General features: G+C 38.5%; 2 protein-coding genes across 2 annotated transcripts in view; both read left to right on the forward strand.

Moving 5' to 3' along the window:
- The first annotated feature begins 20,594 nt into the window (after positions 1–20,594).
- Positions 20,595–40,057, forward strand: ADH4 (alcohol dehydrogenase 4 (class II), pi polypeptide). Its single transcript, XM_028506405.2, has 9 exons — positions 20,595–20,897; positions 22,296–22,397; positions 23,454–23,595; positions 25,024–25,111; positions 28,322–28,553; positions 32,152–32,412; positions 36,476–36,611; positions 37,121–37,259; positions 39,590–40,057. The coding sequence occupies exons 1-9, from the start codon at positions 20,880–20,882 to the stop codon at positions 39,612–39,614; spliced, it is 1,143 nt and encodes a 380-aa protein (XP_028362206.1). The 5' UTR covers positions 20,595–20,879; the 3' UTR covers positions 39,615–40,057.
- Positions 40,058–57,836: 17,779 nt separating this feature from the next.
- Positions 57,837–62,959, forward strand: part of ADH5 (alcohol dehydrogenase 5 (class III), chi polypeptide) — a 13,170-nt gene continuing 8,047 nt past the window's right edge. The window contains exons 1-2 of the mRNA XM_028506591.2: positions 57,837–57,949; positions 61,275–61,376. Coding sequence (XP_028362392.1) covers positions 57,881–57,949; positions 61,275–61,376 — 171 coding nt within the window. The 5' untranslated portion in view covers positions 57,837–57,880. The remainder of the gene's footprint in view (positions 57,950–61,274; positions 61,377–62,959) is intronic.

The raw sequence follows: 62,959 nt of genomic DNA on the forward strand, positions 1-62,959 counted from the left end.
GGAGATGGAGGATAACAGGGTAAAGAAGGGAAAGGGTCATCAAGGAACATGTATAAAGGACCCATGGACAAAGCCAAAGAGAGGAAGAATTGAGGGTAGAAGGTCAGGGAGCAGGGAGAGTGGTGGAGAGAAAATAGAGACAGCTGTACTTGAACAACAAAAATAAAATAAATAAATAAAAACAAAAAGCAACCAGAACTGCAAAAAAAAAAAAAAATCAAACTGTATGGAAGTCTGATAACTAATGACTTAAAGAAAAAACATTCATCCAGACCAGTAGGAGAAGCAAAGAGGACATATGGCAATGTGGTGGACTGGGTAGGCAAGGTGGCAGCTGGCAGACCAGGGTGATTTCATATTCATATTCAGAAAAGCTGGGAGGAACAACTGTGGAGCAAGACACACTGCGCAACCCAGGGTTCCAGCGTGGGGAAATAGAGCCTCAAAACCTCTGCCAGTAAAAACCTGTGGGGTTGTGGCAGTGGGAGAGTTCCCAACTGCAAAGGAAAGTTCATTAGAGAAACTCATGGGGTCCTAGAACATACACAAACCCACCCACCTGCTGCAGTCCCAGAAGGGCCCAATTTGCTTGTGGGTAGTGGGGGAAGTGACTGAAAGTGGCGTGAGACCTGAGCAAGCAGCATTATTCCCTCTCTGACTCCACACCATGTACAGTGCCACAATGCAGTGAAGTGGGTTGCCCCACCCTGGTGAATACCTAAGGCTGCACCCTTTACAACATCACAGGTACACAGAGACAAAGAAGTATTGCCCAAATGAAAGAACAGATCAAAACTTCTTAAAAAGAACTGAGCAATGAGGAGATAGCCAACCTATCAGATGTAGAGTTCAAAACACTAGTAATCAGTATGCTCACAGAAATTATTGAGTTTGGTCTCAAAATAGAGGACAAAGTGAAGGCTATGCAAAGTGAGTTAATGAAAAATATACAGGGAGCCAACAGTGAAGGGAAGGAAACTGGAACTCAAATCAATGATTTGGAACGGAAGGAAGAACTAAACAGCTAACCAGAACAGAATGAAGAAACAAGAATTCAAAAAAATGAGGAGAGGCTTAGGAACCTCTGGGACAACTTTAAACATTCCAACATCCAAATCTTTGGGGCGCCAGAAGGAGAAGAAGAGCAACAAACTGAAAACTTATTTGAACAAATAATTAATAAGAACTTCCCCAATCTGGCAAAGGAAATAGACTTCCAGGAAGTCCAGGAAGCTCAGAGAGTCCCAAACAAGTTGGACTCAAAGAAGCACAGACCAAGGCATACCATAATTAAATTACCCAAGATTAAAGAAAAGAGCAGAATCTTAAAAGCAGCAAGAGAAAAGGAGACAGTTACCTACAAAGGAGTTCCCATAAGACTATCAGCTGATTTCTCAAAAGAAACCTTATAGACAAGAAGGGGTTGGAAAGAAGTACTCAAAGTGATGAAAGGCAAGGATGTACACCCAAGATTACTCTATCTGGCAAAGCTATCATTTAGAATGAAAGGGAAAATAAACTGCTTCCCAGATAAGGTCAAGTTAAAGGAGTTCACCAAACCCTTATTATATTAAATGTTAAAGGGACTTATCTAAGGAAAAGAAGATCAAGACTATGAACTGTAAAATGACAACAAATTCACAACAACCAAAAACTGAACCCAAAAAAATAAAAACTAAGCAAACAACTAAAATAGGAGCAGAATCACAGAAATGGAGATCACAATTGGGTTTATCAACATGGAAGTGGAGTGGGGAGAATGGGGGAAAATGTAGCATAAATGGTACATACAAAATAGACAGGGGGAGGTTAAGAATGGTATAGAAAATATAGAAGCCAAAGAACTTATATGTATGACCCATGGACATGAACTAAGGGGGTGGGGGAAAATGAAGATGGGAGGGGGTTGCAGAGCATAAGGGAATAAAGGGGGGAAATGGGATAAATGTAATAGCATAATCAATAAAATACATTTTTTAAAAAAGAAATACTGCCTGGCTTATTTTGCTTAGCATAATGAAAGACAAATACCATATGATCTCACCTTTAACAGGAACCTAAACAACAAAACAAAGAAACAAGCAAAATATAGCCAAAGACACTGAAATAGAGGACAGGCTGACAGTGACCAGAGGGGAGAGAAGAGGGAATTTCAGGGGAGAATGCGAAGGGTTTACAGGAACAAATTTAAAAGACACATGGACAAAAACTAGGGGAGGATGGTAATGGGAGGGAAGCAGGAGGGATGGGTGGGCAGGCTGGAATGGGGGTAAAAGGGAGAAAACTGTGCTTGAGCAATGATTAAAATAAAATTTAAAAAAAAGAAATACTATCCTCAATCAGAGACTTGCTGCAAATTGAATAAAAAATACATGAACAGGCACAACTTGACCCCTGGGGAGGGCCAGCTAGTGCTTTATTTGCATGATGGCTCAGGAAGCATCCTGGGAGTGATAATGACTAGACAAGTTGAGGCCAGTGGATTGATTCCAGGACAAGGAGAAATGATATTTCTTTCCAGTCAAAAGTCAAAAGTGCTCATGACTACTGGTAGAACATGGCACACACAGCTCTTCATTAGGAAATCTTCCAAGCAGTTACTCAACTTTTAAGTGTTTGTCCATGTTTGCCATGAACTCCTTCATGACCACAAAGTAAAAGACATTTGTTTTTGTAAAGTGTGCTTTTTCCTGTATCCTAGGTTTTTCCCATGGTATTTTGAGAGCTTGAGAACCAGATATAGACCAAGAGATAACACACAAAGCAGGAAGAGAAGACTTGAAGAATGACCTTCTGGCCGTTTTCAAAAGATAAACCATACACAGTAACTTACCTGGTAAAAGATAGATTAAAACCACCCCAACTTACATTCTGCAACAAACATGGGATGTTTGTGTAATTTTTAAAATTAAAATTTTACATCTTTAAGAGTCTACAACATGCTCTTAACTGATACCTGTAACTCCTAACACATTTCATTAGAGATGTCAACCAGGCTCACCTCCTCAAACAACCACACCAAAATTAAACTAAAGTATAGAACAACCATCATTCAGAACCACCAGAAATCATACTGAATGGAAATCCTACAACTATGGAATTAAGAAGAAACCACATCGATACTGGTAGGAAGTATGGAAACATCAAAAGGGCTGGTCCAACATCCATGTGTGGTGGATAAAAATTGAGAGGGATATCTCCAGAGCAAGGGCTTCAGCCCCACATCAGGGGCCCCCAGCCCAGGGTTCCAGTGCCAGGAAGATAAATCTCCATAATTTCTGGCTGTAAAAACCAGTGGGGATTGAGGCTACAAAGGACAGAAACTGCTGGAATCCCAGGTAGTTCCTCTTAAAGGCCCATGTACAGACTTACTTGGACTCGCCCTCCCTAAGCTCCAGTGCTGGGGCAGCAGATCAAAAGGCATCAGAGACATACAGGGAGGAAGTGAATTGTCTGGCATCAGGGCAAGAGCTGGAGGGCAGCTTTCTCCCAGAGAGAAGTGCTAACAGAAGCCATTGTTTCTTTTCTGAGTCCTGCCCCAACAGAGACAGCAGACAGGTGCCATATATGAGACACCATTAACCTGGCTAAAGCTGTTTGCCCCACCCTGGTGATTCCCTGAGCTCCTGCCCCACCCAACTTTCAGCTGTTTCCAGTGGCTTTTCCATATGAATGGCCTGTCTTGGCTCATGCTTCATGTGTTCCTAAATTCTCTCAAACAAGCAGCATCAGGTTTAGTGAGCCCTATGCCTTTCTCTAAGTTGCCCCTGGCCCAGCACTAGCAGCAGCCATGGCACCTTGATTCACAGCTTAGCAGCCCCTGGGCACTTCCAAGCCCAGCACAAGTAGAGGCCATCTACAGATCACTATGTAGTTAATGCTGTATGACCCCAGAAAGAATACAGTGGCTGACTGTGGCCATGCTGACAGCAATCAACACTCACTTACAAGAGGAGGGTGTACACAGCTCACACTGTGCTCACACCTTGAATACCCAGCTGGGGTAATCAATAGGGGAGCTTGTGCCACTGGGCCCTGCAGTACACCTACTATATTAAGCCACTCTATGAAGCCTGGGGGATGTAGTAGCTCTACCTAATATGTAGAAACAAACAAAGGGAGGCTGCCAAAATTAGGAGGCAAAGAAACAAGGGTAAAATGAAAGAGCAAAACAGAACTCCAGAGAAAGAACTAAACAAAATAGAGAAAAGCAATCTATCAGATGCAGAGTTCAAAGCACTGGTTATAAGGATGCTCAAGTAACTTAGTGAGGACCTCAACAGCATAAAAGAGGTCCAGTCAGAAACAAAGGATATACTATTTGAAATAAAGAACACCACACAGGGAAACAACAGTAGAGTGGATAAAGCCAAGAAACATATCAGCATTTAGAACATAAGGAAGCAAAAAACTACCAATCAGAACAACAAGAAAGAAAAAGAACCTAAAAAAAATGAGGATAGTATAAGGAGCCTCTGGGACAACTTCAAGCATTCCAACATTTGCATTGAAAGGGTACCAGAAAGAGAAAAGAAAGAGCAAGAAGCTGGTAACCTATTTGAAAAAATAATGAAAGAAACTTCCCTAACTTGGTGAAGGAAATAGATATGCAAATCCAAGAAGTACACAGAATCCCAAACAAGGTGGACCCAAAGAAGTTTACACCAAGACACATCACACTTAAAATGCCAACAGTTAAACACAAAGAGAGAATCTTAAAAGCAGCAAGGGAAAAGCAGTTAGTTAACTACAAGGGAGGCCCTATAAGAATGTCAGCTGATCTCTCAAAAGAAACTGCATTTTAGAAGGGATTGGCAAGAAATATTCAAAGTGATGAAAAACAAGCACCTACAACCAAGATTACTTTACACAGCAAAGCTATATCATTTAGAATTGAAGGACAGTTAAAGAGCTTCCCAGACAAGAGAAAACTAAAGGAATTTATCACCACCAAACCAATATTATATGAAATGTTAAAAGGTCATCTTGAAGAAGAAAAAGAAGAAGATCAAAGATATCAATGCTAAAATGACAAAAAAAATACACATCTATGAACTGAATCTAAAGAAGAAAATAAACAACCATAACAGAAACGGAATCATTGATACAGAGAATGTTTTTAATATTGCCACATGGGGGAGGGTTTGGGGGGTAGGGTGAAGGGATCAAGAAAGGTAAAGGGATTAAGAAATACAAATTGGTAGTTACAGAATAGTCATAGGAATGTAAAGTCGAGCACAGAAAATAAATTAGCCAAAGAACATATATGCATGACCCATGGACATGAATAATGGTGGGGGAGTCGCCTGAGGGAGGGAGATAGGATGTACTGCAGGCGGGTAAGGGGAAAAACTGGGGCAATTGTAATAGCATAAACAATAAACTGTAGTTAAATACTAAAGCTGGTTCAGTGTGCAGATGTTGCTGACTCACTCCTGTCATGCAACATCCAGTAAACAAATCATCCATATAACAACTCTATGCCAGGAATGGTTGGCAGGCACAGTGTGCCTGATTTGAACTAAAACTTAACAGATGTGGTCTTAACCTTCATAGAGTTTACATCATAAGAAAGGAAGATATTAAACACGTAAGCACACAAATAGCTAATCACAAATTATGGTAAATGTAAGAACAAGAAGATAATTAGCTGCTATGAGCCAGGATGAAAAAGTGGACATATTTTACATTGGAAGGCAGGTTTTAAAGGGGTAAGCTATAAAGACTAATACAGTAATAGGTGTGTGTAATTGGCCCAGATATAAGCTTTAAATTTCTGCTGAGCCTTTTAGAAAATATGGCATTTATGATCTATTTGAGCATGTGCTCTGCCTTTTATTATTTGGTTTGGCAACCATGCTTTGCTTCTAATATTAGTAGGATGTAAACGTGTTTGAGCTACAATTATTCACTTAGCATTTCGCTTAAATCCAACTAAACATATGTGATGTTTAACAACACAGTATGCCTTTCTGTGGTCTCTCCAGGCCTGTGATGCTGTTTTCTCCAGGAGAAACACGTGACACCAACTCTGCTTCAGAGCAGCGCAGGTTCCTTCTGCGAACGCTCCCTCCATCACCCAGAGCTTGCATTATAAGCCACGTTAAAGATTTACTGTAACCCCATTTAATCCTACCCACTAGATTCATCTTAGAGGAATCACTAGGTGAAAAAGAGATACAGCCAAGCAATACCAAACTTGAAAGTGAAAGTGCTATGAAAGGAAAGTAGAGGGGGCTTTGAGAGTGTAACAAAAGATGCCCTCACCCCATCTGAGAGACTCAGGGAGGGCTACCTTAAATCTGAAACATAAGAGTTATATTTGCCTAGTATCCCAATGCCAAAATAATTACATGTTGCTATGAATCGTTATCTTACAGACACTCATCCAAAGACAAAAAAGTGACTCATTTTTCGTAGCACCCAGAATAGCTATTCTATGTAGTATTTATTACCTTAACATCAATAAAAGTAAAATGAACAATATCCTAGAACTCAAAAGTCAGTTTACAGCACAGGTGACAAACACAAGACCCACTGGCAGAATCCGGTCCTCCACCTTGTTTTATCTGGCCCAGCACCTTGTTTCTACCTGGTGGCAGCACCGAGCTCCTTGCCCCTAGTTAAGGAGTAGTTACATTCATACAGTCCTAAAATTACTTTTGGCCTTTTGAAGGCAACCATGAGGCCAATGTGGCCCCCAGTGAAAATGAGTTTGACACCCCTGGTTTACAGGTAATAGGAAGAGAAAGAAAGCTACAGAGCCCAAATTTTATCAAACCTAAAACAATCCAGAGCAGCAGCTGAACTGCAAAGAAACATGAACTTTGTAACCAAACTTCCAATCAAATCCCTGCTCCTCTGACAACTGAATGATATCAAACAAGGTAGTTATGTACTTCATTTGTTAATAGGAAACATAATATCTACTTCACAGGGTGGTAGTGAGGATTGAATCAATAAGTGTACAAAGTCCCTGATATGCACTAGGCATTCAATATGAGTTCATTTCCTCTCAGTAAAATAAAATACAACAGTTTTATCTTAGTTAATGATAAATAGTAAACAAGAATTAAAATAGAAAAAAACTCTACAATGAAAAACAATTAATAAGAATAAGCCTTCTCCTTTCCCTTCCCCAATAGAAATTGCAAGAATAAAATTCTTTAGCTAGAAATTTAATCGAGTCCTTACTTGCATGGACACGTCAAAGTCTCTTTTCTAGAAATTCAACAAATGCCACTGAAGAGTCAAGTGTAGACTCTTGCTGCTCTGGCTGGCCCAAAGGAAAACTTTGCTCAGTTCAGTGTAAAGACAATGACCTGTAGACTCATGGAGGCTGGCTGGTGGCTTCACGCTAATTATGAGGCCATAAATGTGTCCTTCCTTTCTCTCTTCAATATAATTTTAGAACACAAATTACCCAAGAACTACTGTTTATCTTTGAAATATATGTGTATGTTATATACACATGATAAAAATCGGTCTAAAGGTTTTTTTAAAAATCCACACACAGTAAGAAGATGTGGTTACTGTTCAAACTAGCAAAAATTCAACCAGGGGAACCAACACAGAGGATCCAGACCCACCTTTAATGTAGGATCCCAAATCTGCAACCCCAGAAATCATTCTGCTACTGCCGCATAAGTTAAATATAATTTGATATTACACTCTGCTGCCCTTGAAGCTCCTATTGTTTCAGCTGGAGCTTTGGGGATTTTTCCAGAATTCCAAACCATGTAACAGATTTAATGGGATGGCTCTTAAAGGGAAAGTAGATCCAAGAGTGAGAACTCTGGAGTGGGATTTCTCTGGGTGTTTGAACACAGCCACCATGTATATATTTGAGCAGGGCACAAAAGAATACAAATGCAGGTCTATGGTTTCAGAAAGTTAGGACAAGAGCTGGAGGCACTCTGCAGAGAAACCTTTATGAAGAGTTTTCCCCTGGACTTTTTAGATTTATTTTCCACCCACATGTTCTTAATGCCTCTGCAAATATTTTGATAAGAAATGAAATTGTATTAGCCAAACAAAAAGAAAATGCCAGCAAACAACTGGCACCCTGTTGTTTGCTGCCTCCATTTACATTATGGAGGCTTAAAATTATGACATGATTTAATTAAAAATAAAACCAAAAGACTTATTTGATAGGAGAAAAACCTAATTTTATCAGTGTAATGCAGATATTTGCCATGTATGTGTGTCCTCTTCTTTTATTCACTTCCCCCTTTCCCCTTCCCCAAAAATGGCTAGGGTCCTCAAGACAATTACTGAAGTACATACTCCTCCAAACTTTGACTATCTGAAGGTTTTGCATTCATGTGGTCTGAATTGCTGTTCCTGCTGCTTTTCTTTTTTAAATCACCTCACTGGTCAGCTGTCCTGGAGCCACTGTCATCCATGCCACTTCATCACACTCAGTTCTTCCTCTCCTTCTGTAGTTCCCAAAGCACCACTAACACAAGGCCCTAGTGGAAGCAGGCTTTGCTGATGATTTAGGAAAAAGAGAAGGACTGTAGTGTGGTGCAACAGGAACAGACAACACTGAAGTTAATGTTTGGCAGCTGCCTTCATGTTTTCTGGCCATTTCTACTCATGGAATTTCTCAAGAGATGTCTCTTCTTACTTGTATCTCATTTAAGTCTATTCTCATGCTTCTCTCTACTCTTCCCCAAGTCCTAGTACTTCTGTTGCACCCACCCACAAGCAAAAGACCAAAGATCCCCCCTATTTTATTACTTACTCGCATGAATATCATTCTTATTTGTCTACACTTCTTCCACCTAACCACTGGCCAGAAGTCTTGCCCTCCATTCCCACTCACGACTACAAAGGTCTAAGATACTCTTCATACACTATTTCAATGACCAACTAGGAAAGTAGTTTCCTAGTCACAAACTACAGCCAGATTCTAAACTAAGACTTTTTATTCCTGTGACATAAGTATATACTTGCCTAAATGGATGTAAATAAATCCATCTAAGGAAGCTGCATCTGAAGCAAAAAGTTATGATGCCTTACCAAGGTGTGATAAAGACTCCCCTTGACCAAACTTGAGTCAGGCTCCTCTGAGCCCTCTTCCAGACTAGGCCCTGACCTTGACCTCTCTCCTTGGCATGCTTAGACCAGTTTTAGCAATAATCCTGCTGAGTTAGTTTATCAAAATTTCCCTAACCTTGACATCTGATCAAATCCTTTATCCCCAACCCTGGGGTGGTGTCTTCCCACCCCAGCCTGCCTTTAGCAAGGATCCTGTTGAGTCCTTGAGTCAACCTAGTGAGAATCCTCCTAGTCCTGCTGTTTTCTCTTTGCAATTTTTCTCTCACAGACTCCCACCCTGCTCCTTGGCTATAGCTCCACTTGTCCCTGTTGTATTCAGAGTTAAGCTCATACTCTCTCTGTAATTGCAAAGCACCTATTGCAATAACCCCTCTTCAATAAAGTCTTCTTTACCAAATTTAACAAGTGTCTGAATATTTTTTCTTTAACAGGAGTCCATTGCAAGTGAATGTTGTTAGAAAGTGAAGGCATCCCAAGAAAATGACCTGTGTATTTGCAGAGTCCTTGAAATAGTCTTTGTTCTAAAAAACATGAAAAACCAAAGAGTTTATTAGGCTTAAATTCATAATTCAAAGACAGATTAAGATAAGAATTAATGGCATATGAATCTTCAAAAATGTCAATGTCATGAAAGAAAAAGAAAACCTAACAAACTGTTCAAAATTAAAAGGGACAAATGACATGTGGTAACTAAAGGCAATACATGATCTTGGGCTGGATCTTATAGCACTGCCAGGGAAAACAGGCTATAAAAGACATTATTGAAATGATCGATAAAATATGGACTGCAGTTTATTTTCTTTATATTCTACATTTTAAAAAATATTTTGAAATAATCCTCTCAACACAAGAAATAGCAGATAAAAGAAAAGAATTAATCTTCCTGAACTGCTTTAGAATAAGTTGAAAATATATCCCATAACCCTCAAAAACTATAATGTATTTTTTATACAAATGTATTCTCATAGTACGAACATCAAAGTCAGGAAGTTAGTATTTATACTTTATAACTATCTAATCCTCAGACTCTATTCAAGTTTCATTAACTGTCCCAATAATGTCCCTAGAGCAAAAGAACCCAATTCAGAATCATAAGTCACATTTAGTTGTCATGTCTCTTCAGGCTCCTTTGATCTGTGACAGCTCCTCATTCTTTCACTGACTTTCATGGTCTTGATACTTTTACAACTTTTCTATAACTTAAAATTATTTTCCAGTGTAAAATGTTTTTTTAAAAAATCAGCCCTGGCTGGCATAGCTCAGTGGATTGAACGTGGACTGCGAACCAAAGTGTTGCAGGTTCAATTCCCAGTCAGGGTACATGCCTGGGTTGCAGGCCATGACCCCCAGCAACCGCACATCGATGTTTCTCTCTCTCTCTTTCCTCCCTCCCTTCTCTCTCTAAAAATAAAAATAAATAAATAAAATCTTTTTAAAAATCACTCTAGCATTACTAGAAATTTTGTGACCTCAAGTAAAATTTCAGAAAAAGCTCCATCCTCAAGATTAAGAGAATTTAGCTAAAGGAGTTATTACATGTAATCACATGTTTTATGAAACCATTGAGGGTTCTATAATAACCTGTAAAAAAGTAGACTAGGTAATCTCAAAGGAAGCAAATTCCTGCCTACAATGATCGTTATTAATTAACCTAGACTTTGTATAAGTGGTGCCCACTGGATACCATTCAAATACTGGGACTTCTAAATTGATTTCTTAGGATTGGTTTCTGAACCCCAAGCCTTATGTGGGGACTGGTAAGAATCCAGTCCTAAGAAACCAATGTATAAGCTACACCTGAAGGCACAAATGGAATTAACTCTTAATGGAAAATAACAAAGACAAAACAAAGAAGATAAAAAGAAAAATTCCTACTTCAGGACACTAGTGTTATACATTTCAGTTTTTCAAAATGAAATTATAAAAGAAATAAAGTGAATGTTTTAATTTAAAATATGCCAGTAGAAAATTTAAAATTAAAAAATCCATAGTTATCATATGTTTACCATATTATAATACACAAATGTTCTTTCTAGTTTCAAATGATTGAAAAAATGAAATTCAGAAAGTAAGGAATCTTATAGTAATAATCCTGGAATTTGAGATTTCACTTTGTTGGTTCCACCAGATGAAACAACCCTTCTTCTAACATAGGTTCTTAAATCATGCCACTTTAGAGTCAGAAAAGATATTTCACTTAATATCCTTTCATTTTAAAAATGTTCCTTATCATCTACTTGAAGTCATTCATTTTAAAGATGATAAAATCTAGGCACAGTGTAACCATTCTTTATCAAGATCATATAATGAATGACTGGATCAGGACTTGATCCAAGTTCTCCTGGCCTTAGTTTGACTTGCCTCCTACAAGGAAATGTCATTGATTTTGTAATAGAAAGAAAAATCCAACAAAGAAAGAAAACTATAGGCCAATATCGCTGATGAACATTGACGCTAAAATCCTCAACAAGATACTGGCAAACTGCATCCAACAGTACATTAAGAAGATCATACACCATGACCAAGTGGGATTCATTCCAGGTATGCAAGGATGGTACAATATTTGCAACACAGTAAATGTAATACATCACATAAACAAAGCAAAGACAAAAACCACATGATCATATCGATAGATGCAGAAAAAGCATTTGATAAGGTACAGCACCCATTTATGATAAAAACACTCAGTAAAGTGGGAATAGAGGGGGCATTCCTCACATAATAAAGGCCATATATGAGAAACCTACAGCCAACATTATACTCAATGGGCAAAAATTAAAATCTTTTCCACTAAGAACAGGAACAAGACAAGGATGTCCACTTTCACACCACTTTATTCAATATAGTACTGGAAGTTCTAGCCACAGCAATCAGACAAGAAAAAGAAATAAAAGGAATCCAAATCGGAAAGGAGGAAACAAAACTGTCACTGTTTCAGATGACATGATAGTGTACATAGAAATCCTATAGACTCCACCAAAAAACTGCTTGACCTAATAAATGAATTCAGTAAAACAGCTGGATACAAAGTCAATATCCAGAAATCAAGGCATTTCTGTACACCAACAATGAAACAGCAGAAGCAGAATCAGAAAAAATTCCATTTGAAATAGCAAAAAGAAAAATAAAATACCTAGGAATAAACCTAACCAAAGAGGTAAAAGGCCTGTATTCAGAAAACTACATAACACTGAGGAGAGAAATCAAGGAAGACACAAACAAATGGAAACATATACCGTGTACATGGATTGGAAGAATTAATATCATCAAAATGTCCATACTACCAAAAGCAATTTACACATTCAATGCAATACCTATTAAAGTACCAATGGCATATTTCACAGACATAGAACAAACACTTCAACAATTTATATGGAACCATAAACGACCCCAAATAGCTGCTGCAATTTTGAGAAAGAAGAGTAAAGTAGGAGGAATCACAATACCTGACACTAAACTACACTACAAGGCCACTGTAATCAAAACAGCCTGGTACTGGCATAAAAACAGGCACATGGACCAATGGAACAGAACAGAGAGCCCAGAAATAAACCCAAGCCTCTACGGTCAATTAATATTTGACAAAGGAAGCAGCAACATAAAATGGAATAAAAATAGCCTCTTCAAACAAATGGTGTTGGGAGAACTGGACAGCTACGTGCAAAAAAATGAAACTCGAGCACCAACTTACACCTTATACAAAAATAGATTCAAGGTGGATAAAAGACTTAAATATAAAGCATGACACCATTAAAGTCCTAGAAGAGAATGTAGGTAGGAAAATCTCAGATATTTCACGCAGAAACTTTTTACTGACTTGTCTCCTAGAGCAAAGGACATAAAGGAAAGAATAAACAAATGGGACCTCATCAAAATTAAAAGCATTTGCACAGCTAAGGAAAACAGTATCAAAATAAAAAGAGAACCAACTGTATGGGAAAACATATTTGGCAATGATACCTCAGACAAGGGTTAATCTCCAAAATATATAAAGAACTTACACGACTCCACTCTAAGAAGACAAGGAACCCATTAAAAAATGGGCAAAGGACTTGAACAGACACTTCTCCAAGGAGGACATACAGAAAATCCAAAGACACATGAAGCGATGCTCAATATCGCTAGCCATCAGAGAGATGCAGATTAAAACCACAATGAGATACCACTTCACACCAGTCAGAATGGCCATCATAAACAAAGCAACAAACAACAAGTGTTGGAGAGGATGTGGAGAAAGGGGTCCCTAGTGCACTGTTGGTGGGACTGCAGACTGTACAACCACTATGGAAAGCAGTTTGGAACTTCCTCAGAAAACTAAAAATGGATCTGCCTTTTGACCCAGCAATTCCATTGCTGGGACTCTATCCTAAGAACACTAAAACACCAATACAAAAGAATCTTTGCACCCCGATGTTCATAGCAGCACAATTTACAATAGCTAGGTGCTGGAAGCAACCAAGATGCCCATCAGTAAATGAATGGATCAAAGAACTATGGTACATTTACACAATGGAATTCTATGCAGCAGAAAGAAAGAAGGAGCTCATACCCTTTGCAACAGCATGGATGGAGCTGGAAAGCATTATGCTAAGCGAAACAAGCCAGGCAGTGAAAGACAAATACCACATGATATCACCTTTAACAGGATCTAAACAACAAAAGAAAAAAAAACTAGCAAAATATAACCAAAGACACTGAAATAGGGGATAGTCTGACAGTGGCCAGAGGGAGAGAAGAGGGAATTTCAGGGGGGAATGGGTAGGGTTTACAGGAACAAATTTGGAGGACACGTGGACAAAACTAGGGGTGGGGGGTAATAGGGGGGAAGGGGGAGGGTTGGGTGGGTGGGCTGGAATGGGAGTAGGGGGGAGAAAACTGTACTTGAACAATGATTAAAATTTAAAAAAAAGAAAGAAAAATCCTGTCCACATAGAGTAAATATAGAATTAAAAATTTCTTGAGCATTTGCCTATGTCAATTCAATAGAATGACTATCTATGAGATTGTCTATCTAGCTCTCTCCTCACTAGGAACTATTTCTTAATTTTGTAAGATTCTAAAAGTCATCTTTATTGATGGGGCCAGGTGGGATTGCAAAACTCCTGGGAATTTGGAAGCTAGACCAAAGAAAGTATACTAACTGCTCCCCTTCCTAAGAGTCTGGCCCAGGAATACGTGACCTGGGAAATAGACAACCTAGGGAAATAATTTAAAGCACATGAACAAAAATCAATGAAAGCCAGTCTGCAGCAAGGGGAATGAAGAAGTAGCACTGAAAGCAGCAGAGAAGAGAAACAGAGTTCTGGTGCCTAGGTCCAGTTCCTTCCAGAGGCCAATTGCCCCTTTGCTTTTAGATTCCATGATGCCACTCCTATATGTTCATAACTAAATCTCTAGCTAAAACCAGTTCAACTGGGATCCTGCCACCAACAGTCTCATAATTTATGTAATTCTATAGCTTTTGTAACACAAGTAAAGTGAGCTTCTAGCAGCTCTCTCTCTGTGATGAAATCTACCAAAGTAGACATATCATTTTTCTCCATTAGCAACAATATAGTTTAAGAGATCCATTAATATCGTATCACCCAATCTTCTTTGTAATGCTCAAAGACAAACATTGGCAATATAACAATTTGATCTAAATCTTGGAACAAAGAAAATCTAATTAATTCAAAGAAGTCAAACCAATGACATTGACATAGTACCCTTACATGACCTATGAACTTACAAACCATGTAATGATTGATATACACATGAAACATGCTCACATAGAACATGAAAATTATAAAAGTAGGAGGTGCCAATATTGTCCATGTCTACTTATGGGGAAGTTTGTTTTGACTTTTAGTCATGAATTTTGTTTCTTTAAGAATAGAGAAATATAGCCACATATATAGAGAGAAAGAGAGTAGAGAGAAAATAGCATTCATTCTTTTGATTTCCCAATAGCCAACTAAGTCGTCTAAACTATGAATTCTAACTGGGGTTTCTTAAATGGGTCTACCAATCAGCAAAAGAAGATCAATACCAAGCATTCAGAAAAGTGTATTAGTGGCTATGGTATTCTAAGTAAATATTCAATTTGATCAGCATTAATAAGCACCATAGTATTTATCAGGATTGGAGGCTGTGAAATGAAAGTAAAATGTCATCTTTATAGTTAAGGAGGCCATTGGAGAGGTGTCCAAAAGACACAAAAAATAAAACAAGAGGGCAAAATAAATTTTGCTTTAGTGGTTCCAATGGATGTGTGAGCAGTAAGAGGGGTACAAACCTCCACAAGTACTATGGAGATTCAAAGAGGAAAAATATTTATCAAGAGAAGGATTGAAAAGACATATAAGGCACCTGAAGATGGACTTTAAGAGTGTTGGTAGAAGACTTCCGGCCAAGATGGAGGCATAGATAGGCACACTGTGCCTCCTCACACAACAAAAATAAGGACAACAATAATTTAGAAACACAATGACAGCCAGAACTGACAGAAGATTGAACTGTATGGAAGTCCGACAACCAAGGAGTTAAAATAGACACATTTATCCAGACCAGTAGGAAGGGCGGAGTCCGGCAGCTGGGAGGAGAGGGGTCATGGCACAAAAATCGGTGGCACTGGCCCCAGGCAAAGGGTGTCAATGGGAAGACCCAGCAAGGCAGTGATTGTGAAGTGAGGCACTGCGAACAAGGCAGCTGGCTGACTGGGCAGTCCCACATTCGAGTGCAGATAAACCAAGTGAAAACAGACCATACAAACCAGGGTCCCAGCATCGGGAAATACAGCCTCGGGGCACTGATTGAAAACATCTGTGAGGGGTGAGGTACTGGGAGAGACTCTCAGCCTCACAGGAGAGTGCATTGGAGAGACCCACGGGGTCCTAGAACGTGCACAAGCCCACCCACATTAGTACATAAAGGCCCAGTTTGCTTGGGGGAGGCAGCAGAAGGGACTGAAATCTGACAGAGAGCAGAGCTGGCACCATTGTTCCCTCTTGGACCCCGCCCCCACATACAGTGTCACAACCCAGCAACTGGGTTGCCCCACTTTAGTGAACACTTAAAGCTCTGCCCCTCATACATAACAGGCATGACAAGACAAAAAAAAAAAAAAAAAAAAAAAGGCCCAAATAGAAGAACAGATCAAAGCTCCAGAACAAATACAACTAAGAGATGAAGAGATGGCCAACCTATCAGATGCACAGTTGAAAGCACTGGTGATCAGGATGCTCACAGAATTGGTTGAATTTGGGTCACAAATTAGGTGAAAAAATGAAGGGTACGCTAAGTGAAATGAAGGAAAATGCACGGGGAACCATAGTGATGGGATAGAAACTGGGACTCAGATCAATGGAGTGGACCAGAAGGAAAAGAAGAAACATCAAACAGAAAAGAATGAAGAAACAAGAATTCAAAAAAATGAGAGGTGTAGGAACCTTCAGGACATCTTTAAAACGTTCCAACACCTGAATTATAGGGGTACCAGAAGGGGAAGAGGAAGAGCAACAAGTGGGAAAGTTATTTGAACAAATAAAAAGGGAGAACTTCCCCAATCTGGCAAAGGAAATAGACTTCCAGGAAGTCCAGGAAGCTCAGGGTCCCAAAGAAGTTGGACCCAAGGAGGAACACACCAGGCACATCATAACTGCATTAGCCAAGATTAAAATGAAGGAGAGAGTCCAGAAGCAGCAAGAGATAAGGAGACGTTACCTACAAAGGAGTTCCCATCAAACTGTCAGCTGATTTCTCCAAAGAGACCTTACAGGCAAGAAGGGGCTGGGAAAGAAGTATTCCAAGTCATGAAAGGCAAGGACCTACATCCCAGATTGCTCTATCCAGCAAAGCTTTCATTTAGAATGGAAGGGCAGATAAAGTGCGTCTCAGATAAGGTCAAGTTAAAGGAGTTCATCATCACCAAGCCCTTATGTTATGAAATGTTAAAGGGACTTATCTAAGAAAAAGATAAAAAATATGAACAGTAAAATGACAGCAAACTCACAATCACTAACAACCACACCTAAAACAAAAACATAAACAAAAAAAACTAAGAATTAAACAACTGGAACAGGAACAGAATCACAGAAATGGAGATCACAGGGAGGGTTATCATCAGGGAAGTGGGAGGAGGAGAGAGGGGGGGGAAGGTACAGAGAATAAGTAGCATAGATGGTAGGTAGAAAATAGACAGGGAGAGGGTAAGAATAGTATGGGAAATGTAGAAGCTCAAGAACTTATGACACATGGACATGAACTAAAAGGGGGGGAATGTGGGTGGGAGAGAGTGTGCAGGGTGGAGGGGAATGAAGGGGGGAAATGGGACAACTGTAAGAGTGTAATCAATAAAATATATTTAAAAAAAGAATGTTGGTATTTAGGAGGCAAAGCTGGCAATAGTAGGTGTTTCCATCATAGCAAACAGTTTAAATAAAAGCATGAAGGCAGGAAGGTATGCAATGCATTGAGAAAGGACTACCTTAGTCTACGGCCATACTACCCTGAACGTGCCCGATCTCCTCTGATCTCAGAAGCTAAGCAGGGTTGCTCCTGGTTAGTACTTGGATGGGAGGAAGGACTACCTTATGTTGAGACAAAAATATAAATGGGGAAACTTGAGAGGAAAGTATTGAAATATAGTTAGATTGCAGGTAAATTGTCTTAAATGCCCTAATGAGAGTTTTGTATTTAATTCAGTAGGAATTAGAGTTCTTGATAATTTTAGACTGATAGGATAAAAACTATTAAGTATACTAATCTAAAATCACTTTGAAATATGAACTGGCAGAGGGGGCTCTGAAAGTAGGAACATTGGTAAGAGAACTAATATGGTAGTGCAAGCAAGAAGTATTAAGAATTACTGCAGTGTATTAATAAAAATGGAAAGAAAGAAATGAAAGGCACATAGAATGCACAGAGCTTATAAACAGCCTAGGGAGCAAGGTCAAGGCAGGTTTCAGAACAATAAGTAAAAATGGAGATGCTAGTGTCAGAAAAGAGAAGTCCAAGAAAGGAATCTGGAGCTGTGAAAGTAGATGAGGTTGTCCTGTGAACATGAATGCTGTTCAATAGAGATGTCTAGGAGCAGACAGAAACTCCTGTCTAAAGTTTGAAATAAAGGGAATGAATTCATAAAAATACGATAAGAAAAGCTCAAAAAATTAAATTCTACACAATAATTTTTAATGGTCATTTTTTTAAAAAATGAGGTCACTGACAGCTTTCAAGAGAAAAATTTTGGCCTTGTTTTTAAAATTTTATTTATTTATTTATTTAGCCAGGGGAAGGGAAGGAGAAAGAGAAGAAGAGAAACATCAATGTGTGATTGCCTCTTGCACACCTCCAACTGGGGACCTGGCCTGCAGCCCAGGCATGTACCCTGGGTAGGAATCAAACCAGTGACTCTTTGGTTTGCAGGTCGGTGCTCAATCCACTGAGTCACACCAACCAGGGCTCAAGAAAAGTTTTCATTGAAAGAGTTGGTAATGAGGTAAGTTAAGAAATGAAATGTGAGAATGAGACAGTGGAAGTAAACAGTATAAATTATACTTCCAAAGAGTATAATAGAACAACTTAATTATTCAACAATAAAATATTAGTTAAAGTCTGGAAGAGATAGTGGAATACTATGGGACCATTAAAAAACTGAGGTAAAGAAAACATACTGACAGGAAAAGATGGCAAAATATTATATATTGCTAATCTTTTTAAAATACATACAACAAAGAACATTTGCATGTACTGATATCAAGCCTCAAAGTATGTAAACCAAAAAGTAAGAAAAGAACAGTAAGAAATGAACAAATTTATAATAATTACTTTAAAACATCTCTCAGCAGTTAATATATACTCGTAGAATAAGCAGACCAAAAATCAGTATGAGCTGGCTTTGGTACACCACTGGTACTTATTCTCATTAAGAACCATAGGATACAAATTAAAAACAATTACTTATCATTCCACCCCCAAATATTATCAAACATTTTAAAGTCTGGCAATTCTAAGCATAAGCAAGGATGTGGTCCAGTAGAGATTCTGACACATCACTGCTGGTACTTGAAGCCACATTGTAAAACAGTTTGACCTTGTCTAGCAAAGTTGAAGATTCAACAATTCCACTCCTAGTCGAAATATTTAACAACTTATATAGGACACTCCATTTCCCACAAACAACCATGCAAGTATGATTACAGCTGATCTCTGGCGCACAGTACCTGTGGTCACAGACCCATGAGGGCACCAGGTAACTCCCTACTGGCACCCAGGGACCCAGCACATCTGCACTGTGCACAACCAGAGACCCAGAACCACAAGGAGATGAGCTCATACATCAGAGGGCCATGAGTATAGCTCCTCAGCAGTGATGAAAAGGGCTCCCCAGGCTGCAACAGAGTTCAAGGGATATAAGAAGTTTGGGGCAGTGGCTTTTTACCAAAAGTATTTCATTATTTTAACTGTTGGCATCACCTTAGTAGCTAACGAGCAAAATGGGTGAATCTCATGAAAATGGAGTTGAGAGAAAAGACATGAAAGAATACATACACAAAGATTTTATTCATATAAAATTTTTAATAAGTAAAACTAAACAAGACTTACAGAGGAGCATTAATATAAAGAAATGTAAGAAAATGATTGTTCAGGTTGTGAAGAAGGATGTGTACCGGAAGGATTCTTGGAGCAGTAGAAATGTTCCTTGTAATTATGTGTTAACTCATCTGTATATGTTTATTTATTTTTTTGTCCTCATCCAAGGGTGTGTTTATTGATTTGGGAGAGAAAGAAAGGTGGGGGCATGGAGAGATAGGGAGAAGCATCAATGTGAGAAACATGGAGCGTTTACCCCCTGTACATGCCCCCACAGGGAATCAAACCCACAACCTAAGTATGTGCCTTGACTGGGAATTTAACTGCATCATTTTGGTGTGTGGGATGATGCTCTAACCAACTGAATCACCCAGCCAGGGCTCACCTGTATGTTTTTTTAAGATTTTATTTATTTATTTATTTATTTATTTATTTATTTATTTATTTATTTTTAGAGAAGGAGAAAGGAGGGAGGAAGAGAGGGAGAGAAACATGGATGGATTGCATGCCCAATCTGGGGACCTGGCATGTGCTCTGACTGGCAACCAAATGTGCACCCTTTCACTTTAGGGGATGACACCCAACCAACCCAGTGAGCTATACAAGTCAGGGCTCATCTGTATATGTTTAATAAACTTTTATCTATTATCTTATTGTCTTGTAGCTATTCAAGGCCGGATAGGTTCACATGGGGTTCAGGCAGATGAAAGAATGTTGAGGAGCCGTTGGGATTTCTGACATGCCTTTATTCAGGGGTAGAGCTATCCATGCACACTGGAAGCCACATGTTGCACCGTGTGTCCCAACTCCCCGAAATACTAAATGCACACACAGCCAGCAGGGTGCCAACATATTATATAACAAAGCGTGATCTACGCATGCTGGCCCACTCAAGGTTATGGGAATACTGCTTACCAGCCCAGTGAGGGAGCCTAGCTGACTCCATTTCACCTACACTTATATTTTGCAATTAGAGCAGAAAAAAGTAAACAAAAATCTTAGGCAAATAATGGCTGGGATCAAACAGTGTTTGCAGACAAAATATGATAGCACAAATTGCATGGTGAAATATGGGCAGAGATGTGGATCACAGCAACAAAAAAGAAAACTGATTGGTGAATTAAAAAGCAGGGATGATATTTATTCAATGTCAGTCCAATCCAGGATACAGAAGGAGCATCCTGGAGAGAAGTGGAAGAATTTCTTAAATCAGAGAGAAGCTTTCACCGCAAGTTTCCCAAAGAAAAATGGGCACCAAGGGCAAAGTAAGCAAATATATTGTTTCTTTGTTCAGTTCTTTTTTTCATATACACATTCACTAAAAGAAGCTTCCTTCAGAAGTTTCCATCTAAACTACTCACAGAAGGCATCCATTTAAAGTTGATCAAAAGCATCACCAATGCTAGCAATTTAAGAAAATTACTGTGGATTTGCCAGACTGCTATCACAAGGGTATTAAATTAAATATTATTTGTGATGGCAAAAAAAAATATTTGGGTAACTATGCTATAACCATAAAATAGAGTTTGCATTGTTAAAAGTAATGTTAGAGAAGAATATGGAAAATATTCATATTACATTAATAAGTAGAAAAAAGTAGATCACAAAATATCACATACAATATAACCCCATTTGGAGATACTCAAAGGATTTACCTCCTAAAATTACAGGTGGATTTTATTTCTTTTGTTCTTACTTGTGTGTTGAAAATTCCCATAATTAATATATGTTTCATTTGTAAATAAAACTAATGATATTTTAAAATATAATTCAGAATTACATAACTATCAAAATATGTATTCATGTTATCAAAAGCAAAAATAGTAGCATTAGAATGGAGAATTGTAGGTTTGTTTCTTTCCACTTTCTTTCCATGTTACTTATATTTAAAACTAAAAATATAATGTTGAGGCTAAATAAAATTTTAACTATAGAATACTGCTTAGTTTATAAAATTAATTTATAGAATACTGCTTAATTCCTTTCTATATATTTTTACCAAAATTCTTTCAAAGAGACCAAAATTTTATATAGTATTTATACTACTAGTAAATTTACTGATTATTTAAGCCTCACTTCTCAAACACATATGTGCACATGAATTCCCTAGATCTTGTCCAAATGCAGATTTTGTTTTAGGGGGTACGGGACAGGGGTTGTAGCTGTAACAAGTTCCCTGGGGATGTCAATAACTAGAGCTCTAAGGAAGGATCCTACTATGTGTAGCAAACATGCAAAAACACATCTATGCTCTAGCAATAAAGACTCAGGTCATTTAGAGCTGATAACAAATGATTTAGCCAACAAATACTTATTGGCTACCTACCCTCTCTGCTACTGAGAGAGAAAAAAATCAAGACATTATATTAGGGTAAACTTCAATGTACCTGTTCTTTCAAAAATTAAAAGTGCAATGAGTATCATGTAGATCATGACTTATTTTCAAAAAACATCCCTTTTCTTTAAAATAATATAATCATATATAACATCCAGTCACAGACTCCATAACTCCTTTTCATGAAATTATGGTATCAACATGATTTTTAATTTTTCCCCTACTATTCTTTCTTTCTGTCTCCCTCCTTCCCACTCTGCCTTCTTTTCTCCCCCATTCCCTTTTCTCCCCCCCTCTCCCTTGCCCAATCTCTCCCTCTCTCTCCCAGGTTATTAAATGCAAAGCAGCTATCGCCTGGGAAGCAGACAAGCCACTCTGCATAGAAGAGGTTGAGGTAGCTCCCCCCAAGGCACATGAAGTTCGAGTTCAGGTGAGAGGGGACTTCCCCTGGGGGAAGCTAAGTGCAGACTTGGCTTCTGTCAGGTCAAGCCTCTGTGGTGTGACTGGGAAGCCCTGGAGTTCTCAGTATGGGGGAATTACATTTTTAGGTTCTGTTAAACCCAGGCCTTTTCCCCAGGATGGGTAATTTATTAGTTACTTATGATTAGTTATTGATTATGGGCTTTAAATTTAACTAATGTACCTTAACATTAATGATTAACCTTAATAATCAGATTAAGTAACTCATATTGCATTAGAATTAGTTAAGTTTTGTTTTCATTTTCCAGTTGCCAATTATTGGAAAGTGTTGTTAAAGGGAAGGTAGAAAATTTGTTTCAAAACAAGGGAAAGGAAAAGCTGAAGTGCCTAGACAGCACTGGGTCTTGGGTACCCAGATGAAGGGACAGGCGTGAGTTAGCAGGGAGAAGAGCCCACACTGAGTAGACAGATCACGGACAGCAAGTCGGGGTGATTTCTCCATTCTCCCAGAGCTGGCTGGCAGGCTGTTTTTCCTCCAACCACCACAGTCAGCACTTATACATGAGAATGAGTGGCATAGGCTCATGAGCAAAATCTTGAGCAAAACAAAATACCTTAATATGGCAGTAACTAATTTTGATAACCCTTTCCTTGATACCTCACTTTTAACTATAACATTTTTATTACCTCTACTTCATTTCATGTCGTTTCAACAAAATTGAACAGGGCCTAGACACCTATGTTTTCTCCACTCCCTCTGCCTACTAGACTTTGTTTAAATTTTCCCCATTACCTTTGATTTTTTTTCCTCTTCTGGAGACAGTAACTACCAATTTTATCTCTTTTTATGATTTTTCAATGACAGTAAAAGTCAGAAAACAGAGGTATAAGAAAAAGAATACATCCTAATATATTTTCATTTGTTATTTTTTCAAAGAATTATTCTTTTATCGAACTATAAGAATGTTAAGTTTCAAAATAACATTGAAATTATCTTAAAATCTTCCACCTAACAACGCCAATGATATAACTGCAGAAACAACTCAAGAATGTGTTTGCTTTGTAGATAATCGCCACTAGCGTGTGCCACTCTGATGCCCATATTCTCCACCCTCAATTTAAAAAGGCTCTTTTCCCAGTGATCCTTGGCCACGAGGGCGCAGGAATTGTGGAAAGTGTTGGGCCAGGAGTGACTGAATTCAAACCAGGTATTTTATTTTCTGATTCCAATTAAGTGGAAATGTCAGAATATTTCAGGGATAATTCCTGATATATTCCTGGATTTGGATGCTATAATTGATCTTTGTTTATATAAGGGGACCATCTTCTCCAAAGCAAAACTAAGAAACACAATCTATCACATTCTAACAATGAGACAGAATACTTGACATCAGAATTGTCTAATAAAATCTGGGGAATAGGGTCACTTTATTTAGATATACAATGAGAACTGTCCCATGAGGCAAAGCTACAAATTTACAATAAACTGAAGCTGCCATGAAGGCACAAATGACAACTTATAACAACCTCCTCTAAATAAAACAGAAAATTAATGAAATATGAAGAATTTAAAGAACAAGGAAGCTCATTCTATTGGTAGATTAAGTGAGAAATATTATACATATGTCAATGTTAGCTTAAATGTTTTTGGAAGTTTGAAAGATAAAAATAATATGTAAATGAAACGTGCCAGCGACTGAAATTATTTATTTCAGATTTCATAGCAGGCCCACCAAATACTGGAATGCGGGCCATGTAACTCTCACTTGGCAGACAGGGCGACCATTTCCCTCTTCCTTGCATTAAGGTGAATGCTCCAAACCTTGAGGTATATTACAGTAGTACCTTTTCATTCCAAACAAGGTCATAAAAACAAATTGTTTTTGGAAGTTTTGCATCCATGAGGGAGTCTGGCCAACGTAGTCCCAGACCTGCCACTTACTTACTGTGTGACCTTAGCCAATTAAGTCACTTTTCTGTGAGTCAGGTTGTTGTTTTCTAACATAGAACAATAATAGCATTTGCCTCAAAGAATTAGATGAGACCATACAAGTAAGCAGTGAAAGTGGTACCTGGCACACACTGAATGTTGAACAAATGTTCATCATTCTTGGACCTTGATCATCAGAGGGTAAAAGCCATTTTTAAATCAAAATTGAATAAAAAATAGGAAACATGGAATTTGAGATTAAAACAAATGGTGAAACACAATGATGGTATAAAGTTTACTCTCTGTATCTAGCCTATCACTGTCCACCTCTTCTACTATTTTGTATAGGGATGTTCTATTCCATACCAGTGTTTAGAAGTATAATAAGCAACAGTCAGGGTTTAGAGAGCTGCAGTGGCAGCAGAGTCTCAGAGAGGACTTTTCACCTGATGGTATCAATACCAGTCTGTTGCTTGACTGCCCAGTGTGGGGGAGGGGGGGAAGGCAAAGTAAATATAATATTTGGGGAAATCAGCAGTCTTATAGAGTAACAAAATGTTACAGCCACCTATACTTTCTGCTGAACATAAAATGCACACCATAAAGAATGGTGTCTTCCACTGATTTGTGTGGTAGAAGTTATTTAACAGTAATATTTATAAGTAACATTTATAGGTACCATGCAATGTATGGCCTTTCTTTCTAGGTGACAAAGTAATTCCACTCTACACACCTCAGTGTAAAAAATGCAAGTTCTGTCTGAGTCCAGTCACAAATTTCTGTGCAAAACTCAGGTAAGCTCTATACATTGTTAGTAAGAGTATAACTTGGTACAAATATTTTGGGCAGTACATTGGCAAAACCTAAATTGAAGTTAAAAGGTGCGTACTTTCTACCTACCAATTCTACTCAGGTGTGTACAAGAAACTACTGCAAAATCACCCAAAGAGACATGTGCTAAAGCATTCATTGCAAAATTGTTTATGATAGCAAACAATTGAAAATAGCATAAATATCCATCAATAAGAGAATGGATTAACACAAAGATTTTCAAACATTTTCATCTCATGGCACACATAAACCAATTACTAAAATTCTGTAGTACACCAAAAATATATGTTTTGCCAATCTGACAAAAAATAGGTGTAATTTTGATTCATTCACATCAGACAGGTGTTGTGTTGGCTGTTGTCATTTTTTTTTTATTTGACCGTCTAAGAGAAAAGAGCTCAGTGACCCTGACTAAATAGTCAGGTATGACATGTTTAAAAATTCTTTCAGCACACTGGTTGAAGATCGCTGGGTTAACAAATTGCTATGTAACAATACAATGGAATATTATATAACTATCAAAATGGCTCAACTTGATCTACAGGTATCAACAGAGAACACAGCATTCTCCCTTATCCATGGAAATCTTTCCAAGGTTTCAGTTACCCATGGTAAGCTGTGGTCTGACAATATTAAATGGAAAATTCCAGAAAGAAACAATTTGTTGTTTTACAAAATCTCACACCATCCTGCCCTTCCACTCCCAAAGTGAATCATCTCTTTGTCCATCTCATTGTCCCCTGCCCCTTCGTCACTTAGTAGCCATCTTGGGTATTAGATCCACTATCACAGAATCTCAGTGCTTGTGTTCAAGTAACCCTTATATTACTTCACAATGGCCCCAAAGGATAACAGTAGTGATATTGACAATTCAGATATGCCAAAGAGAATCTATGAGGTGCTTTCTTTAAGTGAAAAGGTATGTATGTGTACGGGGGAAAAACACAGCATACCCAGTCTGTCTGGAAAAAGTCCAGCCATTGTTAATATAACAAGAATGGCTTGTGCTCCATAGATGTAACCTGGCAGCCAAGGAGAATGGACAGGAATGCACATGCATGAACAATGATGACTTCACTGTACTAGTCAGTGGGGGCAATAGACTGTTGAGTGGGCATGTGTACTGTGTGGCCATCACATTCAAAATGACTGAGTAGAGCAACAAATCTGCATCAGATTTGGTGTTAAGCTTGAACATTCTTCCACAGAAACATTTAGATGATTCAGAAGGCTGCAACTATGGGCAACTGGTGATTGGCACCTTCATCACAACAATGTGCCCACTCATCCAATACATCTCGTGCAGACATTTTTGGTGAAACATCAAATCACCCAGGTGACTCAGCCTCACTACAGCCCAGATTTGGCACCCTGCAACTTCTGGAATTTCCCAAAACTAAAATCACCGTTGATTTTGAAAGGGAAGACATTTCAGACCCTTGATGAGATTCAAGAAAATATGATGGGGCAGCTAATGGCAATTGGGAGAACTGTGTGAGGTCCCAAGTTGCCTGCTTTGAAGGGAACTAAGGTGTCATTAGTTGCATTGTCCTATGAGCAATGTTTCTTGTATCTTGTATCTCCTTAAGAAATGTCTCTATTTTTCATATTACATGACTGGATACCTTCTGGATAGATCTTGTATATAGGGTTTGGTACCATACAAAGTTTCAGGTATCCACTGGAGGCCTTGGACATGTCCCCCAGTGATAAGGGAGACCACTGTGATCTCACACAAACATTAGGGGAAAGATATTACATACAAAAACAATATCATTAACTATTTATGGCTATGAGTGTGTATGTAATGGTATAAACACATACCGGAATGATAAATGTCAAATTCAGAATAGCAGCTACTTCTACAGAAAATGAGAGAGGAATGCAATGAGGTACAGTAAAGTAATTTATTCAGAGGCCACACAGATATAAGTCTTAGAGCTAAATTTTGAATCTAGGCAATTAGCTCCAGAGCACAAAATCTTAATCACTTTATTCTTTACTTTACTGAGACTACAGAAAAATCTATTTCTCCTTAATACTAATTGAAATTAGTTATGGTACTACTCTTACATCTATTATTGTGCCTCAATTTCCTCATCTATGAAATGGGGATAATACCAATGCCTATTTAACAGGGTTGTTACAGATATTCAAAGAATTAGTACATCCTTTTGCAAACTTTAATGTAATAATAGATTTGTCCCTTAACTATCAGTTCTTTCTGACATCACAAAAAGATAAAGTATTATGTATCTCCATATGAAAATACATACCACCACCTTTAAAGTACCCCTACAAAAATATAAAACCCAAATCAGATCAAGTATTTAGATAAAAAATATAGTTTAGAGGAAATTTAGAGGTGGAGAAACAAGTTAAACTAGATGACAGCAATGCAATCAGAAAAAATCTAGAATAAGGAAAACTCTACAAGACCAATAACTGTCTTCAAAAAATAAACTGCAAGGAAAAAAACACGAGGGAAGGTAAGAATCAATCTGTAAATTAAAAGAGATTTAAGAGACATACCAACCAAATGTAATGTGTGGACTTATTAGAATCTTTATCTTTTAGAGATACATACTGAAATACTTACAATGAAAGTGATGTCTGGGTTTTCCTTCAAAACAGTCCAAAATGGGGAGAGGGTAGGGGGTGCAGTAGGGGGGTAACAGATGAACCTACATCAGCCATGAGCTATTAACGGCTGAAGCTGGGATAGGCTTACATGGAGACCCATTACGCCGTTTTTTCTACTTTTATATTTGTTTGAATTTTCCATAATAAAAAATGTTTAAAGAATACATGCAAAACTCTTAAAAGAACTTCTAGCACATAAAAATTATTCAATAAAAAGTTTATTATTATCATCATTATTATCTTTAGACTACTCTTGACTATTCAATCTATTATATTATATTTTATATTATTTATATTATATATTTACTATATATTATAGTATGCCATAAGTAACAAATATATTGAACTTATGCTATTTATATGACATATAAATACAAAATGTATTATATTATATATATTTAGGCAAAAATCATTTTCTCCATATCATAAAATTGTCATAATTAATACATAATGCCTAATTTTTGTTTTCAGGAAAGTAATCAGTGGTCCTTTTACTTTCTTTTTTTAAATCTTCTTAAATAATTCTCTAGTCAATTCAAAAATCCTGCTGTTGGTCAAGAACTAATGGAGGACAGAACCAGCAGGTTTACCTGCAAAGGAAAACCAGTTTACCATTTCATGGGGACCAGCACCTTCTCTCAGTACACTGTAGTATCAGAGACTAATCTTGCTAAAATAGATGATGATGCAAATTTACAGAGAGTCTGTCTGCTTGGATGTGGGTTTTCAACTGGCTATGGAGCTGCAATCAATGTTGCCAAGGTAAAGTGGTTAACCACCAGGTTATATAAAATAGAAGTTATTAGGAGGCTATGTGATAAAGCTGCTAGAATTATCTTCAAACCCTGACTCCATCATTTATCACCTCTGTGATTTTAGGCAAGTTATTTAATTTCTCTACTCCAACCTCTCTCATAATATCTGCTACAAATTACTGTGGGAATATTAAATCATTTTACACATGTAAGACATCTGGCCCAGTGGCCTGCATATAGTTAGCACCTAGGTCAAGTTCATTTCTTTTCCTATACTAGTATGTTATATTGTAGTCTGTCCCAAATTTAAACACAGCTTAAATGTGTCCCCTCTATCTGAATCCTTATCCTGGGACAGCTGACCTAGTCAAGAGACAATAGAAACTACAGAGACCCACCTGTCCCTGTATGGCCACTCCTAGTTTCTCCCTGATGCCATAGATTTCTCTCCCTGAAATGTAGTAGTTCACCTCTGCTTGTCATCCTATCATTTTGTGGCTCCGGCAGAGGGTCTCAGTTGGCAGAACTGATGGTGGCAAGATATGTCCCTGGAATCCCGTGTTAGGATAAGCTTTCTAAAGCTGTTAACTAAGAGACTAGAGAGATGCCGGTATCCCTCAAACAATCTCCTTGACATTAGTCTTCATTCCTTGACTCCAAATTGCAAAATGCAAGTAAGATTGGTCTTTCTAAACAACAGATCTGAAGATTTCATTCCCCTTTCATCACTCCTCTTTTCTTTCACTATGCTACCATGATTCTCCCTACTCCTCCCCATCCAGGCTCACTATTCTGGGTCTGTCCTCCAGTCACTCTCATCTCTGGGCTTTCTTTGCATACCTTGCTCCCATCAACACTGCCTGGAAAGCTCCCCCACCTCTGCTGGCTGGCTCTATTTATTTGTCATCTCCTGTTGGAAAACTATTCCAGCCTTTTGGGCATGCATTAGGTGCCCTTTCCCAGCTTTCCTCAAAGTATCTGTGTTTATTCCTGTCTACTTTCTTATCACATAATGGAGAAATTTCTCATTATTTCTTCTTCCTATAAAACTATTTGCTCCTTGAAGGCAAGAACTATCTCTTGTTCGTTGTGATATTTCCGGAGCGTAGCCCTGTGCTTGGCCCATAGTAGAAATGTGATCATTTTTCAATGAATAAATGAAAAAGCTAGTTTTATATGCAACCCTTAAAACATCGTGGTGAGGTGTGGTCCTCAGTTTCGCAACAAAAAATCCTTTTTTATCTGGTTGCATAGAGTTGTTCAGTGTCAAGGAAACAAAGGCAGCCTAATGAAAATAAGAGGCTGATCTAGCAGCCAGAATATGACTTTTCATTGAGAATTATATTGGCCAAACATATAGGGATGCTACTCTTGGCCATCAGCACATTATCTCCCTTTACAAAAATCATTTGTTCATTCATTTATTCACTCACTAATAAAAATTAAAAGTTGTATGGGAAGCCAAACTACAATCTGAAGGCTCCTGGAGGAAGGGTGTTCTTTGGATGGAGTTAACAGCAATGGGACCTTGGCAGTCATGGCACTTCCTCCTGCAGATAGCATTGGAGTCTCAGGAAGAATTATTGCTCTTTGGGCTACACACATCTCCTTTTCTGGGCTCTATGCAGACTCTCTCCTTCTACTACTATAGTCTCACTTCAGAAATGTTAACACTAGAGATTCAGCTATAACGTTCTTTTAAATCTAGTCAAAGTTGATCTAAATTCACGGGACATGTTCTTCCCACTGTTGAGGAACAGCTAAACCACCTCAGGAAATGTTCAAAGAAGAAAAGTTAATCTGATGGGACCCAGTAAAGGGAAGTGAAGTATCCCCAATTCTAGACAAAAGGCAAGGCCCTCAATAAAACTAAATTTCCTTCTGGGAAGAAAATGATGCAACAACTCTATAATTATTGCACATCTCCCACAACATCACCAGAACCCCTAATCCTTTTCAATTTGCTTGTAATCTTTACAGACAAATTAATCACATTTTATGGAGATCTTTGAAAATATGAAAATGTCTTGTAACAATGTTGTCTGCAGATAGAAAATCAAATGGGTGGGGGAGGATTTTGTACTGCAATCAAAAGCACCTTTACAAACAAGGGTACAGTTATATAACATAATCAGTGCAGTGTATTCAACTGACACACTGTTATGAGCTGTCCTGAGAATCACACTACTGCATACAACATTGCTGCAATGGGAAAAATGCATTTCTACATTTGATGAGACTTACAGACAAGCTTTTTAACACAGTGTCTGGAGGAATATATTTCAAAATAAATTAAGCACATGCCACAGTATTGTAGTAAATAGTATAGCAAGTATATAAAACAATATTCTGAATATTCACAAAATATATTTTTATTTACCCTGAATAGCAAAAGCCAGTATATACATACCCAATATCATGCATAAAGTAAGAGATGCATATTCTCTCTATTCCTTAGTAATTTTTTTCCAATTTAGAATGTATTGATATTTCTCTGGGCAGATTTTTTTCCTTCCCTTTTATTTATGCTGTAATTTAAACAGTTTCTCATCTTCATTAGAAAACAATAATTAAGTATTTCTCTGCACAGTTGTTAGGGTTTGTTTGTTTTGCCGGTATCTCACTCTACAGATTAACATATTCCAGTTGGCACTACTTTTGTATTGAAGAGTCAGGAAATGTTTGTGGCCCTGCCCAGGCTGCTCAGTTGGTTGGAGCGTCACCCCATACACCAATAGCCTGCAGGTTTAATCACTGCCAGGGTACATACCTATGTTGTGGGTTTGTCATCTCTCTCTCTCTCTCCCCACTCCCACTCCCTTTCTCTCTCTCTGAACTCCATTTTTTTAAAAAAATACCTCAAGTGAGGAAAAATTTTTTATAAAGGAAATTTTGTGGGAAAAGTGTTATTTAAGTCAAGCTAAAAATATAGGTTATACTTTAATTAAAGGGAGTAAGGTGAAAAGTGCAGCATGCTGAAAGAGCAGCATGAACTAAGACATGAGAAAAGGAAAGTATGACAATTTTGTGGCTGTGGTAACTGAGAATTTCATGAAGATGAAAGCAGAAGGTAACAGGGGTCAGATAATAAAATTCCTCCAATGCCATGCAAATAAAAATGGACCTCATTCCATTTAAAAAATTGATCACTGGGATTATTAAGTTAATTCACATTTAGAGAAACATTACTGGTCATTCAAAACTGTAACATTAACACAACCAAATAAGGCTGATTAGAAATAGAACAATCAAATTACTTGTGATCTACTTAAAAGGGCAAACAATAAATCCTTTTTAATGTGTGAACTTCAGAATTTCATTCTAGTAACACTGAAGGGGAAAAGAAAACAAGGAAATGATTTCCACCCGGGCTTGTTCCTTATAAATTGATGATCCTGATGGCCCTCAAATGATTCTCTGAATTTAATCAGTGATTCATTCATTTTTGCATTGATAAATTGCCCCAACTGGCTATATCATTTAGCCTTATGACAGGCAGCCCTTTATTTATATGTTCCTGCCTCGACCTCACTCTGTGCCCTTAAAAAGAAAACAGTGGGACTAGATGTTTTAAGTTTAAGTTAACATGATTTTCCTGCCTGCAGGTCACCCCAGGTTCTACTTGTGCCGTCTTTGGCCTGGGAGGCGTGGGTCTTTCTGCTGTAATTGGTTGTAAAGTATCAGGAGCTTCCAGAATCATTGCTGTTGATATCAACAATGGAAAGTTTGCAAAGGCCAAAGCCCTTGGAGCCACTGACTGCCTCAATCCTAGAGACCTCCCAAAGCCCACCCAGGAGGTCATCATTGAGATGACCAATGGGGGTGTGGATTTTGCATTTGACTGTGCAGGTGGATCTGAAGCCATGGTATGTATATTTTTATAACAGTATATAATTAATAATATCATTAAAATTAATAAACACTGACAGTGTGTATATGCTAATATATTTATTCATCTCATATTTAATATTAGTACATGTACATAAATTATGTTTATGTAATGAGCAGTTTATTAATAATGTATTAGTTCCTAGTGTATTATAATTGATATTTAATCTGTTAATATATGTTATTACCACTCAATACTCATGTTATTAATATTTCTCTTCATTCTTCCACATGAAACTAAGAGAAAATTTAAAAATCAAAATTTTTGAAGAATTGTGCCTGCCAGAAGTGAGCAAGAAAAGTGAGAAAAGAAAAGGCAGGTTTAAAGGAGGAGTAAGAGAATGTTCGGGTGACTGATGACACCCTAACAGCCTGAGGTGCCCCCTCCCATCAAAAAGTAGAGCAGGGAGGCCAACAACCTACCTCAATAAATGGGCTGCAAAACTACATCCAAATTATATATTTGAAATTTTCAATATAATAAATACATGCCTACTACAAAAAGAAAAAGTAAAGCTTTTCTCCCTAAACACTATAATTTTGTATCATTCAGATTTTTTCTCCTCTGAGTACGGGCTCTGACTTGCAGCGCCCTGAAAAGGCCCCGAGTGGCCACACTGGTGGCAGCCCATGAAGCCAGCTATCTCTGCTCCACTCCAGAAAGCCAGGAGAGCCACATCCACAGGCAGCAGATGAAAAAGTGAGCTGGCTGGAGTGCCCAGCCTTTTTACCACCTAATGCATATTTGCTCAAAAACACTAAGTAGAGTTTTGTTTACTTTTTTTTTAAATGAACTGACCACAGAATTCATCAACTAAATTATCTGCCTATGGCTCCTTCTTATTTCTTTGGTGAGAACAGTGAAATGTGTAGTTTTTTGCTTTTATTTACACCTTCACTCAGCCTGGCTCCTAAAACTCTCCTCAGGGAAGGTGTAAAAATAAAATTCTATGCTTCAACCAGAGCAGGCTTTGCAGGTTCTTCCTCTTGGTTCTTACCTGACTGGTGCTCTCCCCAGGAGAGAGTGGAGGCCAGAAAGTGCCTCTGAGAGCAGCAGGCTGCCATTCCTGGGTCTTTCTTCCCAGAATGGTTTCATTGCATTAATATAACTGCTTAAAAGACAGTCAGGCAAGTAATAAGCACTCAATAAATGCTAGTTGTTACTGAAATTCATGCATTGAGAGATCCTTGTCCTGCACTGCTCCCCTGAGTTCTGAGCTTCTGGCCCTCCTTTTTTAATTGGCCTTTGCACCTGCAGCTTGCAAGGCGCCATATCCATTCCTCCACTTTCCACAGCTCAAATCTTTTACAAACATTGAAATTCAGCCTGTTTATCTAAGTTCCCTAGTACAGACATGCTCAGCATTTCTCATAGTGCCTGGAGAGATGTTGGTTTTTAGTACTAGTGATTGAACCACACCTTAGATAGTCTCATGAGTTCGGTACCCAGGTACCAATATTTTTTTACAAGTTTCTCAAGTTGAGAACCACTGACCTAAAATTTGGCAGCTTCTATTATTAACTAATTTATTATTTTTTAAAGTGCATTTTAAATTATGAAATAGAATAATGCTAGAGAACCCAAATTTCAAAAGATGTAATTTATCTAATCACCAAAATGATGAACTACATCTCTATCCTTCCATCGAATTTTCAATAACTAGGAAAAGTTAAATCTCTGGGTTGCAGAGGAGATTCCAACAATGGCTATGAGCTTGTCTTCAGTGACCTCTCATGCTCTAAAGCAGCCTAAAGACCCCAACAGAACAATTAAAAAGTTACAATAATTGACAATTTTATAAGATTTTGAGAATTAAAAATAATTGTCTTCAAAAGTTATCAGAGGCTACTAAATAAACCCTTAATTTACATATAATACTCATTTAACTAAGTCATTACTATGGAGGTTAATTCCTTGCTTAGAGCAAAGGTCAGAAATGTAGAAAAAGCACCAAGAAAAACGCTGAAAAAGAAAAAAAAAAAACAAAAATCAATGTAAGCAGCTACCTTAAGGTAACCAGTAGTCTTTTCCCCTCTCCATGAATCTATGACATGTATGAAAACAAAAATGGTTCTGCTGTATAAAAATTCCAAAAAGTAGAAGTTTCTATTTAGAAATGGTAGGAATTCTCAAAAACAATAAATAAACACATAATTCAGTAAAAATGTCAAAACATATTCTTGAAGTTCTGGGTCATTGTATTGAGTTGGTCAAAAAGTCCATTTAATATTTTCCATAATGGAAAATGTGTTTTTCATTTTCACCAATAACTTTATTCATTTGGATATTTTGAGTATGTCGGCTAGCTACCACTTGATAGAACATTGATTGCTCTCAATTAATGTCTTGATTTGATCACTGTCAACTTCAACTGGTCCACCCAGCCATGGAGCATTGTCCAGGGAGAAATCTCCAGCACAAAACTTCACAAACCACTTTTGACACATATGATCAGTCACAGCACCTTGTTCAACAACTGTACAAATCTTTTATTTTTTGCATTTCAGCTACATTTTTACCTTTCTTAAAATAATAAAGCATAATATGCCAAAAATATTGCACACTTTCTTTCATCTTCAAATATTAAAATGGTTACACAAAAAGTCACCAATTTTGATAATTTTTAAATGCACACTGATATGACAGCTGTTACAATACAATATAACAAAATTGTTTTGAACGAAGTTAAAGACAACCTAGCACTACTAGAGCCATATTAAGGAAAAAACAAATGAACTTTTTGGCCAACCCAATATTTTCTGTCACTAGAAAGACACAGAGAGAGAGAAGTTGAAGAGAATTTATTGTACTTCAAACTCCTTCTTTCATATACTGATCAGTGATGGAAAAGAACCATACTTTCTACTGGAACTCTGTCAAAGTAAAAATACCTCAACAGGTCAGAATCAAATTGCCCACTGCCTATGGCAAGGGATATGGAACAAAGCTTACATTTTTCTTCTATAATATCAGTCTGAAAACATTTTTTATTTTTTTAATCCTCACCCAAGGACATGCTTTATTGATTTTAGAGGGAGGAAGAGAGAGAGAAACAAACATCAATGTGAGAGAGAAACCTCAATCAGCTGTCTACCATACATGTCCCAACCAGGGGTCAAACCCACAAAAGTCTCAAAACATTTTAAATGTTTATCGATTTACCATAGGGCTTCTAAGTGGAATGGTCATCCATGAGTTTTTATCTTTCATACACCTATGTACATTTTCAATCTTTGGAAGTTTTATCTTCACCCCAAACTTACAGTATGCTAAGATCAAAATGTTTTCTCTTTCTCTCATGCAAAGATCAACACAACTCTCCTGAACCACTTTTTTCTATGTGGTGAGTCCCCAGTCAAGGAAGTTCAAATGTGTGGCTTCACAATCTCAACCTGAAGTTGTCTTGGTTGCTGTGGCAGGAGAAGGGACACCTGGCAGATTGCACACTGGCTTTTCTGTCTCGTCTAGGAAATGACACACATCACTTCTACCCAAAGCTCATTGGCCAGAACTAGTAACTTAACTCCACCCACCTGCAAGAAAGAGAACTTTAAAAAAAAAGTAGAGAAGCAGATAAAATGTTTCATGAGCAGCAGCCAATGTGATTTTAACTATTTTACCTTCTATTTTTAAATGGCATTTATTTTCATTTATCCCACATTGATATCTACTAAGTTTACAGTATATCCCTTATCTAGTGAATAATCACCCTCTTCATGATTTTAAAGATTTTGATTTTATGCCCCTGAAATTGCAAATATTTTAGTATATACCCATGGTTGATTGTCAATAAACAGGGTGAAATAATATATTCTGTTTCTTTCTAATATCGTTTTGATGAAGCTCAACATTTTATTGAATGTTCTATCTGAAACAATACTTCAAGTCCCAATCTACTACACGATGACTCCATTAGCTCGACTCCCATTATTTCATATGCAGACTTGTACAAATTTTCCCTAAAACACAGCACAGATGTACAATGAAGACAAGTTCTACTTTTCTATTTACTCACCTCACTTTTTTGTTTGGCCTTCCAGAAAGCAGCTCTGGACTGCACAACAGTAGGTTGGGGATTGTGTACTCTCATTGGAGTGGCTGCCGGTGACAAAGGACTGACTATTTCTCCAGTAGAGCTAATAATGGGCCGTACTATCAATGGAACAATATTTGGTGGTCAGTTTTATTTTCTTTAAATTTTCTCCATAGTAGCACTACTCACATTCTTATAGTGAAGATTACTGAAAAGAAAGGAAAACAACTTGTTTAAATATTGAGTGTGTAGAATACATGTAAAGACTACATAAAAAGCTATTCTATTAATTACTTGAAAGTGAACAGAATTTGTATAGAACAATGACTACAATTTGTAAATTGAAGTTCAATTTGCATTACAATAAAGCAACACAGAGGAACAAAAGGCAAAATTGAACCAGAGATAATTTCTTATTTAAAAATAAAAAATAATCTTGAATTTTTCTTATGAAGAAAATTTTTAAATTATTATATACTTTTTTCTATACTTTTTTAAATCAAGTACAGAAAATTAAAGATAGGAGGGGGTTTAATCTATTTGGAGCAAGCCAAATATGACCAAATAGTTTTATTCATTCAACAAACACTGATTAAACTGCCGGTTCATGTCAAACACTATTTCTTCATTTGGACTTTTGGTCAAATTACAGGTTGGAAAGGTAAAGATTCTATTCCAAAGCTGGTTACTGATTACAAGAATAAGAAGTTTGACCTGGACATATTGGTGACACATACCTTGTCTTTTGACAAAATCAATGAGGCATTTGACCTAATGTACCAAGGAAAAAGGTAAATTACCAAACAGATGGTTTTTTTAAATGATAACAGTGGTTTAAAAAACCTTACAATAATTCCATTTGATGATAAAAACTAATCCATTTACTTTCTGACATTTTCCACATCATCAGACATATAGAGATATTTAAAAGATTAGATAGTGCCCCTGGTTAGTGTGGCTCAGGTGGCTGGAGCATCATCCCATACACCAAAAGTTGGGGGGTTTGAATCCTGGTCAGGGCGCACACCTAGGTTGTGGGTTAGATCCCCAGTCAGGACACCTTTGGGAAGCAATTGATCAACATTTCTCTCTCTCTTTCCCTTCCTGTCTAAAATCAATAAACATATTTTTTAATTTTTTATTAAAAAGATTAAATAATGGCCATTGCAGTTGGGGGGAAACCTACTTCCTACCTACCTACTCTGTTTCCATAATATACATTGCCATAATATACACTATTCCAACATAGAGTGGTGGTATAAACTGACACATATTTTTTTTCTTTTACAATCATTAACTTAGTTGGGGCCACACCCTAGAAAGAGAGGTTTCCATGCTATAACATCAGGTCCCTCTAGTACAGTATAGTCCTGGCCCTGAAATCATTATGTTCTGTAAGAGTGCACAGGGCTTCGATCAGACTCAGGTGAAAACCATTGAGAGGTGAGCAGTGAGTTGCAGGTGTCAGATACTTATAGGATGTCCCAACTCTCTCATTCTCCTACTTTGTCATGGGTCTTTTATAAGATACATCTGATCCATAGTTTAAGCTCTATTGTGTTTCCTTGACATGGACTCTGAGAACTGATTTACAGAAATGTGCCAGCTGGGGGATCCATAGCAATTGGGGAGTGGGTAAGACTAAGATCAACAATTTTGGTTAAAATGATCAAGCCTTGATCAATGGAAGGAAAGGGCAAAACACCAGGAACAGTGTTGCTCAGGGGAGATGCAGAACAAAAGAGCAAAGAGAAGAGAAGACATTACAAAATGGAAGTGAAGCTTCCTAAAGTTAAATGACAGGAGTTGGATGCAGAGAAGCAACATCACAAAGGAAGAATATAGGTCCATGGTATGAGGAGCCAGGCTATTTCACAGGGAAGGAATCTGAGGAAATGTCCCTACTGACATGAGCTCCCTAACTTGAAACATGTTAACTACAACATATCAAAAAGAAATTCAATAAAAAGAAAAGAAATAAACATTATGTTTAAAGCTATGCTAAGTAACTTAATGCATAAGCTCCACAAAATCTTGCGCAATCTCAAAATCCCTATATTCCTCAAACCAGTTGAGTTTTGTTTGAGGCCGTGGATCCTGGGTCTCATAGCTCCTCCACCACTCCTCATTTCCTCTAGAGTTCTCAGTCATGGAATGTACCCAACAAGGATGCTAAGTGGCAGCCAAATGGAAAATGTTGCATTGCTTTATTAATAACGGATTAAGTCTCCTATACTTTTAAAATAGGTCTGGTTACCAGTGGTAGAAAGGAGGCCTAAGGGGAACACCTGAATGAGGCCTCCTACTCTCCCTGGGGCCCACTGAGAAGACCACCTGATTGCCCACACAGATGGAAAGGTGGCAGCAGAGAAGGCCAAGGATGGGCCTTCACAGGCATGCTTACCATAGGAGTCAGAAACACACATGAGGACAGGCACTCCTGCCATACAAACTGCATAGAAGCCAGGAAGCAGAGGAGAGGAGATGGGCCCCAACAACCGACTGGCCCATGAAGGTGCCCTCACCCTGACTCATGGTGAGGAAGGGACACACAGGTTCTCCCTCCACAGACAGGTCCAGCTCAAGTCCCTGAATGAAGAAGTCATTTATGCACAGCAACCCGCAGCTCCTTCAGAAATGAGATAAGGAATTCTCTGTTTCTGAGGTTTATCCCCCATTTTGCTATGATCTGTTGAAGGACTTATTCAGGAGTAGGAATATTTGGGTTCTCAGAAAGCAGCATTCCAGCTCACCAACCACCTCCTCTTTTATGCCCAGTTTGCCCTCAGGTACGGGAGAGCCAACAACAGTGTCTGTTCCAAGAGGGGAAACCTCACTACAACACTGTACTCTACTTCTCCATAGCACCTCTGGACAACAGAGTCCTCCACTGGGGGCCAGTCAGGGTCCCCAACTTTCCCCCAGCTTATTGACATCATATATAAAGTATTATCAATGCCAAAAATGGAGCGGGATAACAAGATAAAAGAAATTAGGCTTACCAAATTGTGTCTACAAAGAAAGACTAAATCAAATCCTGACATGAAAAAACAAAAATTGTGAGTTTTGGCTAAATTTATCTTAAAAATTATACTGATTTTTTATGTATAATTATTAACAGCATTCGAACAATCCTGACCTTCTGAAGAAGCTGGGACGGTTTGGAAGATGACCTGACTAATTATGAGCCTGTCTGGTTAATTTATAATCTGATATGATGAACCAAGGGTAGCCATGAATTTAAACAAATATTTATAGCCAGCGTCTCAACATCAAATAGCTATGAAGATTACAGCATTTGTAGTAAAATATATCAGTGTTTCCTGTGTTAAATAATTATGATGACTGATGTGCTTATGAATAGAATCAGGATGTTTGGGAACTGTTTAAAACTAGTTCTGGAGAAGTGGGAGTGAGAAACGAAGTGATAATAAAAAAAACTAGATTGGTTATACGTTCACAGTTTTTTAGGTTGGGTGACAAATATATGGGGCTTCAGTATACTGTTCTCCTTTTGTATATGTTTAAAACTTTTCATAATAAAAATTTTACTAGAAAAACATCTCTTATAGGACAGGCTGACAGTGACCAGAGGGGAGAGGGGAGGGAATTTCAAGGGAAAAGGGGAAGGGTTTGCAGGAACAAGTATAAAGGACACAGGGACAAAAACTAGGGAGAGTGGAAATGGGAGGGCGGAGGGGAGGGCTGGGGGGTTGGGCTGGGATGGGAGAAAAAGGCAGAAAACTGTACTTGAACAACAATTAAAATAAAAATAAAAGAAAAACATCTCATACATATGTGATATGTATAGCACACATATGATGCTGTTATATAATTTCTGAGTTCCAATAAGCTACAAGCTGCTCTTCTTTAATAAGCTGCTAAATAATTTCCTTTTTAACATCTGTTAATTTCCTTTCACTTAGCCCCGCTTTGCCTCTGTGTACTGTAATCACAAATAGTAGGATATCAGAAGCTATATAAATAAATAATATGAAACTGAAGAACTGTAAAAATAAAAAACACATCTATACTCTCAAATTTCCATCTTTACTAAATAACTGTCCTTTTCCCCTTTGGTAATTATTCAACACATAATGTTTAGAGCTTTACAGAGTATAATGGCCTGTGATTTGCACTAATTAATCTATTTTCTGTAGTTAACTGAACATGAGAAAAAGAAATGTACTTACAATAAAGTAATGTAAGCAAAATATTTATAGCTATAAAATTAACAGACAATAAGATTTATATGAAAAACAAAAGGAAAGTTTTCAAATTATTACACATAGTTAGTTGCTGTGTGAGCAGTTTAAGGATAAGACAAATAACTTGGATAAGATTAACAAAGACTAGTCTTTACCTTAGCATAATTTCTCAAACCTGCCAGTTTTTTTAAAAATGTTTATTGCATACTGACCTCTGAGAAAAGATAAATTTCTCTGAAGCTTTGGCTGAGGAAGGTAGTGATGTGGTAGGCAGTCAGATGGATGTGAGCAGAGGGGGAAGGGTAGGCCAGGTACAGAGGTCACCAGAGTGGAAAGCCCCAGGTGCCTAGCAAGGGGCAAAACTGGGCTGGGATCTCACCGCCAACCCCCACCGGCTTTTCCTCTCCTAGCATATCACTTGTTATTTGGTTTAGACACCCTGCCTGAGATTTCACATCATTAGTCATATGGCTCAGACCCTCCCCTGACCTCTCCTCCCCTAGCACGCCTCTGGGCACGTGGCAGACCCCTTCAGAGGAGGAACAAGGGGGCTGGAGAATAGGCCCAAACAAGCCCTTGCACAACCACTCTCTTAAGTATTATGCCCTCAGGACAATGAGGTTCTGATGCATATCAAATAATCTTAGGAACAAAGCCTCAGGCCTGTTGACCACAGTTTTGATCAAACTAGAGATAATATCTAGGCCTCAGTTTTGTCTCAGCTCCATGCCCAGAAAAGCAGCAAGACCAGGTCGGGCAAAGCCAGGCAGGACAATGCCATGGCTGACATCGGGACCAGGAGCAATGACTAATGAAGCCCTGCCCAGACAATAACCAATCAGTGGAGACCAAGACCCTGAGGGGACACACCTGGAAAGGTGATGAATATGCTATTGGGATCCTCCCCTGAGGACTCCAAATAAAAACCCTTCAGAGGAAGGACCCAGTGTGAATCTATCTCTACAGCATGCCCATGACTTCCCCCTCTCTTCTTTTCCCAGTGCTTTCATTTTCTCTCTCTCTCTTCCCCACTCTTCCTCCCTCTCCACAGCCCCCCTGCATTCTCGTACTCTTCTCTCTCTCTCCCCCTCTCCCTCTCTCTCTCTCTCTCTCTCCCCCATACCTTTCTTCTTCCTTTCTTCCCTCAAGGCATGTACCTTTGCTTTCTTTCTCCTAAGCCCCAAGGACCCTTTTTTTGCCTGTAACTTGCTTCCTGAGCCCATGCAGCCCAGCTGGCTCCCATCTCCACAGTTCACTTCTACCTCTGTGGCTTTCTGAATAAACTTTTCTTGTATTTGAGTATTGGCTCTGAATTCTTTCTTAGCCAAAACCCAAGGTCTAACATCTGGTGCCATTCACCATTAACAAGTAGTAATATCTCAAAGTAGAAATTTATATTCCTGCTCATTTAAGATCCCTCATTAGAAATGGAAGCCAGCTAACCCATTTGTAAATGCTTCCTTTGTTGGCAGGTGGTGAATGGGACCCATCCCAAAGATGGTTGGCGTTTCTCATGCTATTTCCTACATCTGTTGTATTCTTCCTCCTCACCCCCTCCCCTTCTCGCCTTGGCTTCCTCAGTCCACCCTAGATCCACCCTAAGACCCACTTGCATTTCAGATCTTGGCAGCTACAAATCTGTTTTCCTTCCCTGATCTCCTTTGGCCCTGAGTGTTTATGGAACTTTAACACATTCACATCCAGAAAACTAGAACATAATTTGACCCCTCCAAAGGAAAAGAAAAAAGAAAAAAAGTTATTTTACATGTTTACATGTTAGATTTAACATAAGATATTCAGTTCTCTTTCATTTTTAATGATTTCTTTGGTCTGAAATTATTGTACATCCTTAAAAATGCTAGGTAATAGAGTGAACAATACTCGACTTTAGAAGGCAACACAATAACAATATATTCTTTCAAGAAGAAAAAACATGCAGGTTTAAGATATATTCACTATCTCTTCAAACATCTTTGCATATCGTTTTCTAAATGCTACTACAGCGCCCTCTGGTGATTTTCATTTAACATTTTCCATCTCCTAGATCCTATTTTCTTGGAGAAAAAAATTTCAGGGAGAGTAACAACTCTCATTTACATCATAGCTGACTTTTTAAAGAGTACTTTCATGTACATTATCTTGTCTAATTCTCCAAAGTTTTCCTTTGACCTTTGCTTCCTGAGGGTAAGGCCATTCTTCATATTCTTTGAGTGCCTTGCAGGTAGATAGCAGGCCTTCCAAACCAGACAGCCCATGAGGTAGCCAAGGCCAAATTTATTAACCTCAGTGAATGAATCTTGTGTTACAGGGAAAACAGAAAGTGTGGGGTTTTTTCATAAGCGAGTCAGGAAAATCTTGACGATTCACAGAATCAAAGTATTCTATGATCTTCACGCTAATATTATTATATTAAAGGTGGATAGTAACAATTAGGAAATGTCCTTGTTCTTAGATACTTGCTGAAGAAGTTAAGGATGAATTTGATGAAATTTGAAATTTCCTTTTATATAGCTCATCAAAAGTGCATGTGTGTGTATGTGTTTAAAAGAAAGAGAAAGTAAATGTGACAAAAAATATTAATTGGTACATTTGGTGAAGGACATAGAAGTGTTCGTTGTTCTGATTTTCAAATTTTGAAATTTTGGCACTTTTTAAAATAAAACTTTAGGTCAATAAACAGGAATGGTTTCCAATCCCAAATCTAATAAATAAATCACTTCTTAAAATATGACAAGTAATCAGTCAACTTTAGGTTAAACATATTCACAGGCCAATTTTTTCCTTATGGTTAAAGCTCAAGTCTGCATCCGTCGTCTACTCTCTGAATCATCACAGAGTAAGTTCAGTCCCTCTGACAGCTGAGGACAGCAGGCATGCCTCCCTCCCCCAACCACCTCTTCTTTATTCCCAGTTAAATATTTCTAAGTGTACTTAAACTCAATAACCTATATGAAGTCTGAATAATATACCTGTTCCAAATAAGATGCCAGTAAATGTAGGCTATTTTATATTTCTTTAGTCAGTCATCTTCATTGTTGACAAATAAATATTGAGCTGTATAAAATACCTGAAAATTTCCTCTCTGGAATGCTTTAAGCCACAGTGCTCTTATTCTATCACTTTTGCCCAAGGATAGACCATTAGTCTTCTGTGAAGTTTCAAGGTCTTTGAAAATAAGGCACTTAATAATATAAAAGAAAAACTATATCCTCCTTATTGTATTGCCATTAAATAACATTTTTACCTTTTCTCTGCCAATAAAATTTTGTTCTGTAGGCTTGCTTACAGTTTCTATAATGAAATTGTAGAATCTAACCTTAAAAATGGAAGTCTTTATAATTAACTGAAAGAGTCTGGGAAAGAGAAAAAAGAGATGTCCCTTCTTGCAACTATAAAAAGAAATAAAATTCCATTTCATAAACTACTTTTTAAAAATCTGATTTGATAAGATACTATATTAAGAATATTCCCAAGAATATCATTTGTTCTCCTCAGTGATATGGAAACATGTAACTAGTCACAACTGTTACTAGAAGTTCTTCTGTTTATTGTTGAAAAGAAATCCATTCTCTGTTAATATGCTTTTTTTAACATATTAACAGGTCTTTGAGGTTTTTTTAAACATATTAACAGGTTTTTTTAAACATATTAACAGATCTCAAAAAGGTCTTTGAGACTCCAAAGGCTTTAGGAAATGTTGCCTTCCCTGTGAAAATAACGTCCTAGAGGAATCTGAAGTTCTGTTTCCTTATTGATAAAGTTTTAACCTCATAATAATATTGTAAATAACACTTCTGTATTTCTAAGCAGTCTTTTAATTTTTTTGACAAATTAAAAGAGAATTATTAGCACTTTCCTTTTCTCTACATTTGCAATGTGAATTATCAACTGTTCCATAATAACAGAATAATTTAAAGCCTATGCCTTTGCTATATTTATTTTTTTAGTCTGAGAATCTAAATCTACATTCCATTTATATTAATAAATCCATGAATGATAGTACAAATGGAAGCATGATAGGTAGGGAAAACAATTCTAGATCCAGAATAAGAATTTATTCTAAGTGCTTTTCTCCTGCTGATTTAAGATTCTCTGTTTATCCTTTGGCGTTTTAATTATAATGTTTTGTTGTGGTCTTCTTTGCATCCATCTTGTTTGAGACTCTCTGTGCTTCCTGGACTTGTATGTCTAGTTTCTTCACCCAATTAAGGAAGTTTTCTCTCACTATTTCTTCAAATAGGTTTTCAGTTTCTTGCTCTTTCTCTTCTCCTTCAGGCACCACTATGATGCAAATATTAAAATGCTTGAAGTTGTTCCAGAGGCTGCTTACACTATCTTCTTTTGGGGGGATTATTTTTTCTTCTTGTTATTCTGACTGCTTCTTTTTTTTCTTCCTTATGTTCCGAATCATTGATTTGATTCTCAGCTTCATCCACTCTACTGTTGTTTCTCTGTAAATCTTCTTTATTTCGATTAGTGTATCCTTTGTTTCTGGCTGCATTTTTTCATGTTGTAGAGGTCTTCATGCTAAGTTCCTTGAGCATCTTTATAAACGGTATTTTGAACTCTGCACCTGATAGATTGCTTATCTCCATTCTGCTTAGTTCTTTCTGGAGTTTTAATCTGTTCCTTCATTTGGGCCATGTTTCTTTGTCTCATTTTGGCAGCCTCCCTGTGTGAGTTTCTACGAATCAGGCAGAGCTGCTTTGACTCCCTGTCTTGGAAGCATGGCCTAATGTAGTAGGTATCCTGTAGGGGCCAGTGGCACAGCCTCCTCTATCACCCAAGCTGGGTACTTGAGGGGTGCCCCTTGGGAGGGCACACCCTCCTCTTGTAAGTGAACCTTGGTTGCTATTGGCAGATCAATGGGAAGGATTTACCCAGACCAGTCAGATGCAATGACTGGCTATAACCATTGACACCAACCTCCACCCTGTATGAAGGATCGGCTGTGTGGGGGCAGGATGGTGGTGCTCCAATGTGGTCTGTAGCTGTCCACTGAGTGTGCAGGCTCTGGGGTTTTCCAGGTGGTGCAGGCCAAGGTCAGCACCCACCTGTGCTTTGATTGAGGTCATCCTGCATACGCTATAAAGCAAACTGACATGGCTGCTACTTGTGTTGGGATTGGAGATTCCCAGGTGAAGCTAAGCTGTGAATCCAGGCTAGCTGATACTAGTGCTGGGACTGAGACCACTTACCAAGAGGTATGGGGCAGCAGGCTCACTGAGGCTGGCTATTGCTTATATGAAAGGATTTAGAACATTGTGAAGCATAAGCTAACACCAGACATTCATATGGAAAACTCACTGTTAACCTCAGTGTGTCCATAAGTTGGGTGAGACAAAGTTGCAGTGGATCTCCAGGAGGTCAAACAGTGTTAGCCAGGTTCATGGAGTGTCAAATATGGCACCTGTCTGCTGGTTCTGTGGGAGGAGGGTTCAGAAAAGGGACAATAGCCACTGACCACCTTTCTGTCTGGGAGAAAGCTGTCCTCCAGCTCCCATCTTGATGCCAGACACTTCAGTTCCTCCCTGTATGCCATTGGTGCCTTTAAGCTACTATCCCTGTGCCAAAGCTCAGAGGAGGTGAGCCTGAGTAAGTCCACGTGTGGGTTCTTTAAGGGAAACTGCTTGAGACTCCAAAAGTTTTTTCCACTAACTCAATCCCTGCTGGTTTTTGATGCCAGATGTTATGGGGACTTATCTTCCTGGCACTGGAACCCTGAGTTCAGGGTACTGGTGTGGGGCTGAGACTCCTCGCTCTCGAGATATCTGTCCAGAATTTTTATCCACCACTCATGGATGTAGAACCAGCCCATTCCACATCTTTGCCCCTCCTCCCAGTCTGAATGAATGTAGTTTCTTTAATTATGTAGTTCTCAGGCGTACATTCAACTCGATTAGTGATAGTTCCGAATGATGGTTGTTCTATATTTAGTTGTAAGTTTGATGTGGTTGTGCAAGGAGGTGAGCCACATTTACCTATTCCTCCATCCTGATGAGAAGACCTATATGTTTTTTATTTCAAATTCCACTTGTTCATTGTGATATACAAAGGTTTGTCCAGAAAGTATCCAGCTATGTGCTATGAAAAATAGAGACATTTATTGAAGAAAATACAAAATACAAGAAACATTATACATAGGACAATGATGCCTGAGTTCCCTTCAAAGTATACACCTTGGGATCTCACACAGTCCTCTCAGCATCTCTTCCACTGTTCAAAACACTTTGCAAATTCCTTTGTTGGAATCACCATCAGGTGCCCCATCGTATTTTCCTGAATCCCATCGACAGTCTGAAATCTCTTCCCTTTCAAAGGTGATTTTATTTTTTGGAAAACCCAGAAGTCTCAGGGTGCCAAATATGGGCTGTAGAGGCCCGAGTCACCTGGGTGATTTGATGTTTCACCAAAAATCTCTGCATGAGATATGATGCTTGAATGGGCACATTGTTGTGACGAAGCTGCCAATCACCAGTTGCCCATAGCTGCAGCCATTTTCATCATATTGCCTCTCTCCACTGACAAAGCACATTGAGGTAGTACTGCTTATTAATTGTTTGGCGTGGGAGGGTGTACTCTTGGTGAATGACCATTCCCAATCAAAAAACACATTTAAGTCTTGCTGGTGTGGCTCAGTGGATTGAGCACCAGCCTATGAACTGAAGGGTCACCTGTTTGATTCCCAGTCAGGGCACATGCCTGGGTTGCAGGCCAGGTCCCCAGTAGGGGCCACATGATAGGCAACCATACATTGATGTTTTTCTCCCTCTCTTTCTCCCTCCCTTCCGCTTTCTAAAAATAAAATTAAATAAATGAAATCTTTATTAAAAACACACATTTAATACGGTCTTTATCTTGCTGCACTTTGCCACACTTTCTGTGGGCATGGAGAACCATATAATTTCCATTGGTTTGACTGGCTCACTCATGCTCACTCAGTGTCTAGTATTCCTATTAAACTAGTACAGTGAAGTCATCATAGTTCACACACACACATTCCAGTCCACTGTGCTTGGCTGCCAGGTTCCATCAATGTCACACAAACCTCTCTCATTATATTAACAATGGCTGGACTTTTTCCAGATTCACCTCATGTAAGAAAGCAGTTGATTTTTGTATATTACCTTGTATCCTGCAACCTTTCTAATGATCACTTATTAGTTCTGGGAGGTTTCTGTGGATTCTTTCAGATTTTCTATATAGACAATGTCATGTCATCTGTGAACAAAGGTAGTTCTATTGTTCCTTTGTCAATCAGAATACCTTTCATTTCGTGTTTTTTTGTCTCACTGCATTAGCTAGGACTTCAGGTATCACATTGAAAAGGAGTAGTGAGAGAGGACATCCTTGCCTTGTACCTGATTTTAGCAGGAAAGCTTCTGGTTTCTCATCACTAGGTATGTTGTTAGTTGAGGATGTTGTTTACCCAGTTGAGGAAGTTCCCCTTTATTCCTAGTTTCCATGGATGGGAGTTGAACTTTTGTCAAATGCTTTTTCTGCATGTACTGATATGGTCATGTGACTTTTCTTCTTTACATTGATGTCATGAATTACGTTAATTAATTTTCAAATGTTGAACTAGACTTGCATACTTGGAACAAATACCTCTTGGTCATACAATATAACTCTTTTATAAATTGTTGAATTCCATTTGATGATACTTTGTTGAGGATTTTTGCATCCAGGTTCATGAGAGATATTGGTCTGTAGTTTTCTTATAATGGCTTTGTCTTGTTTTGCTGTTAGTATAATGCTAGACTCATAGAATGAATTATTAAGTATCTATCTTCCTCTGCTCTTATATTGTGGAAAACTTTATACATTACTGGTGTAATGTTTTTCTTAGTTGGTAGAATTCACCAGTGAACCCAACTGAGCATAGTGCTTCCTATTTTGGAAGATTATTAATTATTAATTCGATTTCTTTAATATATATAGTCCTAATTCCACTTATGTGAACTTTGGACAGATTGTGTTTTTTTGTCCATTTGATCTAAACTATCAAATTTGTGGACATAGAGTTGTTCATAGTATTACTTAATCATCCCTTGGATATTCATGGGATCTGTAGTGATGTTTGATTTTCATTTCTGATGTTAGTAATATATGTTCCTCTTTTTTCCTAATTAGTCTAGGTAAAGGCTTATCAATGTCACTGATCTTTTCAAAGAAACAGATTTTGGTTTTGTTGATTTTCTCGACTGATTTCCTGTTTTTACTTTCATTGATTTTTATTTAAAATTTTATTATTTCTTTTGTTCTGCTTACTTTGGATTTAATGTGCTTGTCTGTTTCTTTTTCCCTAACATGGAAGGTTAGATGATTGATTTTAGATCTTCTTTTCCAGTATACCCCTTCAGTGCTGTGAATTTCCCTATAAGAACTGCTTTTATTATATCCCACAAATTTTATATTTTCATTAGATTCAAATTTTTTAAAATTCTCTTAAGATTTCCTTTTTAATCTATGTGTTATATACAAGTGTGTGAATTAATCTCATGTAGTATTTTCATATTTTCCAGCTATCTTTCTGCTATTGATATTTAGTTTAATTTTACTGTGGTCAGCATACACTGAATAATTTTCATTCTTTTACATTTGTTAAGGTGTGTTTTATAGCCCAGAAGGTGGTCTGTCTTGATGGATGTTCCATTTGAGCTGCAGAAGAAAAGGTATTCTGTTATTTTGAGATAAATTAATCCAGAGATGTTAATTATATCCAGGCAATTAGTGGTGCTGAGTTTCAACTATGTCTTTACTGATTTTCTGCCTACAGGATCTGTTCATGTCTGATAGAGGGGTGTGTAAAGTCTCCAGTTGTCATAATGGATTTATCTATTTCTCCTTGCAGCACTGTTTTTGCCTCATATATTTTGAAGCTCTGCTGCTTGGCATTTACACATTGAAGATTGTTATGTCTTCTTGGAGAATTGACCCATTTATCATTATGTAATGCCTCTCTTTATGCCTCATAACACTTGTTGCTTTGAAGTCTGCTCTGTCTGGAATTAATATAGCACTCTAGCTTTCTTTTCCTTAGTGTTAGCATGTCATGTCTTTCCCCCCTCCCTTCACTTTTTTTCCCATTGGTTCTCAAATGATCTTTAATTGAAATATTTTCCTTTGTAGTTCTTAATTAGCTGGACATCCCGCTGTATCACTGTAGATGTCATGAATGTGGCGGCTACCAACATTGCAGCCCATGGAATGAGCAGTCCACAAGATCTCTTTAATGGTTCCAGAGAGTTATCTGGCTAAAGATCACTGGCACATTTGTCAGGCAGTGTTGACAACCTCATCAAAAGTGATTATTTCCACTGACTGTGTTTAATGTTTTTTTTAATGTTTTTGTTGATGGTGGTTTTGCTTCTTTCTGTCTCTTAGGGCTTCTTTGAGCACTGTGATGGTCAGGGCAGAGACAGAAGGTACTTCCTCAGTCTGGGCTTGTCTGTGATGAATGGTCAGTTTCACTATAACCCTCAGAGCTTTTCAATCCCCAGTTGCTTTGACAATATCATCATCAACCTTTTTTAGTGACAGACCCAGAGAACTGATCTTGGGGGCCAGGGCAGATACAATCTCACTGGGGTGAAACTTTGGAGGCATGGTGTGGGCAACTGGTGTCAAATGAACCCAGATTCGGAATGACAGAAGCAAGTTGCACCTGGGTCCTCTCTGAGCCAAGAGCCAAAAGCCCCATCCCCTTACTTTTAATCTATATGTGTCTTTATATTTAAAGTGGTCTTTTTTTTTGTAGACGACATGTATTTGGGTCTTGTGTTTTGATTCACACTGACAATGTCTGTCTTTTATTTGGCACACTCAGACTATTGACATTTAATGTGATTATCAATATAGCTGGATTACTACTTATCATATTTATTTCTGTTTTCTATTTATTGTCCCTGTTCTTTGTTATTATTTTTTTTCCACTCTCTTTCTGCCTCCTCTCTTGATCCAATTTTCTCTATTACAACATACCACTATAGTTCTTAAAAAAAGTTTCTAGTGGTTGCCCTAGAGTTTGCAAAAATATATTTACAATTGATCTAAGTTAACTTTCAAATAGCACTACACTGGTTGGTCTTGTACCTTACAATAACAAAATAATGCCAATTTCATCCTCCCATCCTTTATAGTATTGCTATCATTTATTTCATTCACTCATAACTACATCATCAAATATATTGTTGGTATTATTTTAAATAAACTGTTCTCTGTTGGCTTAACTAAGAACAAGAATAAAAGCTTTTATTTTATTTTTTAATTTTTCTTCAGTGTTCTTCCTTTCTTTATATAGATCTGAGTTTCTGACCTATATCATTTTCCTTCTTTTTGAAGAACTTCTTTAAGATTTCTTTTCTTAAATATGTTTTATTGGACTTCTGGCCAAGATGGAGGTGTAGGTAGACACATTGTGTCTCCTCACACAAACAAAATAAGGACAACAAAAATTTAGAAACAAAAAACAACTAGTACTGACAGAAAATTGAACTGTATGGAAGTCTGACAACCAAGGAGTTAAAGTAGACACATTCATCCAGCCCAGTAGGAGGGGCAGAGTCGGGCAGCCAGGCGGAGAGGGGTTGCAGCAAAAAAAGCAGTGGCTGGCAGACCCCAGTCACGCAGGCAGTGACTGGCTGACCGAGCAGTCCCACATTCGTACATGGATAATCATGAGAAACTGGGGAGCAAGACAGACCACACAACCCAGGGTCCCAGCATGGGGAAATAAAGCCTCAAAACACTGACTGAAAACACCTGTGGGGGTTGAGGTGCCAGGAGAGACTCCCAGCTTCACAAAAGAGCTTATTAGAGAGACCCACGGACTCCTAGAACACACACAAACCTGCCCACATGGGAATCAGCACCAGAAGGGCCCATTTGCTTGTAGGAAGCGGCATAAGTGACTGAAATCTGTCAGAAAATGGAGCAAGCACCATTGTTCTCTCTTGGACCCCTGCCCCACATATAGCATCACAACCCAGCTACTGGGTTGCCTTGCCCTGGTGAACACCTAAGACTCCACCCCTCACTATGTAGCAGGCATATCAAGACATAAAAAATGGCCTAAATGAAAGAACAGATCAAAGCTCCAGAAAAAATACAACTAAGCGATGAAGAGATAGCCAACCTATCAGATGCACAGTTCAAAGCACTGGTGATCAGGTCGCTCACAGAATTGGTTGAATTTGGTCACAAATTAGATGAAAAAATGAGGCTACACTAAGTGAAATAAAGGAAAATGTACAGGGAACCAATAGTGATGGGAAGGAAACTGGGACTCAAATCAATGGAGTGGACCAGAAGGAAGAAAGAAATATTCAATCAGAAAATAATGAAGAAACAAGAATTCAAAAAAATGAGAGGTGTAGGAACCTTCAGGACATCTTTAAAAAAAACATTCCAACATCTGAATTATAGGGGTACCAGAAGGAGAAGAGGAAGAGCAACAAGTGGGAAAGTTATTTGAACAAATAAAAAAGGAGAACTTCCCCAATCTGGCAAAGGAAATAGACTTCCAGGAAGTCCAGGAAGCTCAGAGTCCCAAAGAAGTTGGACCCAAGGAGGAACACACCAAGGCACATCATAATTGCATTAGCCAAGATTAAAATGAAGGAGAGAATCCCAGAAGCAGCAAGAGACAAGGAGACAGTTACCTACAAAGGAGTTCCCATCAGACTGGCAGCTGATTTCTCCAAAGAGACCTTACAGGCAAGAAGGGACTGGAAAGAAATATTCCCAGTCATGAAAGACAAGGACCTACATCCCAGATTGCTCTATCCAGCAAAGCTTTCATTTAGAATGGAAGGGCAGATCAAGTGCTTCTCAGATAAGGTCAAATTAAAGGAGTTCATCATCACCAAGGCCTTATTATATAAAATGTTAAAGGGATTTATCTAAGAAAAAGAAGATAAAAAACACGTGCAGTAAAATGACAGCAAACTCACAGTTATTAACAAACACACCTAAAACAAAAACAAAAACTAAGCAAACAACTAGAACAGGAACAGAACCACAGAAATGGAGATCACCTGGAGGGTTAGCAACAGGGAAGTAGGAGGAGGAGAGAGGGGGGAAAGGTACAGAGAATAAGTAGCATAGATGGTAGGTAGAAAATAGACAGGGGGAGGGTAAGAATAGTATGGGAAATGTAGAAACTAAAGAACTTAAAAGTATGACACATGGACATGAACTAAAGGGGGGAATGTGGGTGAGAGAGGGTTTGCGGGGTGGAGGGGAGTGCAGGGCAGAAATGGGACAACTGTAATAGCATAGTCAATAAAATATATTTTAAATAAATAAATAAATGTTTTATTGATTATGCTATTATAGGTGTCCAAGTTTTTCCCCCTTTGCCCCCTCCACCCTCACCCCCTTTGTTCATGTTCATGTGTCATACACATAAGTTCTTTGGCTTCTTCATTTTTTGTATTGCTATTAACATACTCCTATTTTGTACCTACCAAGGTACAGGTATGTTGAATGAAGTGGAGCCCCAGGGTAGGGCAACCTGAGTCCCTGCTCTGCACCTCTGTGTGGGGGAAGGCCCAGAGAGGGGACAATGCTACTTCCTGGCCTCTGGGCTTTTGTCCAGGATGAAGGTGTCTTCTGACACTCGCTCTGATGTCAATCACTTCAGTTTCTCCCTGTATGGCATTGGTGCCCTTCCCATTGTTGTCCCAGTGCTAAAGCCCAGAGAAAGTGAGTCTGTGTAAGCCCTGAGTCTATATTGTGAGGAGACTCCTGGGAATCCCACAGTTTCTTCTACTACCCAAATCCCCACTGGTTTTTACAGCTAGAAGTTATGGCGACATATCTTCCTGGTGCTGAAACACTAGGCTGGGTGGTCTGGGATGGGGATGGGATCCCTTGCTTCCAAGGTATCCATCCTGATTTTTTTCTACCACACATGGGTGTGGGATCACCCACTCCATGTCTTCATGCCTCTCCGTGCCTCTCTGTGCCTCCCTGCACCTCTCCACATCTGCACCCCCTCCTACCCATCTGGAGGAATGTGGCTTCTTTAAACCCTTGGTTGTTGAACTTCCATACAACTTGATTTGCTGATAATTCTGGAAGATATTTGTTTTGTAGTCTAGTTGCAATTTTTTCTGTGTTTGTTCAAGATGAGCTGTGTTTACCTATGCCGATATCTTTAGTGGAATTCCTTTAAGATTTCTTATAAGGCATGTCTACTGGCAGCAAATTCCCTCAATTTTTTTCTATCTAGGAAAGTTTATTTCTAATTCACTTTCGAAGGATAAAGTCACAGGATACAGAATTCTAGATTGGTGGGATGTTTTATCGCAACACTTTAAATATTTCACTCCACTATCTTTTTGTCTGGATGGTTCCTATAGAGAAATTGAATGTAATTCTTACCTTTGCTCCTCTGTAGGTAAGGTGTTTTCTCCTTCTGTTGTCTTCCAATTTTTCTTTGTCTTTGGTGTTCTCTAGTTTGAATATGTTATGCCTAGATGGAGGGGTTTCGTTTTGTTTTGTATGACATTTAATGTCTTAACATTCTGTGAGCTTCTTGGACCTGTGGTTTGGTCTCTGACATTAATTTGAGGAAAGTCTCACTTATTATTTCCCCAAATAGATCTTCTGTTCCTTTCTCTTTCTTTTCCTGGCATTCCCACTATGTGTATCTTATACCTTCCCACAGTTCTTAGTTACTCTTTCCATTTACTTCAGTCTTTTTTTTCTGTGCTTTCATTTTAGGAAGTTTCAATTAATATGTCAAGCTCATAGATTCTTTCCTCAGCTGTGTATAGTCTACTAATGAGACCATCAAAGGCATTTTTTCGCTTCTATTACAGTGATTTTATTTTATTTATTCATTTATTTTAGCCTAGAGCTATCATTCATCTTTATTTTTTAATTTATTTTTCATTATAGTTGACATATAATATCATATTAGTTTCAGGAGTAGAACATAGTGATTCAACATTGACATACCTTACAAAGTGATTGCTACAGTAAGTCTAGTAACCATCTGTCACCATACTTAGTTATTATGATTATTATTGACTTTATTCCCTATGCTTTATAATACATCCCTTTGACTTAGTTAAAACTGGAAGTTTGTACTTTTTTTTCTTTTTATTGAATTTATTGGGGTGATACTGGTTAACAAAATTATACAGGTTTCAGGTGCACAATTCCATAACACATCATCTGCACATCTATTACAGTGATTTTAACTTATAGCATTTCTTTTTGCTTCTTTCTTAGAATGTCCATGTCTCTGTTCACATTATCCATATTTTTCCATGTTTTTTATTTTTTTCCTTTAGACCACTTAGCATATTAATTGTAGTTTCAAATTCTCAAATTTAAAAAAAAAGTTTATTGATTTTAAAGAAAAATTTTGAAAAGAGAGAGAGAGAGAGAAAAACATTGATGTGCAAGAGAGACATTGATTGGTTGCCTCTCATATGTGCCCCAACCAGGTATGGAACTTGCAAACTAGGTATGAGCCCTGACCGCAAATTGAACCTTCAACCTATTGGTGTATGGGACAACCCACTCCAACCAACTGAGCCACACCAGTCATGGCTAAATTTTTAATAATGCCAACATCCCTACCATATCAGTCTGGCTCTAATGCTTGTTTTGTCTCTTCAAACTGTGTTTTTGCCTTTTATTATGCCTTGTAACTTTTTGTTGAAAGGCAGACATGATATACTTACTGGGTTAAAAAGGTGGTTAACAGGCCTGTAGTAATGTATGTTAAGTGTGGAAGAAGGGGAAGATTTCTATAGTTCTGTGATTCAATCTCAGGCTTTTAGTGATTCTGTGCCCCCTGGATTGTGAACTTCACAATTTCTTCTAGTTTATTTCCTACTTCCTCAGATGGTACAGGATTTCTAGAGCGCACTGGAGTTGAGTGTTTCCCGTCCTTGCTGTCAGTGAAACTCTAATAACACCTCAGTAGTTTAGGCTCTGGTAAAATAGTCTCTCTTGACAACAGGCCTTGTTAAGAAGAACAGAATGCTCTGCCATATTTCAAAATGGTTTCTTTTCCCCTTGCCCTGCCAGAAGCAGAAGGGAATTCTTCTCTAAGTTTTACTATGAGAACCTGGTAGAGCTCCTAGAGGTAAAAATCACAAAAGTGTGAAGCTTCCCCTCCCACCCGCCATCCCCCTCCCCCAAGCTCAAGAGTAGGTCCTTCTGGGATTTTTAACTCTCAGACTTATCCACACTAAGTCTCCAGCAATTCATCAATTACATTTCATATTTTCCAACCTTAATACTGGTTCCCCCATGGTTGTTTCTCCTCAATGAGTTGTTATTCTCTGTATTTAGCTGTCTCTCCAGTTCTAGGCCAGAAGTTTGCCCTATCTCACTTCTCTGACAGATTTAAGGAGAGTTTCTGATTTCTCAGTTTGCTCATCTTTTTACTCTTTAGAATGGAGAGAATTTCCAAATTCCTTACATGCCAGACCAGAAACTAAAAGTCCTTTCTATTATTGTGGTAAGCTATAATATGTAAGTATTGCTTTCCAGAACATAGACATTATATCTGCAATAGGGAAAAGAAAATTAACTGCTGAAAAGCTTTCCCCCCAACTAAACAAATGCTTGCTGCATTCCAAGCAGAAGTTCTATCATATACAAAGGCCTGGAATTAGGAAAAAGAACAGTTCTTTTAAGAAGGGCAAATGATCCATAAGTTTGAAGCAATACTTGTGTGGTAGAATAGCAGCAAATAAGGATGGAGACATAAGCAGGATATGCAGGACCTGGCTCGCCCAGCTACAAAGTTTGGATTTTATTCCTCTCCCAGCCCTTGAGGACTTATAACCCACATCATTCAAAAATTATTAAAGGTGAATGGAAATGGCATGGATTGATGTATATTTTGGCAAGATCACTAAGGGGATATTAGTTTATAAGTGCATTAATTTCAGGGGCCTGCCAACAATAAAATCAAATGAAAGGCTTTTGCAGAAACCCTATGAGAAATTATGAGAGCCTGAACTAATGCAGCAGCTCTGGGGAAAGAGAGACGGCACAAGATGTGAGTGGTATTTAGGGTTCGGTGACAGATTGAATGCAGGGGCAGAGGGAGGTGTTGGAGTTGTGATTCCCAGGTTTCTGGCTTGGACAAGCAGGCGGATGGTGGTCCCACACAAAGACAAAGGAAGAATACCATTAAGGAGAAAGATGACAAAATGAGTTTTGGACAAACTGAGTTTGAGATAACTGTGAGATAGCCTAATGGAGACAGACATTTACCTGGAACCTTCCTGATTCACACTCTAGAGTCTCTCCTTATATAAACAGAAGTTAAAAACCACAGTGTGAATGAGAGGGGGGGAATGAAGGGAAGTCCTTTGAACGTAAATTTTGAAATTGCCAGCACTTAAGGTAGTACTGAGGGAAAGAAGCCATGAAAAAGACTGAGAAGCAGAGAAGAGAGTGCTCTGTCTAGTAGAGCTATTTTAATACAATTCTGCATTCACAACAACCAAAGTTTAAGAGTAAACTGACAACACTGCATTCTCTCTCTATGAACTCCTGTCCACTCTTAAAACGCATCCACATTCCTGAGACTTTTCACTCCTTACTTCCTCTTCTGAACTCCACTTCCCTGTCCTATCAACCATCAAAAATCCCCCTCACTTTTCAGGAGCAGCTGGAATAGGAGCCTTGGAAGTTTCTCGAATGGGTCCCTCTTTCTTTGTGTCCCCTTTCTCATGCTCCAGGCTCAGTTTTGCCTCTAGAGGGAGTATCCTGAAGGCTGTATCTTATTCATCTTGCATCCTCAAGACACAGCGCACACAGAATGTATATGAGCAGGAAGACTGTGCAATCCTCCCAGTTTCTCATGCGCTTCCAGTGAAATTCCTGGTCCCACACCTTCCACATCTCTCGTTTGTAAGTCTTATCTATGCTGCCTCTGCTAAAGTCACATAGGGAAACCCGTTCCAGACACAGATGGTTTTTTGCACCAGGTGTCAGTATAGCCACCAAGCCGCGGCTATTCAGCCTCCGGGCTGAGAACTGCGGCTACCAACAGCTGCTACCGCCAGAGCGCGCGGCGCTGCCTAGCCCTTGCCGGCTCTCGCAAACCCCGCCTCCTCCACTCCCGGGTCCCCCAGGCCGAGGGAGGCTTCAGCGCCAGGCGCACGCTCCACCCTCGCCGCACCCGCGCCACTCCCCCTGCGTAGAGCCCTGGCCTAGCCCGGATGCACGCCCTTAGGCCCGCCCGGATGCACGCCTCTAGCTCAGCAGAACCGGAGGGCATGGCGAACCAGGTATCGCAGGCCGAACTGTGGGCCGGAGTCCGAGGTTGGGAGGGAGAGAAAGCAGAGGGTGGAACCAGATCGCTGGACTCCAGAGCTGGACCTACGAGCTGAAACAGTCGGAGCAGCGGTTCAGTACGAAGGAAGCTTTGTTTGACCTCCGTATTTGGGAGGGTTTTGCTGCTTCTGGGCGACAGGAACCAGGTGGGGGGGGGGGGGGGGCGGGTGTCGGTGCTATTCTGGTGGAAATCGCTCAGGAGGAGCCACAATTTCCCTGCACAAAAATGAGTACAGCAGGTTCTTTTGTTCAAGGTTATTTCATGAGTAAAGTTGATGAGATGCGATAGGAACGTAACTTTTGCTTATATTACGTAGCCTGTGGGATAATTTGTTTCCTTATTCCTCATTTTGCATAAAGTCGCAGAACCTGTCCAGGACTTACTGCACCTTACCCAGGGTCATACTTGAGGTGGCTAACCTGTGACCAGAGCCTGTGCTCCTAACCTCTAGGTTGCTTGTATTTCGTGATAGTAATTCAAAATGGAGCCATTATTATGCCACCGAGAAAAGTATTTTAGGAAGACTCCTAGATCCCCTTGGGTAGTGTTTTTGAATATTTAGGCACCAGAGCTTTTTATCCTCCTTTAATCCGCACAGTTTTGGTCCCCAGTTTACAGACCAAAAACTGAGGCCTAGAGGTTGGTTAGTGCTTCGTGGTCACACTAAGAATAGTGAGCCCAGATTCCAATCCAGTTTTGTCTCAGTGCAATAGGCCATCCCAGTTCCTGAAACACACATTAGACAATAAAGGTAGGAAATACGAATAACATGAATAATTAGTCTAAAGTTGTTTTGCAGACTTTAGAAATTTTCTAGAAACATTTATGGCCTTAAATGTTGAAGTTGAAAAGAAATGGTAAACCCCAGAGGTCTTTTGAACTTAACAGATTGGCACTTGTTTTTCTTTTTCTTTTCTTTTCTTTTTTTTTAAGATTTTATTTTTAGAGAGAGGGTGAGGGAGGGAAATAGAGAGGAAGAGAAACATCAATGTGTGGTTGCCTCTTGTACGCCCCCTACAGGGGACCTGGCCTACAGGTATATCCAGGCATGTGCTGTGCCCTGTCTGGGAATTGAACTAGTGGCCCTTTGGTTTCCAGGCCTGCGCTCAATCTACTGAGCTACACCAGGCAGGGTAGCAATTGTTTTCTTTATTCAGATTGTTTTCTTTATTCAGCAATTGTTTGTTCTTTCTTAAGAACAAATGTCTGTTCAGAGCAGGTGAAAAATTGTAATTCCTGTTATATAGTTCAGATGTTGAAGTAGGGCAATTTCCTATGATTTAAAGTGGAGCTTTCTTTTGGTTAGAATTGTCATTGAAAGGAACAGTTAAAACTCCTTTCAAATATTCTTTGAAAGTCAGTCAGGGAGAGTAAAACTTACATTGTGGATGAACAGTTTAGTCTTGTTGCTTCAGATCTCTAGTATTGTGACCTCATTGTTAGTGTTCTGAATTTGACTTTTGCAATTTATAGTACATTAAGGTGAAAAAGGATTCCAACTCAGTGTCTGAATTTTTTATACTGTCAAATTTAACAGCTACATTTTAATTTTAAAAGCAAAATTTCTGCTTCACCGATTTACAGAAGCCACTGGTCTGTCTATATTGCTGATGTGCTGCAAGACTTTTAAAAATATGTAATTCCTGACTGTTTAGTCAGGGGCACTGACCTCTTATCTTTCAAATTCTTTTAAAAAATGATGACAACCAATACAATAGCCATCGATGTGAATGAATCAAAATTATGCCTTTTTTCTCTGGCTGGGTAGTTCATTTGGTAGAGTGTCCAGCCGATATGCTAAGGTTTCAGGTTTGATCCCCAGGGCACATAGAAGAATCAAACAATGAACGCATAAGTAAGTGGAACATCAAATTGATGTTTCTCTCTCTCCCCCCACTCCTTCATGTCCCCCTTTCCTCTCTAATATCAATTTTTTTAAATACATGTATTTTTTGTCAAATTGGTGAAAAATACATATTTTTGGTATGTTGCAGAATTTTAGTAATTAGTTTATGTGTCATGAGATGGAAAAAATTGAAAATCACTGCTCTATATAATTCAACTCTTCCTTCAGTCTTTGTTTTATTGATGTTCATAACTATTCATTTGTTTTTGCAAAGCTGCCCTGTGCCAAAGGCTGTATTAGAGGCTTCATGTCACTCTCACTCACTCTTCAGTCACCTTGTATGTAGGTGTTCCATCATGATCTGTAATTCTCCCTTCTCCTTTGTTATCCCAGTTAAAAAGTGATGCTTTCTCAAGCTCGCCAACCAAAGTTACACTTTCTCCACTTTCTGCATTCTGTAGCACTTTGTGCCTCTCCCTTTAAATCACACTTTTTGTAATTATTAACTTTCCATTCTCCTATAAACCCAGTGGTGTTCAACCTTTATTTTGTCAACTTGTTTCATAACCATTATGTAAACTGCTTAAAACCTTCCTCATTACACTTGATTCTCTGGCAGTGGAGGGGGAGAACTGACTAGAATCTCTAGAGCAACACTATACTATAGAAATATAATACAACTCACATATGTAGTTTTAATGTTTCTATTAGCCATATTAAAATGGCATTAAAATTGGATTACATTTTAATATATTCAAAATACTATCTCAACATGTATTTGGTACTTTTAAAATATTACTGAAATATTTCCTTTTTTGTACTAAGTCTTCAAAATTTGAGTGTACTTCGCACTTACAGCTTAACTCAGTTCAGACTGGCCATTTTTCAAGTGCCCAGTAGCTACAGGTAGCAAGTGGATACTGTACTGGATAGCACAGTTAAAAGGACAGGTATAGTTTTTTAAAGTTCTCCCATTCTGATACTCCTTACACTCCTTCCCATCCTGCAGATGTGCCTGAGCAAAAGAATTTTGGAGGGCACATGTTAAACATTCAGATTCCGTGGGCTCCATGCCAGACCTGCTGAATCAGATTCTCTTGGAACCTGTATTCTCAGCCTGTTCCTGCTTAGGCATTGTAGAGGGTCATGAAATATTAGATGAATAAAATAATTCAACCAAAAGAGGCTTTTTTACATCTGACCATGTAATCATCTAAATTAAATATTTTAATGAGTATTATTTATATGAAATCTAAAAACATGCAAAACAGTTCTCCATATTGCTTAGAGATACATGTTTCTTTGTGAATCTGTGATATACATCCTAAGATTAAAATTAAAATTCATCAGTATCTAAATTAACTAATAAGTAGTTCATTATTAGTCCAGGTGAATAAACACCTGTTTTCCTCTCCCCTCCCCCTCATTTCAGGTGATCAGGTGCAAGGCTGCAGTTGCCTGGGAGGCTGGAAAGCCGCTCTCCATAGAGGAGGTAGAAGTGGCACCCCCAAAGGCTCATGAAGTTCGCATTAAGGTAATTTACATCTGAGGCAATGGAAAAGGAGACTTAAAATTAGGTCTCTGGATAGATGAATACTCTGAATTCTTCAGAGGATAAATCCCAAAGGAGAGTGTCGAGAACAAGGTATGGAAAGTCATCCAACCTTAAAATCACAGCATCCTCCTCTTACTTTATCCCTCTCAACTTTGCACACTCCCCTCCACCTTTTAGCTTTGATGTTGAGCTGTGCAGCCTTCCCCAGGGATCACTGGAATACTGCATTTTATTTATGTGGCCTAGGTTTAAGGTAACTTTGTGGGATATTCCCCTTTCTTCTGATCCCATAACTTAAAAATGTATGGTGACACATCAGAAACAAAAGAAGAAATTGTCTTCAGTTTTGTTTGAGAAGACTTCAAATAAGACTTGGGAAGAAGCTTCTGATTGACCAGAGTAACAATCAAGTGAGGTCAGCCTGATTAGAGAGCTATAAATACTCACCCTTGAGGACAGGGCCCGAGTTCAGGCGATGCATTCATCACTCCAGTGCTGCTCCGTCTCTGCTGTGGCAGAGAAGGGAAGTTGTCCCAGGAGAGAGGCCTGTTGCACAAGGCAACCAGTTGGATGTTTTTAACATTCTACTCTGTATTTGTTTTCATATAAAGTTAATGGTGTAAGTTGGTGATCATTGAATAAAACTAACTTTTTAGAAAAATCAGCTCTTTTTGCGGTAAGTTAGAGTGAATGTCCACCACCCTAACTCCAAACGCACACAGCACCTGTACACAAACTGGCTCAGGCTCCCAGAGTAACAACATGTATTATTAGGTCGGGAAGCACAGAGTCGGGTAACTTTCTAGGGTCCTTTTCAGCCCAGAGCCAGGGATCTGAAATCTTAAAATAGTTAAATTCAGAAATTAACCTGATTGTGATATTGCCACTGAAAAAGAAAATGTTTGTCCTGAGTGTCCTGTATGGAGCACACTGAGTTCAGCTGTCTTCCCTGGGAAACTGCTAACAAATGGCAAAGAGTGTTCCATTGTATGTGGGTCTGTGGGGAAAAAGCAGAGAAGCGTAAATACACTCTAAGACTTTTCGTTTCTGTGCTCTTTTAGTGGTTTGGGAAGATATCAGATACTTGAAAGTGAGAGAGAGAGGTATAAAGGGCTCATGGAAGCAGAATACAGTGTGGGTATGTGTGTGGCTGCTAAAAGGGAGTTGGTTCCACTAAAACTAAAAGCTCTGAGTTTTGGCGCACACCAGCAGGCTGGCATATTTCAAAAATTGTCCAGGCCTTTTCAGAAATCACGCTCCCCAGCAGTCGTGAAGAGGCCAGCAGTGAGATGGCCCTGCACACGGGTGCCATTCTGCTTCACACCCGGGTCACAAGTACCCGTACAGTCTCCTTTCTTTGTCTTGCTAAAATGCACTGAAAAGGAGATTTCGTGCACTGACTTTCCTCGAGTGTAAATAAACTAGTACGCCTAAGTACTGCTTTTTTAAAAAGCTGCCAGCGCTAGTTGTTAAGACGCCATCTACTTGTAAGTACATACCGGTGTCATGGAGGGTAGACTATGAAAACAAATGTATCTCACAATCAATGAAATGTGGTATTT

The sequence above is a fragment of the Phyllostomus discolor genome, chromosome 1 (genome assembly GCF_004126475.2).
Source record: "Phyllostomus discolor isolate MPI-MPIP mPhyDis1 chromosome 1, mPhyDis1.pri.v3, whole genome shotgun sequence".
In the NCBI taxonomy this organism is placed as follows: Eukaryota; Metazoa; Chordata; class Mammalia; order Chiroptera; family Phyllostomidae; genus Phyllostomus; species Phyllostomus discolor.

What these genes read in the sequence shown, in the direction of transcription:
- ADH4 (XM_028506405.2), top strand. An exon ending in AGTGACTGAATTCAAACCAG is followed by an intron (nt 23,596 to 25,023) that starts GTATTTTATTTT and finishes CTTTCTTTCTAG; the next exon opens with GTGACAAAGTAATTCCACTC. An exon ending in CAGGTGGATCTGAAGCCATG is followed by an intron (nt 32,413 to 36,475) that starts GTATGTATATTT and finishes TTGGCCTTCCAG; the next exon opens with AAAGCAGCTCTGGACTGCAC.